The 72,089-nt window shown below is 36.1% G+C and overlaps 1 long non-coding RNA gene across 1 annotated transcript; it reads left to right on the top strand.

Moving 5' to 3' along the window:
* Positions 1-27,969: 27,969 nt before the first annotated feature.
* Positions 27,970-63,265, top strand: LOC140615579 (uncharacterized). Its single transcript, XR_012016088.1, has 4 exons — positions 27,970-28,051; positions 29,800-29,919; positions 57,455-57,628; positions 63,173-63,265. It is a non-coding gene; the product is annotated as an uncharacterized lncRNA (long non-coding RNA).
* The last annotated feature ends 8,824 nt before the right edge of the window (positions 63,266-72,089 follow it).

Raw genomic sequence — 72,089 nt, 5'->3', positions numbered from 1 at the left:
CTATTCTGAATGACAGCCTTGCAGGATAAGGTAATCTTAGCTGCATATTTTTCCAATTTAGCATATTGAATATATCATGTCAGTCCTTTCTGGCCTGTCAGGTCTCCAGGGACAAGTCTGCTGCCATCCTGATGTGTCTACCCTTGTGGGTTAAGGACCTCTTGTCTGGAGTTTCTTTCAGGTTTTTCTCTTTATCTTTGTGATTTCCAAGTTTCACTATAAATGTTGTGGAGTTGACCTATTTTTGTTGATCTTAAGGGTATTTCTCTGTGCCTCTTGGACTTGAATGCCTGTTTTCTTCCCCCAAATTAAGGAAGTTCTCAGCCATAATTTGTTCAAATAAATCTTCTGTCCCCTTTTTCAATTCTTCTTCTTCTGGGACTCCTATAATATGGATATTATTTAACTTTATGTAATCGCTGAGTTCCCTAAGTCTACCTTCATGATCTAATAGCTTGATTTCCATCTTCTTTTCAGCCTCATTATTTTCCATAATTTTATCTTCTATATCACTAATTTGCTCTTCTGATTTGTTCATCCTCATTTTTATGGCCTCTACTTGGGACTGTATTTTGGCAATAGAATTTTAACTTTAGCCTGACTAGATTCTAGTTCTTTTATCGCTACAGTAAGGGATTCTCCAGTGTCTTCTGTGCTTTTTTCAAGCCCTGCTAGTTTATCTATAATTGTTTTAAACTCTAGTTCAAATATTTAACTTGAGTCAATATTGATTAAATCCCTAGCTGTGAGTACTACCTCCTGTTGTTTCTTTCGGGGTAAATTTCTCTATATCATCATTTTGTTCAGAAAAGAAAAGAAAGAAAAGGAAAACAACAACAACAAAATAGATTCTGGGTGTGTTTTGGTTTGCTTGTTAAAATAAACTAGATCTGGGATCCCTGGGTGGCGCAGCAGTTTGGCGCCTGCCTTTGGCCCAGGGCTCGATCCTGGAGACCCGGGATCCAGTCCCACGTCGGGCTCCCGGTGCATGGAGCCTGCTTCTCCCTCTGCCTATGTCTCTGCCTCTCTCTCTCTCTCTCTCTCTGTGTGACTATCATAAATAAATTTTAAAAAAATTAAAAAAAAAATAAACTAGATCTGGGCAGCCCAGTGGCTCAGCCGTGTAGCACCGCCTACAGCCCAGGGCATGATCCTGGAGACCCAGGATCGAGTCCCGCGTCAGGCTCCCTGCATGGAGCCTGCTTCTCCTTCTGCCTGTGTCTCTGCCTCTCTCTCTCTCTCTCTCTGTGTCTCTCATGAATAAATAAATAAAATCTTTTAAAAAATAAAATAAAACTAGATCTGAAAATAAGAAAAAAATATATTTTATATATATATGTAATATATAATTATATTATTATATTATTATTTATATATAATACAATAAAAGGAAATGAAAAATAAAATACATAAAGTATTATAAAAATAAATTTTAAAAGAATTGAAAAATAAGACTAGGGAATAAAAATACAAAGAATGCTATATATTGTTTTCTTCTGGAGCTGAAGCTTCGCACTCTCTGTGATCTTGGTGCTATCAAGTTATTTTTGCTCCTCTTTGGGGGGAGTGCCTGTTGTGCTGATTCTCAGGTAGACTTGCCCCAGTGGAAACGTGCCTCCAGTGTAAAGAGGCAGGGCTTGGTATAAGCAGCTCTAGACTCCACTAGGTGGTGCTATTTTGCTCCCTGAAGGTTTTCAGCTCTGACAGGTGGGATGAATATGGCAGTGCCCAACTCTCCAGCACGGGAGCCAAAAATTCATTACCCCAACACCCCCCCCCCCCCACCTCCGCAACTCTTCAGTGAGCCTTCACAGTAGAGTAATCAATCACTCTTGTCTCCCTGGTTTCCATCAGGATACTGTTCACTCTGCCTGTGTCCAAGTATTTTTATCTCAGGCATGCAACTGAGTTTTAAAACTCCAAATTTTAGGAACTCCAGCAGCACAGACCAGCACTGTTCTTCCCAGAGAGGGTCTTGCTATGCTTTTGCCTTTTGCTGGACCCATACCAGGAAGGCAGTCATGTTACCACACAGCAGTTCACAGTTTATGGCAACATAGAGCAAAATCTAGTGTGAGAATTTTCATTTAGTACCCCTGTTTACCAAAATCAAGCCTCAATTGTTCTGAGTTTTCCCAATTTTGAGACCTTCTGAATTACATTTTTAGAAAAATCTCAGTTCTTTAGGGATGAAAATAGATAATTATCCATCTGTGGTGAATAAAAAATGGGATCTGGAGTTGAGTTTATTAAACATGTTTTCAGACAATTCTAATTTTAACCCCATTTTATCCCCATTTCTAGAGATAATAGGGTCACCAATATTTTAGTTCTCTGGGAGTCCTAAAAGGAAAATTAGGTTGATTCTAGGTTTGTTCTACTTTTCACACAGAATCTGGATTTCTCAGGGATGCTGTCAATATTGCCTGGTTTATTTGTTTTTCAGATTCCAAAGTTTTATTGCTCTTATATCCTCTCACATCTTCCTTATCTGTGTGAATTGATGCCTTCCAAAAAGGCATCTTTACCTTCATTTTAGTCAAATTTTAGGAGAGAGCAGAGGTTAACACAGATTTTAAATCTACAGTCTGTATCTGGAGATGATTCCATTCTTGAAGTACTAGAAATCTTCACTCTTCCCTGTACTTTTGCTCTTTAATTAGTTAACAAATAATTAGCCTGCCCAAGGTGACAGAAGACCTCCTTAGTGAATGATGGAAAACTTTGTCAAGTTCTACAAAAGGACAGTTTGTGCTCATCCCTATAGAGGAAATATTTCAGAATATTCCTATGCAACTAATTCAGTTAAAATGTTGCTTATCAGCTTTATGACAGGTAATATGCATGGCAGTTTTACATATTTTATTTGTTTTTCAAAAATAACCTATGCATTATTTTGTAATGGAAACACTGAAACTCTGAGAGGTTACTTTTCTCAAAATACAAAGGTTACTCTAAGAGGTTACTTTTCTCAAATACAAAGTAGCTGAGCTAAGATGCAGACTTGGTCTCCCTGATTCCTATTCTTTCCACTCAGTTTCTTTTTGGATTTTATCTGGGTATTATTGACAAAAGAGATACTTTTGCTGTTCTCAAAAGGAACATGTTTTCTGCCTCATTAAGAGTGTTTTATTTTGATTTGTTTTACTTTAACCAAGTGAAGAGCAGTGCAAGAAAATGAAATCTAGTTGTTTTCTCTTGTGTTGTTGTTTTGCAAGTATCTGCCACATGGTCACTATGAATAATAGTGGTTTTTTTTCTTGCTCTCTTTCATAACTATCCCAGTTATGATGATGTTAGACACCACTTAATTAAAGTGATGTCTATTAGATTTCTTCACTATAAAGTTTACATTATTTTCTTTGTAACTTATTAAACTATTCTACTAGTTTTAGTACTCAGCTGATTTTTTAAAACTTTGAAAAATTCATTAAAAAAGATTTATTTTTTGAGGGGGAGAAGGGATAGAGGGAGAGAGAGAATCTGGAGGTAGACTCCCCATTGAGTGAGCCTACTGGATCCTAGGATCCTGAGATCATGGCCTGAGCCAAAAATCAAGAGTTGAAACCTATGGAATGTGAAAAGATATTTGTAAATGACAGATAAAGGGATAGTATCCAATATCTATAAAAAACTTATCACACTCAACATCCAAAAACCAAAGAATCCAGTCAGGAAATGGGCAGAAGACATAAACAGACATTTCTCCATTGAAAAAAATACAAATGGCCAACAGACAAATGAAAAAAAAATGCTCCACATCACTTGGCATCAGGGAAATACAAATCAAAACCACAATGAGATACCACTTCACAACAGTCAGAATAGCTAAAATTAATAAGATGGGAAACAACAATGCTGGTGGGGATGTGGAAAAAGGGGAACCCTTTTATAGTGTTGGTGGGAATGCAAGCTGGTATAGCCACTCTGGAAAAGAGCATGGAGATTCCTCAAGTTAAAATTAGAGCTACCCTATGGTCCAGTGATTGCACTACTAGGTATTTACCCTAAAGATACAAATATACTGATTTGAAGGAGCATCTGTGCTCCAGTGTTCATAGAAGCATTGTTCACAATAGCCAAAGTGTAAAAAGAGCTGAGATATCCATCAACAGGTGAATGGATAAAGAAGATATGGGATATATATGTGTGTTTTATAATACACACACATATATAAAACACACATATATATATAATGGAATATTATATATATGTACATACATACATACATATATATATAATGAAATATTATTCAGCCATAAGAAAAGAAAAAATCTTACCAATTCATTGATATAGATGGAACTGGAGGATATGCTGAGCAAAATAAGTTAATGAGAGAAAGAAAGATAATTATATGGTTTCACTCACATGTGGAATATAAGAAACAGCACAGAGTGTCATAGGGAAAGGGAGAGAAAATGGGATGGAAAATCATCAGAGATGGAGAAGAACCATGAGAGGCTCTTAATGGTGGAAAACAAACAGAGAAGGGAGGGGGTGGGGGGATCGCATAGTGGGTGATGGGGATGAAGGAGATATGATGAGCACTGGGTGTTATATGCAACTGATAAATTATTCAGATGAACACTACATCTGAAAATAATGATGTACTATATATTGGCTACTTGAATTTAAATTAAAAAAAAAAGTCAAAATCAAGAGTTGGCCACTTAAGCCACTGAGCCACTCAGGTGCCCCTCATTCCTTCTACATACAGTATATCTTCTACTGAAGATATATACTTCACATATACTATATATATATATATATATATATATATATATATATATATTTCATATATACTGTATGTATACTGTGAAGAAAAGCAGTATCTCTCTCTCTCTCTCTCTCTCATCAATATCGACTCATGGATTTCTTCCTCATTTAACTTCTTGAAAAGTCATAATTTATTTAAATACACTTTTTTTTAAAAACAAAGATTTTTTATTTATTCATGAGAGACACAGAGAGAGAGAGGCAGAGACACAGGCAGAGGAAGAAGCCGGCTCCTTGCAGGGAGCCTGACATGGGACTCCATCCCAGGTCTTCAGGACCACACCCTGGGCTGAAGGCGGCGCTAAACCGCTGAGCTAGCCAGGCTGCCCCTTAAATACACTTTGATTACCACAGTTTTTCTCTTTTTGAAAACTTCAATGACACAAATATTAGATCTTTTGTTACTGCTTCTCACATTCTTGAAATTCTGTTCATGTTTTTAAAATCTTTTTTTTTCTTTTCCCTCACCCAATATTTATTTATTTTTTAAAAATATTTTATTTATGTATTCATGAGAGACACAGAAAGAGAGGCAGAGACAAAGGCAGAGGGAGAACCAGGCTCCATGCAGGGAGCCCGATATGGGACTGGATCCCAGGACTCGGGGATCATGCCCTGAGCTGAAGACAGATGCTCAACAGCTGAGCCACTCAGGTGTCCCACTCTCACCCAATATTTAAAACATAGTCAAGCATTATGTACAAATACAGAAGGCTTACATCAAGGAAAAAATGAAAAATTTAACTCAATAATGCATGCATGCTAAGTACATTAGTATACACGAAGCAGAATGATGCTAGAGAGTTTACAAAGTTGGTGATGTAAAACAGTAGTTTCCAAAGAACTTACTTAATCAGACCTTCAAAGAGCCCTAGAAAACTTCATTTTTAACAAGGCGCCCACAAGATTCTAAGCCTTAATTAAAAATGTGGTTTAAGGAAGCACTTTAAATTTTCACCCTGTGTCAGATTACATATACAATAAAAGTAAATTATTATCAATCATGTAAAATCTTTTTCTCAGTTGATTAAACATTTTCTATTAATCCATCTGAAGTTCATGGACTCTTTGTACTATCATTTTCATTCCACTATTAAGTCAATCTAGTGAGGACTTTTTTTATTTAGCTTCAGTTATTTCAGTTTTTCAGTTCTTGTATTACCATTTTGGCCTTCTTTACACATTTTTCTTTGATTTAACATTTATTTTAATGTTTGTTTCACAAACATTTGCAATTGTTCTTTTGATTATTTTTATAATAGATTAAAACATTTTAAAGTATGGTATGTTGACACTGGCATCCATTGACTGTCGTTTCCCATGCAAGTTCAACCTTTCAAAGTTCTTCCAATGCTTGGTAATTTTGAATTGAATTTTGAACATTTAAAATAGTATAAGACTCTGGGTCTTGTTTAAATCCTATAAAAATGTTGACATTTTGTTTTAGCAGGGCATCCAGAGGCATCCCTTATTGCTGGGAAGCAAAAAGGCTATCTAATCAAAGGAGTCATAAACCATGGAAAGTAGTACGTTTTAGATGTGGCTTTTGGTTTTTGAGGCTCCAAATATATATTTTAAAAAATGCAGTAAAACTTTACAAAATTTATATAAAATTTTATACCAACAAAGTAATGATCTTATGATAAAAATACAAGTAGGTATAATCTCACACATGTGCTAACTAACAACAACATGGGATTTTATGACTGTTCACAGTGGACCGAATGGTTCTCCTGCGTGTGTTCCCTCCTGCTGTGCATGGCTTACCTAGCACAGCTGGATGCTTTATCTTTATACTGGTGAGAAGCTAGTGAAAGATTTCAAGCAAGGAATTTATACTGTGGAACAGTATTTTAGTGGCACATGGGGGTGCATTGGAGAGAAGAAGGGTAGATGTGAAAACATCAGTTGGATCACTATAGGAGTAATTTAGGCAGTGGTAGGCACAATAATGGCCACTACATATATCCAAGTCCTAACATCCAGAAACTGTGTTACCTTACAAGACAAAAGGGACTTGAAGATGTCAATTAAGGACCAAGATTAACCAGATTACTGTGGGAGTGCTGACAACACTGACTCCATCTTTGGTCCTTCATGTTGCTCATGACTCTGCAATGACCTACCTCAGGGCTACACATTCCAGGCTCCATGGAGGTTAATGTGCAGAGGCTTGTTCTGATCTTCCCTAAAGCAGTGCCTTCCCTAAAGAACACTATTAGCTAACTAGTAGAACTTTTCTGGCACACATGCTTCCACTTTAGATAACTACCCTTTGACATCACCATAATGCCCCTCACTCTATAAAGCCTGTGGATTAAGGTCCAAATAGGGTGGGGAATAGCTTTGTAGTGCCCAGAGCATTTGTCTGCTTATCCTTCACTGTCACCATTACCCTGAATAAAATGCTGTGTAAGTGATATGGAATGGCTTGCTTCATATTTTGATTTCAAACTTTTTTCTCAGTCTGTAGGATATTTTGCTGTCCCTACTCTATATTGTAATGATTACCTAATCACATGAGTTCTTAAAAGTAGAGAAACTTTCTTGCCTTCTTATCAGGGAAAGATACTGGAGCTCAGAAGCTGGGCCATTTAATCTCTGGGTGATTTAGTTTTCACATCTATAACATGCTAGTATTAATGTTACTCATTTGATTGAGTTAACATGAGGATTAACTGAGCAATTACCATTATTTGCATAGAGGAAGCACAATAAATGTTTGCCATTGTTATTAGATATTATCATTTTAAGTACATATTTTTTTGCTTTTTGGAGGGATGGATTTCCCAATCTAGTCTTTACAGTTTTGGAGGCCATAGCAATGGCACTTCTTGATTTATACAAAATTGTGAAGATATAAAGTCAACCATATTCTCAAACATTGTGTTTGAAGCCAATCTGACTTGTGTTCACTCTTGGATAACAGATTTGGTATCTGTCTGAAGATAAGAAATATACTTCTTCAAAACTCATCTCAAAAATTGATGGAATTGGTTTATGTGATTTCTCATCTTGTTTCTAAATCTAACATTCTATTATTTTATTCCATGTAAAAATAATTAGTAAAATAGAATACAACTTTATATGAACAAATTTCTGCCTTTCTTTCCCAACACAGCTATTTCATATTTTTTTAATCTCTGATGCATATGATTATGCAAAATATTGAAGAGCTTCTTCTTTAGGCTTTGATGCATACTCTACTTTGATATGATTATATAGCTATATATTATTTATTATGCTCAGTGTGCTATTTCATGCTGAGTGAAAAGTAGAGGCAAATAAAATGTCTGCTCAATTACACTGAAATAAGAGGGCAAACAAAACAAGAAGATATGAATAGACAGCTCATAAAATTATTTCTCTGGTGAATTTTTGTGTTCTTTTTATTGTTTTACAAGTTCATCCATTTAGTAAATATTTTTAGGGAACTTTGTGTTATTGGCCCTTGATACGAATGGAGGAGCATGTTATGATTCAAATATTCCAGTTACTATTGTAGTGATTTAAATGATTCAAGTTGTTGAGAGCTGAACACTTCAGATCTCTTTTCACATTCATTATTACATTTAATATTTATCACAGTGCAATGAGATAGGGAGGGACAGCCATAGAGAGTATCTTGAGCTTAATAATCATCAATAAATTCAATAAATGTATGAACTATTTTTATTTTTATTGTTCTTTTACAACATGAGATTCAGGATATAGTGATGTTAGTCTGGGCTTTGTCATTTAACCATACAACATTAAGTCCTTTAGCCTGAGTTCTCTTCTCTAGGTTAAATGAGGGATCAATAAACTTTTAGGTCTGCTCTGTCTATAGCATTGTATGATGTAGACCATGCTTACTTAAGAACTACATCCATTTGTTCTTTTTTTGATTGAACATTTTGCGTTGTCCTGAATTTGCAAGTTGACCAGATTACATGGATAGATTCTGAAATTCACTTATCCACATTGTTCTTATTATCCAGTAGATGGTCAATAAGTATTTTGGAAGACCAAATTAGTTGATGATTAGGGCAGCCCCACTGTTTTATGGAGCAGCTGTTGCCAATCTATCTGGGATAACTTGGCTTGAAATTTGATAGATATGCCAGCACAGTACTTGGAACTTGGAATTAAAAAATGTTAGTGGAGTCCAGTCCACAGGTGACTTTAAGACTTTTCTAAGGAATTCTGAACTGCTAAACATTTTTTTTTTTTTTTTATGGTTTAGATTGAGAAAGTCTTTAGAGGAGTGGTTCTGGACTTTGAGCATAAAAATCCAATGTAGAAAGTGGGCTGAAGTGTAGAGATGATCTCAGTGTCCCTGAGGTCTAGGAAGGGGGACCCTCAGAACTTGTTGAGTGATTATCTTTTTTGTTTGTTTTGATAGGATAGCATTGGTTTTCTTGGAATTCAACATACATGGGAATTTGGATTGGTCTATAACTTTCTCTGGTCTCCAGTGATCTGTCTGGGGTAAGGCAGTTCTTATATATCAGTACAGTTCTTATATATTAGCTGTGCACATACTTATTTATCTACAACTTTTATTTTGACTGTTTACTTGTTTTTCTTCATTACTGAAATTTAAGCCCATGATGGTAGCACTACTATCTCTCTGATGTACTGTTTTTTCCTGGTACCTTCCCCCGTACCTGATGATAGGAGCCACTCATTAGATAATTATTGGGTCAGTATAAACCAAGACCACATAATAACCCCAGTTAGTTGTCAAAGAAATTTCAGCATTGAAGGGAATGTTAATTTTTTTATGGGTGAAGAGGTGGAGACTCAGAATAATGACAATACTCACCATGAAGAAAGAACTGTCAGTGTCTATGTTGGCAAATAACACATTTTCTTTATAAATGCCCAGAGCATGTAAAATTGGACTCTTGTATTTCATTTCCATGTTTTTAAAGATTCATAAAAGGAAAACCAACCAAGTATCAGGTACAGGGCTGAACCAGCAAAATAACAGACAATTTTAAATGGTAGATGACAAAGTGTGTGGGGAGCATTATAGGAGAGGGAAGGGAGGTGGTGCTGGTTGAGGATTAGCTGAGGCAGCCAAGGGCATTTACAACATGATTTTGGCTGACACAGCAGACACAGCTTGAACCAAAGTCAAGGACAGGGGAGGGAGGCAGAGGCTTAGAGAAATTGCTGTACAAACCTCCAGGCAGCTACCGACAGGGAGATCAAGACATGTTTTTACTGATAAGCAGGGCCAATGCAAAGGTCAGAACTTTGATCATGAGAAATTTTAATTACTCAGATATTGATCAGAACACCTAGGCACCAACTACAGAAGAGAGAGTTTGAGAACAGAGCTGGATTTCTTAGATTCACACTGAGGGATCTGACTGCTCCTCCTAGCTGTGGCCAGTTGCAATTCTAAACACATCCTAGGAAAAAAGCCAACTATGATAATGGGCTAGACTTTGGGGAATGGCAATGACCGAAATATTATTAGACTTTAAATGCTAAGTGGAAGAAACATTAAAGGAAGTTGATTTTGAAGGAGTGTGTGGAAAGCCCTAAGGACCTTTGATGGAAATTTTATAATGTAAAGGGGAAGAAGAGAAGAATATTTAAAGGTGAATTGAAGTGCTTCTTAAAAATCAATAAAGAAAATTAAACCTCCTTAATGATCTCAGACCAATAATAGAGTCTCAGAGCCGGGATCTCCCCTCATATATCAGGTATCTCTCCAGCCTTTAAAAAATTGCCTTCTGTGACTTTACACATGACTGGTTGAGTGAATGGGCTTTTATTTGGGCCTTAGGTTTTAGTGGTTACTATCATATCAACAAAGATACCCTAATTAATATTCTCAAAATCTTTCACCTGGACTTTGTAATGCCTCCACAACTATGCTCTCTTCTCCATGCGTTGCCTCCCTTCAAATACATTTTCTGTAAAGACACCAGAATGCTGTTTTTAAAAGACAGATTTAATAGTTTCATCCTTTGTTGAGCTCTCATTGTCTTGTATGGGAAAAACAATTACCTAAATTTGGTCTTCACTTACTGTGTCTCAGTATTTGCTGCCCTGCTCTTATTAGGAATCTTTCATTCTAGCGTTTCTAAATCCATTTTACTTTGGAATAATCTTTTAAAAAATCTTTTTACTTCAGAATATTTTTAGATTTACAGAAATTTTGCAAAGATAGAATTGAGTTTGCATATACTGTCACCCCTTTTTTCCTATTAGTATTTTGCATTACCATGGTATATCTCACAGCAAGGAGCAAATATTGGTACAATACTAGTAATTTAAATCTATTCTTCATGAAGATTTTACCAATTTCACCCCTAATATCCTTTTCTTTCCAGGATCACATCCAGGATACCACATTGCATGTAATCATCTTGTCTCCTTATTCTTGTCTGGTATATAATGGTTTCTCAGATTTTCCTTGTACTTTATGGTTTTGAGAATTTTGAGGAATAATGGTCAGGCATTTTGTAGAATGTCAGTTGTATTTGTTTGATGTTTTTATTTATGGTTATACTAGAGTTATGAGGTTTTGTGAAGAATACTCGAGGAGGTGAATTTTTTATCACATTATATCAAGAAGAACATGCTATCAGTATAGCTTATATTAACCTTGATATATTGGTTTGCCAGGTTTCTGCACTATAATACTAGTAGTTTTTCCTTTCTATATTCTTTGGAACTGAGTCACTAAGTCAGCCTGTATTTAAAGGTGAGAGGAAGATTGAGCCCTATCACCTAGAGGGAACAGTATCAATATATATTATTAGGAATTTCTGTGTGTGATTCATCTCTTTTACCACGTTTGTTTTTTTAAATTTATTTATCTATTTTTTTTGTCTATTTATCTAATTTTTTTTAATTTATTTTTTATTGGTGTTCAATTTACTATTTTTAAAAAGATTTTACCCATTTATTCATGAGAGACACAAAAAGAGAGGCAGAGACATAGGCAGTGGGAGAAACAGGCTCCCTGTGGAATGTCATCCCAGGCCTCTGGGATCATGCCCTGAGCCAAAGCATCTGCCTTTGAGCCACCTAGGCCACTGAGCTACCTAGGCGCCCCTATTTATCTATTTTTTTAATTTAGTTCTGTGTTTATATCAGTTTGGTCTTAAGAATATTCGTTTTATTTTTTTGGTTTTTGTTTATTTTATAATAATAAATTTATTTTTTATTGGTGTTCAATTTGCCAACATACAGAATAACACCCAGTGCTCATCCCGTCAAGTGCCCCCCTCAGTGCCCACCACCCAGTCACCCTCACCCCCACCCTCCTCCCCTTCCACCACCCCCTAGTTTGTTTCCCAGAGTTAGGAGTCTTCCATGTTCTGTCTCCCTTTCTGATATTTCCTACCCATTTCTTCTCCCTTCCCCTCTATTCCCTTTCACTATTATTTATATTCCCCAAATGAATGAGACCATATAATGTTTGTCCTTCTCCGATTGACTTATTTCACTCAACATAATACCCTCCAGTTCCATCCACGTCGAAGCAAATGGTGGGTATTTGTCATTTCTAATGGCTGAGTAATATTCCATTGTATACATAAACCACATCTTGAATATTCATTTTATACTTCAGGTTACAATCCAATACTACATTATTTATTTTGTTTCTCTTTTTGTCCTACTTTGGCCATTGTAAGCTTGAAATGGTTGGCTCAAATTTTTTAATACTTGTAAGGACTCTTTAGCTATCAGTAATGAAACTAGCTCAGGCTTTCTTAAGCCAGAAAGGGGAAGTTTATTTTAAGGACATAGGTCCATCTCCCAGAACCTTTGAGCTAGATTATAATTAGGTCTCAAAAGGACTAAAATACATATTTGGAAGGTGGTCAGGACCCATACTGCTCTCTTCCACTTTACTGTCTGTGTCTATTTTATTCTTTTCCCTTTCTGTAACTTCCATCCATATAGTGGGACACAGCTACAATTTAAGACCTACTGACTTCGTGTGCTAAAGTTACAGCCATATATGGAGAGTGATATGACTTCCCTAAGGTTCCACATCAAATTTATTTGGAAAATAAATTATATTCACCTAACTTAGTTTATCTGGTCCAAGAATATATGGCCAAGAGTGTGGTATGGGTCATGAAGTGCAAACTTGGCTCTGGGGTTTACACCTATGTTAATGTCATAGACAGGGAAGATATTTAGCAGAGGACAAGGGGATGTCTTAAGCTTGCCAGATACTCCTAAATCATCCACTGTGAACATATGTGGCCTTAAGAATGCTGCTTCCTCTACCTCAAACACACCTTTATCTTTGGTCTGTACAGAAAACTCCACATGGAGCATGTCCTCTAGGATATCATCTCCACCCAACTACTTCTCTTCGTTATACTCTTATGTGATCACCTACATCATTTTATTAATAATTAATATGCTCATTCATTCTACAGTATCTATTCACATATTTTTTCCTCAACATTCTAAGACTCTTGAGAAAGTTTTCTTGTGTAGTTTATCTTACCATGTCTAAGATTTAATATAGTCTGTAACACATTATAGTTTCAATAAGTGGATTTTGGGTGAATAAATAAATGTATATTAGTAGGATTTATATTAAATTATGGTAGGGCTGAGGGCACTGAAATTAAAGTGAAAACTAATGAATTTTAGTTAAAAACATTAATATTTGCTGATAAGACCATTTAAAAGATAATTTTCTCTCTGCCACTCCCCCACAAAGCAGCTCTAGAAAATAGGATGCCTTAAAAGAAAACCACAACTCTTCGATAAAAGAATTGGGGAGATTCAAAAGCAAGGAAGCTGAAAAAATTTTAAGAGATAAGTGGAAGTGAAAGAAAAAAAAACTAGAGTATTAATTTTCAGGGCCTAATTCAATCAGCAAGAAAAGATTTCTCAAATGTATTTATAGGAGACAGACGGTAAAAGGAAAATTGGTTTGCTGAAAAATGAGAATGGGGAATTAGAGACATAGGCTAAGCAAAGGGAAATGTGTTCAACAGCTGCATTTTGCTTTGGTCTTTACAAATCTAAGGGGAGATAAGGAATTGCCTAGTATAGAAATCATAGCTCTGTTTTAAAGTAGACAAGCCATAGCTGAGGATGGATATATGACTAAGAAGAGGAGGGCAGTTCAGACTCTACAACTCTGTCGAAGCTCCTTGAATTCATGATGGATGTCCTCATCTCATAGTTGGGCTTGTCTGGTTTCTGAGTTTTCAGTCACCTACTAATAATCCAGTGTACTTCTAGGAGTCTAATTTTGAGTTCTCAACGTACTATTCTCAACGTACCTGGACAAAAAAATTGCACTGGAAAGAGTACAGATTGATGAGTAAGAGAGAAGAATTGGAATGCTGACCTTGTGTTGGGGATATGAATTTGGATTAGAGTAGTATGTCATTTTAACTTACAACTTTGACATTAGAAGTAGTAAACAAAATCATATGTAGTAAAAGGAGTAATAGTCCAAGAAAGGATTAAGGAGAATATTTGCACTTAAGGAACAGGAAAAAGCAGAGGGGATCCATAAGAAGAGATTTAAAAAGAATGGTCCAGAAAGTAAGAGAAGAATAAGAAATGTCACAAAAAGAGGAGACTATTCCAAGTAGAAGAAAGTAGTCAATGAATCAAATGCTGCAGATTAAGCACAGTACTTTTAAAAAAGTACTTTGAATTAAATATTATTATATCCATTATAGAATATTATTTTAGTTTATCTTTCTAAGAGATACATGACTTTAGTTTGATTTTTATTTGTTATTTTTATTTTTATTGAAATAGCCAACATTTTCCAAGGCCCATACAATAATATTTTTTATATGGAGTTGCTCTGATAACATTACCTTTTAAGTAACATTATATTTTTAAAACTTGTAACATAGTTTTGCTACTTTTATTTTTTCAACATTATTACCAACCATTTCTTAAGAAAATAACTGGTAATATTATATGATTCTTCCTTAAATTCTTGCTCCTCAAAACAGCATTTTCAGTGGTGATTTTATTCTTTAGGATGATGACTTCTGAACAAAGCAAGAACTAGAGAAACAACTTGGATTTGTGTAGAGAATTTTTTAAATTTAAATCTCAGTTTTGTCGTTTCATATCTATAGGTTCTTGAACAAAGTCATTTTATCTATCAGGGGCTTATTTTTCTCACTTGAACATCTGGAAAATGGGTCTAATAAAATCTATGACACAGAATGGCTCTAAAGATATGTGTGAAAAAGAGTGCACAACTGAAGATACTAGTTTCATTGTTGCAATATATGCTCATATTTAAGTGTGTTTGGTTCAGATGAAATGACTTTTGAATAGATTAATTTTCCCTAGGTTAAAAGGTGAGGTTCATTCCATGGACCTAGAAGAAGTCAACGTCTTTCCATATTCTTACATTAGCCCAACACAGTCCCTGTACTGAACTATTATTCATCTTGGGTAAATAGCAACTTAAGGTTATTTTTCTCATTTTGTGCATTTTCTCTGCAGATTTCCAATTACACAAATACCTTAGGCTCCCCCCACCCCAATTAAGTGATATCTTGTTCTATAGTTAGTCTAGTGAAAACATTGAACACTAGAAATTGAAATGTCTTTGAATTGCCATTTCTGCAGGGTTCCAGAGAAACAGTAGGATTATTCAGGCAAATAAATATGATTCGACTTTCAGTGCCTCAGGCTTTGCTTTCCCTATCTGTCATTGACTGTCAGAGTAAACTTGTCGATCACCTTCTAGAGAAGGAAGGTCAAAAGACACCTGCTTCAGGCAGAGCCTTGATTATATTATGACATACCTGGACCTTTATCACTCACTTCCTGACTCCATATTCACCCAGATACCAGAATGTTGACTGCAGTAAATGATGGATTTCTTCATTTATTTTACATTCTCAAATTTGGTGACCTGCCACCTGCAGCACTGTAAGTTCTTTTATAACACTGTCTCCTATAGAAAATTCTCTCTGACCTATTAGCCCGACTCTGTTCCCCTACCCCTCAAAGCTTGCTTCAGTGCCTCTGAGTCTTCTGTGCATCCCCCTCATAGAACTTACTCACCCCATTGTACTTCGTATATTTCCATGAGTCTCTCCTTTGCTACTTGTGTCAGCCTTGGGGGAAGGTATTATCTTCATAACCTCTGTGTCTATATCCCTATGTCCAAAATACCTGCATTGTAGTAGGCATGCATTAAATATCAATTGAATAACTCAGTGAATGAACAGTCATTATTTAATTTCTGATCTTATGATATTTAATATTTCCATGATTCCACAACTTTCATTTTTTGATGCACTAATAAACAGGAACACTTCATCTTTTACTCTCTTGATTCAACAGTAGCCTTTGCTTTTTTTCTGTTTTCAACTTATTTTGGAAACACATGCTTATTTTCATGTTACTCAGAAACCCGTTTTAAGATAATTATATACTAGAATCATTAGTGTTCTTGCCCAGCTTCTAAAAGAATCTGCTTGGGAACAGAGCATTTGAAGGTTGAAGATTCAAATTAAATGTTACCTTTTTCTTCTGTAAAACTTTTCTTGATTTTCCAGGAAGTGTTAAATGTTAAATGTCATTAATGAACATTTTTCATTCTATCTTATAGAACTCAACTTGCCATGTTTTAATTCATTCGTTTGTAGGGAAGACACAGACTGAGAACTTCCAGAACAATATCTTTCTTATCTAAATTTTGTTCTTTTTGCCTAGTTGAGTGTTACCTGCTAAGACTTTACACATGTTATTCACTCTGAATAGAACACTCAGTTCAAAACACTCTATCATTACCAATTCCTGCCCTATTCCAGTACTAATACAAGCATATACTTCATTTAGTAACCCCTAAATATCCTTTTCATTTTAGCTTTTCTCTATTTTCAGAAATGTTCTATGACTTCCCCCACCCCTCATCCCACATGGTTGTATTTGTCATATTGTGTTTATATTTTCACTTTACTATTATATCCTAGCCTATGAATTCCTTAAGGTCAAGAACTGTGCCTTGGTCTCCTTTATGTCTCCTATGCCTAGTTTAAGCCTGAACATAATACATAATGAATACAAATATTTTCTTAAAAAACTTTTATTACTTCTTAAAGTTTTTATTTATTCATGGGAGGCACACACAGAGAGGCAGAGACATAGGCAGAGGGAGAAGCATGCTCCTTACAGGGAGCCCAATGTGGGATTTGATCCCCGCACCTAGGATCATACACTGAGCTGAAGGCAGACACTCAACTGCTGAACCACCCAGGAGTTCCTGAATACAAATATTTTCAAAATGAATATATCCCTGTGCCATTCTTCTGGGCATGTATCTAGTCATTATTGGCCAGGAATGAATCCTTCTGGACAATTTTGCATGCTGGTATCTATACCTAAACTTCATTAAGTGGGTTCATTGTTATGGGGGATATGCAGAGAGACTTTATAGCTATTGTGTCAGGTTAAGATTCAGTGAGTAATAATGGGAACATAATACTTACATGTTACATGACTGCTATTGGTTGGGTTTCAAGAGAAAGCTTATTAATCCTAGCATTTCCTGTGACAGAAGAGCAGCTTTGTAGATTTGTCTTTTTCTGGGGGGATGATTCAACTTACACAAATTTAGTTCCATATAGTTTAAGTAAGAAAAAGATACAAATCTCATTTACAATTGTACCAAAACTCATAAGATGCTTAGGAATAAACCTAACGAAAAAGGTAAAGAATCTGTACTCTAAAAACTATAGAACACTTATGAAAGAAATTGAGGAAGACACAAAGAAATGGAAAAACATTCCATACTCATGGATTGGAAGAATAAATATTGTTAGAATGGCTATGCCACCCAGAGCAATCTACACATTCAGTGATGTCCCTTTCAAAACATTATCAACATTTTTTACAGAGCTGGAACAAATAATCCCAACATTTGTATGGAACCAGAAAAGACCCTGAGTAGCAAAAGGAATGTTGAAAAAGAAAACCAGAGCTGATGACATCACAATGCTGAGCTTCAAGCTCTATTACAAGCTGTAATCATCAAGAAGGTATGGTACTGGCACAAAAACAGACACATAGATCAGTGGAACAGAATAGAGAACCCAGAAATGGACCCTCAATTCTATGGTCAACTAATCTTCAACAAAGCAGGAAAGAATATCCAATAGAAAAAAGTCTCTTCAATAAATGGTGCTGGGAAAATTGGACAGCTGCATGCAGAAGAATGAAACTGGACCTCTTAAAAATATTTTATTTATTCATGAGAAACACAGAGGGAGAGAGAGAGGCAGAGACAAAGGCAAAGGAAAAAGCAGGTCCCATGCAGGGAGTCCGATGTGGGACTCGATCCCAGGATCACTCCCTGGGCCAAAGGCAGGCGCCAAACTGCTGAGCCACCCAGGGATCCCCAAAACTGGACCTTTTATGTACACCATACACAAAGATAAACTCAAAATGAATAAAGGAGCCAACTGTGAAACAGGAATCTATCAAAATCTTAGAGAAGAATACAGGCAACAACCTCTTCAACCTCGACCACAGCAATTCTTGCTAGACGTGTCTCCAAAGTCAAGGGAAACAGAAGCAAAAACGAACTATTGGGACTTCATCAAGATAAAAAGCTTCTACACACAGGAAACAGTCAACAAAACTTAAAGGCAATCTACAGAACTAGAGAAAATGTTTGCAAATGACAAATCAGTTAAAGGGCTAGTATCCAAGATCTACAAAGAACTTGTCAGACTCAACACCCCAAAAAAGAAAAAAATCCAGTCAAGAAATGGGCAGAAGACATGAACAGGCATTTCTCCAAAGAAGACTTACAAATAGTCAACAGATACATAAAAAATGCTCCACATCACTTGGCATGAGGGAAATACAAATAAAACCACAATGAGATACCACCTTACACCAGTCAGAATGGTTAAAGTTAATAAGATGGGAAACAACAAATGTTGGCAAGGAGGTGGAGAAAGGGGAACCCTCTTACAATATTGGTAGGAATGCAAGCTTGTATAGCCACTATGGAAAAGAGCATGAAGTTTCCTCCAGAAGTGAAAAAATAGAACTACCCTATGACCCAGCAATTGCACTGCTAGGTATTTACCCCAAAGATACAAATATAGTGACTCAAAGGGGTACCTGCACTCCAATGTTCACAGTAACAATGTCCATAAATTCAGAAGTATAGAAAGAGCTGACATGTCCATGGACAGGTGAATAGATAAAGATGTGAGATATATATATCATATATAATTCATATATATATATATATAATTCAGCCATCAGAAAGAATGAAATCTTACCATTTACATTGACTTGGATGGAACTAGAGGGTAGTATGCTGAGCAAATAAGTCAATCAGAGAAAGTCATCATATAGTTTCACTAATATGAGCAATATAAGAAAGTGCAGGGGATCATAGGGAAAGGGAAGGAAAATGGAATGGGAAGTCATCAGAGGGGGAGACAAACCATGCCTCTTAACTATGGGAAAGAAACAGAATTGTTGGAGGGGAGGTGGGTAGAAGGATAAGGTAATTGGGTAATGAGCATTAAGGTAGGTACATGATGTGATGAACATGGAGTGTTATATTCAACTGATGAATTACTAAATTCTACATCTGAAACGAATGATGTAGTATATGCTGGCTAATTGAATTTAAATAAAAATGTACAATTGTAAAATGCCACATAGATTGTGTCTGCTTTGTCAATGAGGTTTTTGTTTTGTTTTGTTTTGTTTGTTTGTTTGTTTGTTTTTTGGTGGCAGCCTGAAAGCAGTCCTCCTGAGAAGTATTAAATGTTATCTGTGTTATGAGTTGAAGCTCTTTAATAGCAGTGTTAAATGCTTCTTATTTTCTATAGATCATGTTTTCTTATAATTGAGCTCTCCATCAACCCAAACAAGGTGCCATTACATTCAGTTCCCTGTTGATTATTATTGTTTTGATGAGATCCCAGGGAAAATATTAGTGGCTCTTAGCAGTAGTCTAAATTTTAATAATTTTGTTAAGGATAGAGGACATGTTTTGGATAAATGGTTCATAATTCAGATTGATTTGTGAGAGAGAAGTTAAGATAAATTATAGTAATCACATTAATAGCTGTCATTGATTAAATACCTACTGTGTTTCATACTGATACATTTGATACAAACATTAGTATTTTCACTTATGAAAGTGGACATTGAAGTTCAGTGAAGGTAAGTACCTTTCTCAGATCTTAGCTAATGAATGGGTGAAAGGAGAAGGCTGGGCCCAAAGAGAAGGGTATTTAAGAAGTTCGAGTTGTGTATATTAGAGTGGGGAAGAAATGAATATTCTAAGCAAGGAGGTGATATGATGGGAGCTATACCTGAAGAAAAGTATTCTTGTGTTAGTGGATTGGTGGGTGACATGTCTGTGGTCAGGGCCATAATTTCCAATAGATGTCTGAGTTTAAACCTCAGAATATTTTTTTAATAATAAATTTATTTTTTATTGGCGTTCAATTTGCCAACATACAGAATAACACCCAGTGCTCATCCCGTCAAGTGCCCCCTTTAGTGCCCGTCACCCCTCCACCCCCACCCCCCGCCCTCCTCCCCTTCCACCACCCCTAGTTCGATTCCCAGAGTTAGGAGTCTTTATGTTCTGTCTCCCTTTCTGATATTTCCTACCCATTTCTTCTCCCTTCCCTTCTATTCCCTTTCACTATTATTTATATTCCCCAAATGAATGAGAATATATAATGTTTGTCCTTCTCCAATTGACTCATTTCAGAATATTTTAAAGTTCATAGAGTTCTCTGTAAAACACAGCTTGGGAGTATCTTACTTTTTTAGGCTATATCAATAAAAAGCTAGAAGGTGGGCATGTTAGGAAAATATTATAGGTTATCACATAGGCAGGAGTGTTTTTTAGAGTACAAGTACTTAGAAAATGTAGTCATCCAAGACATTTATGGCTTGTAAAATTATTCATCTTTATGCATGTATTTATAATCAGACCCAACTCCAACACACATACCCACTCACCTCCTCATGTATATGTCCTATCATAACAACTACTGATATTAAAAGCAAAGGTTTTAACTTTTTAAAGTCGTAGAGTTTTAGTATTCTTGGTTTTATCTTTTCATTGAACAAATATTAATAAAGGCCTACTCTGCTAGGTACCAGAGATGCAATGACAATTTAGTTTATGTTCTTCTTGTAGAAGATACAGAAAAGAAATCATGGAATTGTAATACTCAATAAATGCTACAATGGCAATTTGTTCTCTTGCTGAAGCAGAAACCTGAATACTGAGCTGTGAATTACTAAGATAGTGAAAAATGTTAGTCTATCAGATCTCAGTTCAGCTGGGTTGTTCGCTCCTTCTCCTTATGTACTTATAAATTCTCCTAAGGTTGTAAAAATGTTTTATTTATGAAATATTGCAGACAAGGGAAAGATAAGACTTTAGTAAATGTTGAAAACTGTGGTTAAAATTTGAAGCTATGCCATGGAACTCATTACACTCAACATAAATATAATTTGAGGTAAAAGAGAGAGCCTGAAAAATAATCTATAGCTATCTCCCACTTTTTGAAATTTTGTGTTACACCACTTTGATTTTATGAAAGACTTACCTTAGTATCTGTTTTTGCTAAATGAAAGAAATCCAAATAGGATATTCACTTTTATGTAAAAATGCAAGAAGCAAAGTAATGTTTAATGTTTGTTTTGTAGCTTGTCATTATACAGGCAGTGCACATGTGGAGCAGTAAGAATGGCACCACCAGGCTCCTTCCCTTGGAACTACACTCAGCCTCTTAGCATCAATCTGTCACAGCTTTCAACTGTCTGTGTGCACCTGTGCTTTATCTCAATTCATTATGTGTATCCACTAGCAAGATGTGTCCTAAGGATCAGAAAAGCCTAAGAGAAGTTATTCAAGGGATTTGGGAATGCTCAAAAATTTTACCATATGAATTAATAGTAAGTGCTTCTTCACTATAAGCCATTTGGCTTACAAAATATTTGATTGGAACACTCTGAGATAGCAGGGGAAACCTGTATTTATAAATTAATAAATTTATAAGGTTCTAAGGTATAAGTAGATATGAATTTCAAGATAGTGTTAAGGATCTACTGTAAGAAAGGCAAATAAAAAGCCACTGTTTTGAATCTTCTAAAAACAAGTCACACAAGAGATCACAGTGGAAATACCATAATAATGATGATGATGGTTTTACTCTTGAGGATGTCTAGACACTACTGGCTTAAATATATGAGAATTTATTCTCTAGGTCTTGGTGGCTATTTGGACATTTACCCAAAGAAATGGGTATAGGTCTTTTCTGATATTAGTCATTGAGTTTTGAAAGATTTTGATACAAAGCAATAAGAAATTGAAATACATTTTTTAGTACAAATAATAGCTCCTGCTCTGATTCTGCTATTCACATGTGCCTGATTCTGGTTAAGCCAGTACACACTATTAGATCAACCTCTCCATAGATAATAAATATTAACTCTGGAAAAATATTTTTAAAAACAGAAAGAAAAATATGTAAGAGAATTGGAGAACAACCCAAAGCAGAGACATACTAGAGGGTGTCCACTGTTGGTGGAAGGGGCAGTATTGGGTGAATATCACATTTTTATGGCTTTCAGCCTGAAAGCATGTTTCAATTTTGTGCCATGTCAGGCAGTGAAAACCTACAGTCTTATTGGCATCAAAACCAGGCAGACTTTAGGGCAACCATAGCTAATAGAAAGTGAGGGGGATCCCAGAAAGGAGATAACTAGACGGGGTGACCACAATTTGTTGTTTAACCTATATAAATCCCTGGATGGCCCTTGAATCAGATCGTGTACAACAGACCCCAAGAATCTTAGTTTAGGCTAAAAGAACAATTGCCTGCAAAAAAGTAGACAGAGTATACAGTTTGAGGCCAGCCAAGTTAATTGGCTGCTAAAACACACACACACACACACACACACACACACACACACACCCCAACAACACTTCAGAAAATAGAACCAAAGCATATTGTTATTGTTTATAATTCATATTGTCATGATTACAGAATACAATATGAAACCACCTGACATATTAAAATGTAGCAAAATATTTATTCTGCATTGGAAAAAAACCTCCGATCAGTGTTCTGAGATGAAACCCAGATGTTGTGATTAGCAGACATGGATTTCAAACCAGCTATTAAGGATTGAATTGCATTCCCTTCAAAAAGATATATTAAAGTCCTAATACCCAGAACTTCAAAATGTGACTTGTTTGGAAATAAAGTCATCTTAGAAGTAATCAATTTAAAATTAGATTGTGAATGTGAGCCCTAATCCAATATAACCAGTATCTTACAAGGGGGAAATTTGAACAAACGGGCATGCAAATGAAGAATACCATGTGAACATGGAGACTTATATCTATAAACCAAAGAATGCCAAATGCCAGCAACCCACCACAAACCAGGAGAGAAATACGGAGCAGATTCTTCCTCACAGCTCTTACAAGGAACTAAGCTGTTGACACCTTGAACTGTGAGACAATAAATTTTCATTGTTTAAGCCACTCAGTTTGTGATTCTTATAGCAGTTCTAGAAATCAAATACATCTGCTATTATCACTGTGCTCAGAGATGTAAAGGAAATGTTTGTTGAAAGAGAAATTCAGAAATTTCAGCAGAGAAACAAAAACTATCAAAAAAGAATGAAAGAGAAGAACTGAAAAATATAGTATCAGAAACAAAATGAAATCACTAGATGAGAATAACCAAAGAATGAGGTGGGAAAAATTCAGTGAATTTGAAGCTGTAATAAAAATATTTAATATAAAAAGCATAGCCAACAGTATTGAAAAATAAATGAACAAAGCATTAGGAACACAAAAGAAATGTCTCCGCTTAAATGTAGATCGGTGTTCTAGAAAAAAAGGAGAGACTGGGACAGAAACAGTGTCTGAAGAAAGAACAGGTGATGATTTCCAATTCTTTTTTTATTTGTTTTTATTGAAGTTCGATTTGCCAACATATAGTATAACATCCATCCAATTCTTGATGGAAGGCATATAAGAAGCTCAGTGAATCTGTCATGGTTAATACAAAGAAAAATTCCTAGTCAAATCATATACGAATTGATGAAAATAAAATATAAAGAATATTTTGAAAAGAACTAGAAAAAATGACATATTGCATACAGGGGAACAATGAATAAATGATGATGGACTGCTCATCAGTATCAATGAGTGCCATAAGGTATATCTATATATATCTATATATGTACCTCTGAATGTTTGAGAGAAAGAAAATAATAAAAGTCTTCCTAGAATATATCACTGATAATATTCTTAAGAATGAAGCAAATAACTATAAGTTCACATAAAAGAAAACTAAGAGAATTTTTGCCATGAGTCTAGCACTAGAGGAAATGATAGAAGAATTCCTTCAGACTGGAGGAAAATTATGGTCAATGGAAACACATGTCTTTAGGAAGGGATCATACATATCAGAAATAGTAAATTTGTAAATAAATATCAAAGGCTTTTTAACTTCTTCTTTTTAACTTCTTGATATACAATTGCATAAAAATTTGATGCCATTATATTGTTGACATGTAAAGTATGTAAATGCAATACATATGAAAGCTAAAACATAAAAGATGAGTTATGTTATAAATTGAGTTATGAATTGAACTATATGTTTGAAATTTTCTACATTTGATGTAGAATGATACAAAATTAACACTAAGTGGACCGTAAAAAAATTGATGTATAATATAATTCCTTCAGCAACCATTATAAAATAGTGCAAAGACCTATAGCTAAAACCAATAGATATGTTAAAATTAAAAAATATTTAAATACAAAATGAAGTAGCTCTTGCGGTGAGCATAGCATAATATATAGAGAAGCTGAGTTACTATGATGTATACCTGAAAGTAATGTAACATTTATGTCAGTTATACTCAGATAAAAATTTTTTTAAATAAGTCAGCCAAGTAGGAACAGTAGAACAACAACAAAGAAAGCAAAATAAGCAAATAGAAAACAATGCATAAATCAAGTCATATCAAAATACATTGAGTAGTAGTGGACTGAACACACTAATGAAATAGAGATCGTCAGTGTATATAAAAGCAAGACCTAATTATATGCTATCCACAAGAAATACATTTTAAATGCAAAGATATAATAGGTTAAAGTAAATAGAATAGAATAGATAGACCTTGAAAATAGTAAGTTTAAGAAGGCTGAAGTGGCTATGTTATCACATACAATAAACTCAAAATAACATATCTTACTGGAAACCAAGGGAGATATAAAAGGGAAATTTTATGTCAGGAAGACATAACAATTATAACAGTATATGCACCTACAACACAACTTTGAAATGTCTAAGGCAAAAATTTACCAAACTAAAAGGAAAAATAAATAATTTCATCCTTGCTGGAGATTTTAACATCCTATCCTCAGCAATTGATAGAATAATAGTATCAAAATAATCAGTGGTCTATACACCGAAAGGAACCTTATGATAGGCCATAAAAAAGTCTCAGTACAGGGGATCCCTGGGTGGCTCAGCAGTTTGGTGCCTGCCTTCGGCCCAGGGCATGATCCTGGGGTTCTGGGATGGAGTCCCATGTTTGGCTCCCTGCATGGGGTCTGCTTCTTCCTCTGCCTGTGTCTCTGCCTCTCTCTCTCTCTCTCTCTCTGTCTCCCATGAATCAATCAATCAATCTTTAAAAAAAGTCTCAGTACATTTAAAAATATTGAAAACTATGATGTAAAATAGATTACTATTAATTAGAACAAAATGATTTAAAAAACCCTCAAATATTGGCAGATTAATGAATGCCTTTGTAAAATACGAATTAAAGAAGAAATCACAAGGGAAATAGAAAATAATTTCAACTGAATGTTAATAAAAATACAATGTATCAAGTTCTGTGGTACACAGCTAATTAGGCTTTAGAGGGCATTTTAGGTTTTGAGGGCTTATATTAGAAATTTGGAGAGAAATCTATATTTTTAGATGCTTACATGGCATAAAAAAGATATATAATAAATGACTTAAAGTTTTACCTAAGAAGTTAGAAATAAAAGGGCAAAGTAAACTCAAAATTGGTAGCAAGAAGGAAATAATGAAGAGCAGAAATACATGAAACCTAAAACAAACAATAGATAAAATTAATGAAGTTTAACCTTCTGCATTAGACTTCCATTATTAGAATTTAACAGTACAATCCTGTTGGCACTCTAATCTGGGAAGATAAATTTTCCAGGCTCCTGGAATCTGTGAACAAGGGAGAGTGTAGAGGTCAGAACTGGTGCTGAGTGCAAACAGTTAACATGTATCAAGAGAACAGCCATTTCAGTCACAAACGGTAATCTGGCACAAACTCCAGCAACACAGGGACTCTGTTTTGAAATTATAAATTTTTCACTCCTTAGTGCATTGTTAGAAACCACTGACTAGGGCAGCCTGGGTGGCTCTGCGGTTTAGTGCCGCCTTCAGTCCCAGGGCTGTGATCCTGGAGACCTGGGATGGAGTCCCACATCGGGCTCCCAGCATGGAGCCTGCTTCTCCCTCCTCCTGTGTCTCTGCCTCTCTCTCTCTCTCTCTCTCTCTCTCTCCCATAAATGAATAAATAAAATCCTTTAAAAAAAAAGAAATCACTGACTATTTAATGAATGGCTAGATAATAATAAATAGGATTGTTTCCCTTAGGTTCTCCTATTGGCTATGTCAGCTTGGGTGAAAGGAACAAGACAAACGACATGGTCTTGGGAAACCTGTGTGTGTGTGTGTGTGTGTGTGTGTGTCTGTGTAACTTTAACTGATTGTGAATTTCAAACTTTGATCTGTTCTCTCTTAATGTTCTTTGCCTTAACAGTGGTTTATATAATTTAACAAAAGATGTGACATTTCTATTATTACCAAGAAATGTTAAGTGGAAAGATATTCTGGGAAATAGACTCTCCATAGGTAATCAAAATTACATGAACCCAAAATGTCCAAGTCACTAATTATGAAAAAAGAATATAATTTGATTCAAATATATTACTTTGTAATTGGAAAATACAGACTGTGGTAAGTTTCAGACAGTCAAATCTTCCTACTTTTTTAGGTGATGTATCCATGGGACAGTCATTTGTAACAAGTTTCATTATGACTTTTTCATTTTCCAGAAAGCCACTTACTACAAAATAATAGGTTTTCATTTTCGTCAAGGAAATAATTCATTTGTGATAGGACATGTGTCATGTTGTATAAATTGAGGACATTGAGGGAAAGCAAAGTGATGTGATTTCAGACTTAAAAAATATTGACAGGAACACAAAATGAGTTCTATATTCTTAACTCTTCAAATGTATAATATAGTTAATTATAATTACAGTGTTGTACACCAGATCTCTAGAACTTAATCATCTTGCATAACTAAGACATCATGTCCTTTGGTTAGCAACTCCTCAGTCCTCCTCTATCCCCATGACATTAATCTTGGCAATAATTTAATTGGATGATTATGACACCAAAAACACAGGCAGCAAAAACAAAAATTTAGACAAGTGGGATTAATGCAAACTTAAAAGCTTCTGCAATAACAAAGGAAACAACGGAGTGAAAAGACAGTGTATGGAATGGAAGAAAATATTTGTAAACCACATCAGATAAGGGGTTAATTTCCAAAAGGTGTAAGAAACTATTAAAACTCAAAAGAAAATAAGACAAAAAAACAAAACAAAACAAAACACTAATAACCTGATTTAAAAATGGGCTAAAGACTTGAGTACACATTTATCCAAAGAAGGAATACAAATAGTGAACAGATATATTGGAAGGATGCTCAATCAGTACTCATCAGAGAAGTGCAAATCAAAATTTTATACCTGTCAAGATGGTGATCATCTATAAAACCCCAAATGTACAACAAAGTACAACTACTGTTGGTGAGGATTTGGGGAAATTGGGATTCTTAAATACTGTTAGGAAAGCAAAATGGTCCAGTCATGGTGGAAAACAATGACAGATTCCTCAAAATAGTAAAAATAGAACTACCATATTATTTGGGCTTTTTTAAACTAATATTTTTATTTTGAGATAATTACAGATTCATATGCAGTTGCACAAAATTATGCAGTTTTTATATACTCTTTACCCAATTTCTTCCAATGGTAACAGCTTGCAGAACTATATTATAACATCACAACCAATGTATTGTTAATGATGCAATAAAGAAACGGAATATTTTTACCACCATAAGGATTTCTCATTCTGTTGTTTTATGGCTACACTTATTTCTCTCCAGTCCTTCACACTTTCACATACTGGTAACAATTGTTCATCATTTCTGAAATTTTGTCTTTTCAATAATTATAGAATAATATGTAATACAATATATAACCTTTTGGGATTGGATTTTTCACTCAGCTTGATTCTTCCGGGTTGTGGGTGTCAGTAGTTTATTTTATTTTATTGCTGAATAGTATTCCATGGTGTGAATATACAACTGTTTAACACTCATTTGAATGAAGGATATCTGAATTGTTTCCAGTTTTGAGCAATTATGGATAAATATGCTAAAAACATTTATGTACAAGTTGTTGTGTGAAGGTAATTTTTTTTTTGTATTGATGTGTAGTTGATGAATAATGTTACATTAGTTTCACTTGTACAGCATAGTGATTTGACAATTCTATACCTTATACTGTGCTCACCACAAGTGTAGCTACTGGAGATAATTCTTAATTTCTATGGAATGAATATGCAAGAGTATAATTTCTGAGTTACCTGGTAGTTACATATTTAGATTTTTAAGAAAATGTTAAACTGTTTTCAAGAGTGGCTGTACCATTTCATATTCTCAAAAGCAATGTCTTATTGGTCTAGTTTCTCTGCATCCTCACCAGTGTTGGTTGTTGACATTTTTTATTCTAGCTATTCTGACATTTACATAGTAACATCTCATTGTGGCTTTAATTTGCATTTCCCTAATTGCTAATCATGTTGCATATTTTTCATATGCTTCTTTACTACATATGTCCTCTCTATTGAAATGTCTATAGATATCTTTTGCCCATTCTCTAATCTTTTTTTGATGAGTTTTGAGTGTTATTTGTATATTCTAGACCCTACTCCTTTTTAAATATGTGATTTTCAAGTATTATCTCATAGTCTAAGCTTGTTTTTTAAGCTTTTAACAATCTTTCACAGAGCAGAAGTTTTTAACTTTTATGATGTACAGTTATCATTTCCTTTTATAGATTGTGCTTTTGGTGTCAAGTATAAGAATTCTTTGCCTAGTACTTAGCACTAGATTCTGAAGATATTCTCTTATTATTTTTTTCTAAAAGTCCTTCATTTTTACATTTTCTATTTGTGTTCATGACCCATTTCGAGTTAATTTTTGGATAAAGCTTGAGATTTATACAAAGGCCTATTTTATCTTCCCAAAAGTAGAACTTACACTCAGACTTTTGAGAATGTATGGACAGAGAAAAAGCAGATGAGAGTGCTTACTTAGGAAACACGTCATCATGCAGAAAATGTAAGATCTTGATTTTGAAGGGCATTATCTGTGTCTGATGACTTTAAGTTCAATGGTTAAAGTAAAATTCATATAAAATTCCTTACTTTGCTTTCTTTTTCAGGGTAATTTTGAGAATAAAATAATGTAATTGATGAAAGATTTGTAAATTGCAAATTCAGTGTTACTTAAAATTATTTTTTGATTGAGTGCAGCAGATCATAGGAAAGAAAGCTGCAATAGGTTAAGGAGTATAGATTTTTTCGCAGTTACAGTTATGTTGCATACTTGCCCATCTGTCTATATTGCAGGAGTCTATGTTTCTCATTCCACCTAATATCTGGCTCTGTGTATATCTGAAAAAATACTGAGTAAAATTTTTTACGAAATTTTTTTATATCTTGATCTGGCAATGTCCTGATCTTTGACACCTAGAATATATTACATTACATGGCTAGGGAGTTGAAGGTTGCTAATCAGTTGACCTTAAGGTAAAGTGATTAGCTTGAAATGTTCAGGTGTGACCAATGTAATTGCAAACATCTTTTAAAGTGAAAGAAGGAACCGGAAGAAGAAGTGGATTCACAGAGACATTTATTTAAAGATGTTATATTGCTTGATGGATGAAGGAGCAATTAATGCAATGCAAGCAATGAAGATACTTCCAAAAAGGCAAGTAATAGATTCTCTCCTTGGATCTTGAGAAGAAATTCAGCCTTCCTAATGTGGGACCCAGGAAATTTAACAAAAATCCCCTACCCCTGGACAAGCAGAGCAGGACTAACTCCATTTTGTGCTGCACCCGCCACCTCCTGTATGACCCCCACATGACCTGCTTATTGCTTAAGGCGCTACCCCACCCTAGTCAAGCCGCTGGGCATACCCTTATCGGAAATCGGCTCATAATAATGTAACCCCGCCTTGTGCCCGCCAAAACTGCCCGCCAATTCTGACCAAAGTAATAGGCCAGCTCAAATGGATACTATAGGGTAAAATGTGATTCAATCGGCCACCTGCATGTGGAACGACTTGACTGCAACTTTCTGTGTATGTTACAATCCCATTGGCCACTGGCCCCTATAAAGCTGGTACGCCTCTTAGTCTCGGGGTCCAAGTCCCTGCTCCGCCGTTTGGGGTATACTTGGACCCAAGCTCGAGCTTGTAAATAAACCCTTGTGTGTTTGCATCGGTATAGGCTCCTTGGTGGTTTCTCGGATTTGCAATCTTGGGCACAACACCTAACACCTTGATTTTAGCCCAGTGAGACCCATTTTTTACTTCTTACTGCCAGAACTATAAGATAATGAATGTGTGCTGCTTTATGTAACTATGTTCGTGGTAATTTTTTATGATAACAATAGGAAACCAACTCAGTGCTGAATTGTTACTTAACTAAATCAAGTTAATAGGTTATATTTTTTTATTTCCGTGAACTCCCAGAGTACTTTATCTATCCATGTTTCTATCTTTTGTCTCTTGTTTAATGCTGGGTCTCCAACACTTGGTAGGATGCATAGAACATAGTATGTGCTCAAAAGTATGTTGATTGAGTGTATAGATAAATGAACATCTTTCTCATCTTAATTAAGTTCAACATGTTTATTGGGTATCTATTATGTGCCAACCACTGCAGTTTGGGGGTACTGGAGGATTAGAACATGGAATAAGGTACATAACATTCTAGTAAGGGGGATGGATATCAATGACTCTATAATGCAGAGTGGTGAGAAATATGACCAGAACTTTGAAAAATATGTATTGGGTAAATTAAATAGCTGATGATATTTTTTGCTGTCCAGAAGAGAGGAGTTGTATGAAGTTTTCAAGTAGAAAGGACATATGAAATGAATCCTGAAGGATAATTATGTGGCTTTCATAAAGCAGCAGAGGCTTGTTTAGGTAGAGGACACAGCATTTGCAAAGGCACAAAGATGTGAAACTTCAAGGCATATTCAGGAAAGGGTTGGTTGTTCTATGTGGGAGTGTGAGTATATATGTGGGGGAGAAAGACACTATGAAAGAGTTTTGTAAATAAGGTTGAATGCCATTCTGCATAATTTTGATTTTATTCTGAAGACCGTATAGAGAAAGTAATTGCAACATCAAGAGTGATGTAGACAGATTATCATTTTAGAAATATACCACTGACCGCTATGTGGAGGATGAATTGGAGGGGGGACAAGAGGCAGTTAGGGGGCTGTCACGGCAGTCAGGACTCCATGTGATGAGGGCTGAATTACAGCAGGTGCAAGATTGTCAGCGTTCTGCAAGTCCTTTTATTTTTTTATTTTTTTGCAAGTCCTTTTAGCAGTAAGTGTGAGAATTGAATTGAGGGCTGACTGGTTTGGGAGGAGGGTGGTGAGGGAAATGGAGATGTCAAATATGTTTTGAGTTGGGGTGGCTGGGCAGATAATAGAATTGTGATCTGTGATACACATAGTAGAAAGTATAGTTTAAAGGATCAGTAGAAATTAATGCTGGAGATATTGAGGTTAACAGCAAGACATGCAGATAAAATATGAAATAGCTATATCTTAGGAATGATATTAAATCTAGGAATATTGATATGAAAATCTCAGATGTTATTATATTATTGTCTTCTAAGTCCATGGTAGTATGTAGAAAGTAAATAGCCTCTGAAACTAGATAGACTCAAACTTAGATACCACATTTACCTCTCATTACTTGGATAAACATAGGCAAATCAACCAACATTTTTATCTATGGAATAAGTACAACAATACTTATTTCAAATAATTTTTTAAATTAAAGCATGTAACATACATCAAGTGTATTATATACTCAGATATACTTACTTACTTCTTTTATTTAAAGTGTATTATATACTCAGATATACTTATTTACTTCTTTTACTTAAAGTGTATTATATACTCAGATATACTTATTTACTTCATTTCTAACCCCTTATCTCTTTTACTTAATGTTGAAGTTCTCGTTTAATGGGGTTAATATTTTTATTAACCTTTATATAAGATGAATTGCAGGTGCTCAATAAATGACAGTTGGACTTAATTATTTAAAATATTTTAAACTGGAAAAATCCATATTCACGAAAAATATTTTAAAAATCGAATTGTAAAAATTAGAAGTTAAAGTTTCATCTTCTCTAATCCCACTTCCTATAGGTGAAAATTGTCAATATTTTAGTATAAAAGCGTGCAGATTTTTACTCTGTATATATAAATAGATAATAGATACTTGGATTAGTAAAATGATATTATATTAAAAGGTTTCATCAATTTGCTTTTGTCAGTTAACAATGTATGTATGGTAGAGTTCATGTCAGTATACGCCCCATTCTTTTCATGGCTGGATGTGTTTTACTGTTTGAACATACTATCATTTTTTTTAAAACTATTTCCCTTCTGATGGACATTTGCATTGTTTCTGATTTTTGGATATTACAATGTTGCAATGTGTGGTCTTAAATATATTTCTTTAAACATCTGTGAAAATATTTTTATAGAATATTTTGTCACTTGTACTTATATAACAGTACATGTTCATGGGGTATGCATATAATTTATTTTAATAGAGACTGCTCACATTTCAGGATGGTGATATGAATACTCATTCTTCAATCTTATAATATAGTGCCTAGCTTTCCTCTTTCTTGCCAACAGTTTTATTTAAGAATTGGCCAAAATGTGAGGGACAAACTTGTTCAAATGAAATTTTAATTTACATATTTAAGATACCAGTGAGATTGGGCCTACTTTTCTATTTATTGGCAATTTGAATTTTTTTTTAATCTCTGAGCTTTTTCTTTTAGTTCTTGGTCTGTAATTCATGATTTCATGTTTATTGCTTTCTTAATGTGGCATAAGAGAAAGATTGAGAACGTCTGAGTGTTTCTTTAAAAGAATAGCTTACAACTGTTCTATGTGAAAATGAGCAACCTACTTTGTGATGTCCCATGTCAAGACCCTGAAAATCACCATTAATAGTGGCATATGTGGCAGTCATTGGTCACTGCACAGAAAATAACCCTGTTGAGTTAAGAATATGCACTTGATTTCCGCTCTTTCTTCTTCACAAAATATTAAGACAAAAGGAAGAGTGATCTTACTGAGCAATTACTTAGTTCCATATTATTGTACACTTTATCTCATTAATATTCTCCTAACCTCATTATTCATAGCATTTTTTTCAGATGAATGGTCAGAGGTGCAGCAGGAGGTTAATTAAGTTTCTCAAATTCACGCATTTTTAATGGTATCTTTGAGCTTAAGTTCTAGGTATTGCCAAAGTCCATATTCTTTCCACCATGACATAGTGCTTCTTAATTAGACAAATTCTAATAATTCTTAGTAGCAATCTCCCTGTATATATATAGTATTGTGGAAACTGCTTAAAGGACAGTTTGATATTTAGCAAAATAAAGGCAGCATGTGGCAGTGAATGCTGCAAATAAGCAGTGCTGTTGTAGCTCAAAAGAGGAAGAGAAAGATTTTAGCAAAGTAGGGCTTTAGCTGAGCCTTGTTGTAGCTCAAAAGAGGAAGAGAAAGATTTTAGCAAAGGTAGGTCTTTAGCTGAGCCTTGGAGAAAGGGCAGGAGCTGGATATATGAAAAGGGGAGGCAAGGCCTTCTAGAGGGGAGTATTGGTTTAGGCAAATATGAGGTGGATCTTATATTATGGTTCCAGCAGTGGACAATGATGCTTTGCAGCTAGTTTTGACCAAAGAAAGCCATGGATGACAAGATCATTATTTTGTGGGTTTTCCTCAGGCATATGAGATATGTTGTGTGTTTAAGCATGCAGTGCTAGCTTTTACCTAGTTCTCAGAAATTCCCAGATGGTGATATTAAATATTACAAGTAGAAGGGGCATTACAAGTAAAACAAATAATTTTTCATGTAGTATCCAACAGAATGAAGAAAGGAAAAGATTTGCCCTACTGCTTTTTCATGTAACTGCCTGGAGGACAAACTTAAATATTTGACAGAAAAGCTGATGGGAAAAAAAAAGAAATTATTCAAAAGTAAATTGAGGACAATAAAACCAAGGTTGCTTCCTGTAGTCATTAGAAATGTGTGTAGAGAAAAGACTATTTCACAGAGATAAGAAAATGGCATTAATGTTTTCTGATACAGAGTCATCAAAATCTATTTAGTTTTTATGGCTAGATAAGTTTCTGACCTTTCAGGAGACTTCAAAGACAGATAAGTGGGTAGATAAAACACCCCAATGGAATTTAATTAAAACTATAATGAACATTGGTTTTGAGTTGTCTGGATGAATTCTCAGCCTCTTGCAGTTTGTGTAACATTGAGAGATTTTGCTTGAGGCAAGTTTGTACATTTGGCTGTGAGATATGTGCTGATTGTGTATTAAAGAAACAAAGTAAATATTCAGGTCTGTTTAGAAGTGAAGGCCCTCTATGTTCTTTGAGACCATAGTGGTAGAAAATGAACTAAAGACAAAGTTGACAGAGTTTCAAAGGTTAAAAATCATAAGATAGTAGTACTTTCATAATAGCTATAATTTTATTGTGTTTATTATGTGTCAGGGATATTATTTATATTCCTTAACTCATTTATCCTTCATAATAACATTATGAGGTAGATAGAGCTTATTATTAACTCTATTTTATAAATGGAGAAACTGAGGTCTAAAATAGTAAAAAGTTTATATAAGTAGTTCATATAAGTTCATATAAGTAGGTGGCCCTGCTGGGATTCCTTTCCAAGTTTGTGTGACTTTGTCATGTCACCCAAATCTTAACTACTTGCTATACTGGTCTTAAACTATGCTAGACATCATCTAGTTCCATTTGGTAGGAGCAGTGGTGTGGAAGATAGAGGACTGGACATAGAGTCATAAGACTTGCGTTTAAATTCTAGTTTGATACTTACTAGTTGTATAACTATCAGCCGAACTGGAATACATGTCCAAGATGATTCAAATATGTGTCTGGTGGTTGATACTGACTCTTAGCTAGGAACTCAACTAGAGCTTATTCATATAACTTTGAATTTAAACAGTTTGTTCCTGAAATGTCAATTACTTCTGTTTGCTTGACAAACTTCTTTTTTTCCCCCTTAAACCCTATATCCTAAGCCTTCATTCCAGAACTATCAGATTGACTTGATCTGATCATCCTTGTAGTCTTTGAATAAATTGTTCATCTCTCTGTTAGAATTCTCATTCTCTGATATTGTAGGTATTGAATTAGAAGTTAATCTATACCAATAGACTGCAATCCCAAGTGTTAAAGTCAAAACTTTCTATTTTTTTTTCTTCGGATAATAGACATTGTCTCCATAATAGGTGTCTGATGAGTGCTGATTTATTAGATCAATCTTCCACTACAGTATTACGAATGGTCAGAAGATTGTTTGTATAGCAGTTACCCTATTTATCCAAGTGAAATAACTGGGTGAAGTCAGAGGGTGAATCACAACATCACACAATTTCCTCATTAAAACAGGATAGAATTTTATACATCTCTATATTTTACTTTTTTCATTAAAGATACACTGACAATAACACTATTTGCTTGCATAAACTGTGAGGGCTTAAGAATTATTTCAAGTACACATTATTTGCTTTATCACACAGATGCAGCTCTATGAATAATGTAGGCAATTCAGTAGAATTTGCTATACCTAATATTGAATAGGAGGACTTCCAGGGAAAGTGGCAGGGTAAGAGGACATTAGGCTTACCTTGTCCCCCAGGTATGCCTAGATAATACCCACATCAGTGTAATATCAAATAGAAGTTGTAAGAATTATTATATCCAGCTAAGTATTTTAGAGGCTATAGTGTTCCTTTTTATGTCCCAAATATTTACTTAAATATACACCTAATGATTAATTCACCATTCATTCATCACAAAAATACCTGTTTAAGTACTCAATGTTTAGGTTAGAGATTAAAATTGAATAACACTATTTTAGAAAGCTCATTTGATAATAATTACCAAATAGGTAAACAGTATAAAAATAGGAGATAAGTGAAATAATGGAGGTAGCAGCATAAATAAAGTATATGACACACAGGTGGCATGATTCTGTTTGAATGTTTAAGGTGATGTGCCACAGAGGATGAGATAATTGAAGTGTGTTTTGAAAAATGAGAGCAAACTAGTAGAAAGAATGAGTTGGTGAGTGAAAAGAGCATTGCAAGCAGAGTAGACAGTAAGGACAGACATGGAGTCACAGACATCAGAGACAATCTACTCATGACGCCACTTCTTTAACTTGGGAAGCCATAGAAAGTTTGGGAGAAGGAGATTGCCATGATCAAAAGGTGATCTTGAAGGCAAACATAGATATATTATGGGAAAATGATGACAGGGAGGAGAAAGCAGGGGAAAGCGTTGGGAAGTTATTGCAACATTTTGGGCTGATGGAACTGGGGGAATGATGACATAAGTGTGGGTAATAGACACAGCAAAGCATAGGATTTGCTCTCAGATTGTAAAGTGAGATGAGAGGTACTGAGAGAAGAAGCACACTGTGCTAAACTATAGATCTTGGTGATTGAGCAGGTAATAGTAATATTAGCATAGATTAAATGGGAAGAACAGAGAGAAAGTTCCCTTTTAGAAAATACATTTGGAATACACATTCATACCCATGATTCTACTGCTGCCAGAGATGTTCCACAGCTTTGCTGAGAGGCCAAGGCTTCCTACCTCCAGCATGTAAGCAGGCAACATCTTTGGAAACTGATCCATGAATTTTAGGTAAGCCCAGATGTTATGCCAGTAGGAGCATATTGCAATAGGAATTCACATTTTATCTTTAATTGACACACAATGGCAGCAAATAACATAATTTGCATTCTGGTAATGAAGCCAAGCCAGTACTTGATTTGGAGACAATAGTTTGGGATCTCTATCTGGACATGCAGAGGCTCTTCGCCCATACAAATGAGCACAAATATAGCAGGCAATCTTTAGTGACTAATAATGTCTCCTTTCAGATTCTGAGCAGAGTTTGTTTGCTTGTTCATTGTTTGTTTCTTTTCTGATTTTGGCATGCTGTGTGGCATCACAACCCCCATTCTGCCTGGCTGCAAGAGAATCAAAGCACAGTTAATCAAGTAGAAAATTTACAGATTCACAAAATAAATCTAAATAGACAAACAAACAAAAACAGTGTCTTGTATATATACGGAGATTTGAAGAAAATGTTTTTCTTCTAGGCTGGAATAAAGTGGCATTGTCTTCTCTTAAGTTACTCTATTAAAAAACGATCATAGCAACACTAACAGCCAAGCAAAACAAAACAAAAAAACATAACACTACAATGATATTTCTTAGTATTGTAGTTTTATGATTCAGTCTTATTTGTTGGAACTGATAATAGCTGTTATAATTAAAATGTATAAACATCTGTCCTTATGACACATTAGGAAAAGGCTGATGCTTTTCCCAGTGGTCCCCATCTGAAATCACGGGTAACTCTCCCTGAAGATCCAGCTTATATTGCTCTTGAAGTGGTCCTGATTAGTATGAAGTACTGTTTTAGTCTCTTAGAAGCCTTAGGCCATTCTTATGGTAGGATATGCAATTATCATCCTGCCCAGATTTTTGATAACCTGAGTTTCAAGGGATAAGGACAGAGTGACAAGGAAAGTTGGTTTTCCTAAATCACCTGATGAGTCCCTCTTCTGTCTCCTGCCCCATGTGTATTATTTCTATCTTAGCTTCTCTGCCTAGCATTCCTCAGTGTCTTCCCCACATGTGCATGTCTATGGCTATGGAAACCAGGGCTAAGCCCCAGAAGCTGCCATTGATTCACCTCCAGAATCAGCCCTGGGTTTCTCCCCACATTCTACTTTCAACTTCCTCTCATGTGGATCCCTATAACTACTGTTATAGGCCTGCCCTAGTTGGGATAATGGCTCAAATTTAGCCACCCTTGGAAGTGATGCCTGTCTCTTAACTCCAATATTGCTACCAAGGACACTCTCCTGACCTAGACACCACCTGGCCCGTTTGCTAATCATCACTCCCTGGTTTTCAAAAAGGAGGAGCATCTATATATTATCCCTCCTCTCAAAATCCAGACAGGATGCCTACCTTCCCCTTGAGATCTCTGTCCTTCAGGACCTTGGACTCTGCTTTCAAATCATGACCTCTCTCCCCCAAGTCTGAGTAAGGAATGTTCCATATCCTGTTAACAAGAGCATACTACCTATTTGACTTCCATCATCAGTTCTGGTTTTCTCTTTTTTTAAGTTTAATTTTAATTCTAATTAGTTAGAGCGTTACATTAATTTTAGGTATGCAATATAGTGATTCAACCCTTTCATACATCACCCTGTGCTCATCATAGTAATGTACTACTTAATTTGTCTCATCTATTTAACCTCTCCTCCCCATCACTCTCTCCTCTGGTAACCATCATTTTGTTCTCTATAATTAAGAGTCTCTTTCTTCATTTTTCTCTTTTTTCCCTTTATTCATTTGTTTTTGTCGCTGGAAAGTTTTACTTCTTCCTTACCTATTTATATGCCTTTTATTTCTTTTTATTGCTTGATTTGTGTGGTTAGGATTTCCAGTACTATGTTGAATAAAAGTGGTGAGAATGGACATCCTTGTGTTTTCCTGACCTTAGAGGAAAAGCTCTCAATTCTTTCCCATTGAAGATGATGTTAGCTGTGGATTTTTCATAGATGGCCTTTATTATGTTGAGGTATGTTCCCTCTAACCCTGCTTTGTTCAGGGGTTTTATCATTTTTTTGTACTTTCTGCATGTATTGAAAAGATACTATGGTTCTTATCCTTTCTTATTGATGTGTCACATTGATTTGCAAATATTGAACCGCCTTTGCATCCCAAGAATAAATGCCACTTATTCTTTATTTAAATAATAAATAAATAATGGTGCATGATTTTTTAAATGTATTGTTGAATTTGGTTTCTTAGTATTTTATTTTTAAAAAGATTTTTTATTTGACAGAAAGAGAGCAAGAGAAAGAGAGAACATGAGGCAGGGGAGGGTCAGGAGGAGGAGTAATGGGCTCCTGCTCAGTAGGTACAGAACTTGAACCCAGGAGCCTGAGAACATGATGTGAGCCTAAGGCAGACGCATAACCTACTGAGAGCCACACTGGTGCCTGGTTTGCTGATATTTTATTGAGAATTTTTGCATCTATATTCATCAGGATATTGGCGTGTAGGTTTTTTTTTTTTTAGTGTTTCTTTTTTTTTGTAGATGTTTGTTTTATTGGAGTTCAATTTGCCAACATATAGCATAACACCCAGTGCTCACCCCGTCAAGTGCCCCCTCAATGCCCGTCACCCAGTCACCAAACCCCCTGCCCACTTCCCTTTCCACTACTCCTTGTTTGTTTCCCAGAGTTAGGAGTCTCTCATGTTCTGTCACCCTCACTGATATTTCCCACTCATTTTCTCTCCATTCCCCTTTATTCCCTTTCACTATTTTTTATATTCCCCAAATGAATGAGAACATATAATGTTTGTCCTTCTCCGATTTACTTATTTCACTCACCATAATACCATCTAGTTCTATCCACGTTGAAGCAAATAGTAGGTATTTGTCATTTCTAATAGCTGAGTAATATTCCTTTGTATACATAGACACAGCTTCTTTATCCATTCATCTTTTGATGGACACAGAGGCTCCTTCCACAATTTGGCTATTGTGGACATTGCTGCTATGAACATCGGGGTGCAGGTGTCCCGGCATTTCACTGCATCTGTATCTTTGGGGTAAACCTCCAGCAGTGCAATTGCTGGGTCCTAGGGCAGATCTATTTTTAATTCTTTGAGGAACCTCCACACAGTTTTCCAGAGTGGCTGCACCAGTTCACATTCCCACCAACAGTGCAAGACGGTTCCCCTTTCTCCATATCGTCTCCAACAGTTTTTGTTTCCTGTCTTGTTAATTTTCCCCATTCTCACTGGTGTGAGGTGGTATCTCATTGTGGTTTTGATTTGTATTTCCCTGATGGCAAGTGAGGCGGAGCATTTTCTCATGTGCTTGTTGGCCATGTCTATGTCTTTCTCTGTGAAATTTCTGTTCATGTCTTTTGCCCATTTCATGATTGGATTGTTTGTTTCTTTGCTGTTGAGTTTAATAAGTGCTTTATAGATCTTGGGTACTAGCCCTTTCTCTGATGTGTCATTTGCAAATATCTTCTCCCATTCTATAAGTTGTCTTTTAGTTTGTTGACTGTTTCTTTTGCTGTGCAGAAGTTTTTTTTATCTTGATGAAGTCCCAATAAGTCTTTTCTGCTTTTGTTTCTCTTGCCTTCATGGATGTAACTTGCAAGAAGTTGCTGTGGCCAAGTTCAAAAAGGATGTTGTTGCCTGTTTTCTCTTCTAGTATTTTGATGGATTCTTGTCTCACATTGAGATCTTTCATCCATTTTGAGTTTATCTTTGTGTATGGTGTAAGAGAATGGTCTAGTTTCATTCTTCTGCACGTGGCTGTCCAATTTTCCCCACACCATTTATTGAAGAGAATGTCCTTTTTTTCCAGTGGATAGTCTTTCCTGCTTTGTCAAATATTAGTTGACCATAGAGTTGAGGGGCCATTTCTGGGTTCTCTATTCTGTTCCACTGATCTATGTGTCTGTTTGTGTGCCACTACCATACCATCTTGATGATCACAGCTTTGTAGTACAACTTGAAATCCGGCTCTGATGCCTTCATCTCTGGTTTTCTTTTTCAAATTTCCCATGGTTATTTGGGGTCTTTTCTGATTCCACACAAATCTTAAGATGATTTGTTCCAACTCTCTGAAGAAAGTCCATGGTATCTTGATAGGGATTGCATTAAATGTGTAAATTGCCTAGGTAGCATTGACATTTTCACAATATTAATTCCTCCAGTCCATGAGCTTCGAATATTTTTCCAGCTCCTTGTGTTTTCCTCAATTTCTTTCAAAAGTATTCTGTAGTTTATAGAGACCAGAAGACTGTGGAACAAATCAACAAAACCAGGAGTTGGTTCTTTGAAAAAATTAATAAGATAGATAAACCATTAGCCAGCCTTATTAAAAACAAAAGAGAAAACACTCAAATTAATAAAATCATGAATGAAAAAGGAAAGATCATAACCAATACTAAGGAAATACAAAGGATTTTAAAAACTTATTATGAGCAGCTAAATGCCAATAAATTAGGCAATCTAGAAGAAATGGACACATTTCTGGAAAATCACAAACTACCAAAACTGGAACAGGAAGAAATAGAAAATCTGGACAGGCCAATAACCAGCGAGGAAATTGAAGCAGTCATCAAAAACCTCCCAAGACACAAAAGTCCAGGGCCAGATGGCTTCCCAGGGGAATTCTATCAAATGTTTAAAGAAGAAGCCATACCTATTCTACTAAAGCTGTTCGGAAAGACAGAAAGAGATGGAATACTTCCACACTTGTTCTATGAGGCCAGCATCACCTTAATTCTAAAACCAGGCAAAGACACCACCAAAAAGGGGAATTATAGACCAATGTCCCTGATGAACACAGATGCAAAAATTCTCAACAAGATACTAACCCATAGGATCCAACAGTACATTAACAAGATTATTCACCATGACCAAGTGGGATTTATCCCCGGGATGCAAGGCTGGTTCAACACTCATAAAGCAATCAATGTGATAGATCCTATCAACAAGAGAAAAGAAAAGAACCATATGATCCTCTCAGTAGATGCATACAAAGCATTTGACAAAATACAGCATCCATTCCTGATCAAAACTCTGAAGAGTGTAGGGATAGAGGGAATTTTCCTCAGCAGCTTAAAGCCATCTATGAAAAGCCCACAGCAAATATCATTCTCAATGGGGAAACTCTGGGAGCCTTTCCCCTAAAATCAGGAACACGACAGGGATGTCCACTCTCACCACTGCTATTCAACATAATACTAGAAGTCCTAACCTCAGCAATCAGGCAACAAAAAGAAATAAAAGGCATTCAAATTGACAAAGAAGAAGTCAAACTCTCCCTCTTCACAGAAGACATGATACTGTACTTAGAAAACCCAAAAGACTCCACCCCAAGATTGCTAGAACTTATATAGCAATTCGGCAGTGTGGCAGGATACAAAATCAATGCCCAGAAATCAGTGGCATTTCTATACACTAACAATGAGACTGAAGAAAGAGATTAAGGAGTCAATCCCATTTACAATTGCACCCAAAAGTATAAGATACCTAGGGATAAACCTAACGAAAGAGGTAAAGGATCTAAAACTAAATACTCGAATCTTTATTAACTGTCTTTTCTGCTGGGTGTAGTTTTTATTTGCTGTTCTTTCTCCAGTCCCTTTAGGTGCAAGGTTAGCTTGTGTATTTGAGTTCTTTCCAGTTTTTTGAGGGATGCTTGTATTGCAATGTATTTCCCTCTTAGGACCACTTTTGCTGTATCCCAAAGATTTTGAACAGTTGTATCTTCATTCTCATTAGTTTCCACAAATCTTTTTAATTCTTCTCTAATTTTCTGATTGACCTTTTCATCTTTTAGCAGGATGTTCTTTAACCTCCACGTGTTTGAGTTTCTTTGGAATTTCTTCTTGTGATTTAGTTCTAGTTTCAAAGTATTGTGGCCTAAAAATATGCAGGGAACAATCCCAATCTTTTGGTATCCTATACGTTGAGACCTGATTTGTGATCCAGTATGTGGTCCATTGTCAAGAAAGTTCTTGAGAAGAATGTGTATTCAGTTGTGTTTGGATGTAAAGTTCTGTAAATACCTGTGAAATCCATCTGGTCTAGTGTATCACTTAAAGCTCCTGTTTCTTTGGAGATGTTGTGCTTAGCAAATCTGTCACTTGCAGAAAGCGCTGTGTTGAAGTCTCCCAGTATAAGTGTATTATTATCTAAGTATGTCTTTACTTTGGTTATTAATTGTTTTATATACTTGGCAGCTCCAACATTTGGAGCATAGATATTCATGATCATTAGATCCTCTTGTTGGATAGATCCTTTAAGTATGATATAGTATCCCTCTTCATCTCTTACTTCAGTCTTTGGGATAAACTTTAATTTATCTGATATGAGGATTGCTACCCCTCCTTTCTTTTGAGGACCATTTGAATGGTAGATGGTTCTCCAACCTTTTATTTTCAGGCTGGAGTTTCCTTAGGTTTAAAATTAGTCTCTTGTAGACAGCAAATAGATGGGTCTTGCTTTTTTATCCAGTCTGAATCCCTGTGCCTTTTGATGGGATCATTAAGCCCATTCATGTTCAGAGTTACGATGGAAAGATATGAATTTAGTGTATTCATGACACCTATTCAGTCCCTGTTTTAGTGGATTATTTCTTTGGGCTTCTTCTTTCTTTTACATGATCCCCCTTAATATTTCTTGCAGAGCTGGTTTGGTGGTCACATATTCTTTCAGTTTCTGTCTATCTTGGAAGCTCTTGATCTCTCCTTCTATTCTGAATGAGAGCCTTGCTAGATAAAGTATTCTTGGCTGCATGTTCTTCTCATTTAGGACCCTGAATATATCCTTCCAGCCCTTTCTGGCCTGCCAGGTCTCTGTAGAGAGGTCTGCTGTTAATCTTATTTTTTTTCCCCATATAAGTTAGGGATATCTTGTCTCTTGCTGCTTTAAGGATCTTCTCTTTATCTTTGGAATTTGCAAGTTTCACTATTAAATGTTGGGGTATTGAGTGGTTTTTATTGATTTTAGGGGGGACCTTTCTATCTCCTGGATCTGAATGCCTCTTTCCCTTCCCAAATTAGGGAAGTTCTCAGCTATGATTTGTTCAAATATGCTTTTTGGCCCTCTGTCTCTCTTGGCACCCTCTGGAACCCCAATTAAACATAGATTTTTCCTTTTGACGCTGTCATTTATTTCCCTTATCCTTTCCTCGTGATCTTTTAATTGTTTTTCTCTTTTATCCTCACCTTCCTTCCTTGCCATCAACTTGTCTTCTATGTCACTCAGTCTTTCTTCTACCTCATTAACTCTCATCATTTGGACCTCCAGTTTGGGTTACATCTCATTTAGTTGATTTTTAATTTTGTCCTGATTAGATCTAAATTCTGTAGTCATGAAGTCTTTTGAATCCTTTATGCTTTTTCCAGAGCCACCAGTATCTTTACAATTGTGTTTCTGAATTGGCTTTCTGACATAGAATTGTAATCCAAATTCTGTAACTCTGTGGGAGAGAGTATGTTTCCGATTCTTTCTTTTGTGGTGAGTTCTTCTTTCTAGTCATTTTGCTCAGTGCAGAGTGGCTGTATGAGTGGGCTGCATCAAGAATACCAACCACGAGCTAAAAAAATTTTACCCTAGATGATTCTGCCAAGGTCAGAGACCAGGAATTGAAAACAAACATCAGAATGAAATAAGACAAAAGTACCACTAAAGTGAACAACAAATTTTAAAACAAAGTAGTAAAAAAATAAAAGGCCTGGAATCCTAAAAAAGAGGGGAGAAAAAAAAGAAAAGAAAAAGAAAAAAGAAAAAGAAGAAGAAAAAAAGGGGGGATGGAGACTGGGAGATGGTGGTGGTGAAAAAGTTGTAGTGGAGGGAGAACGTAATCTACCTGAGGGGTCATAGAGGGTGATCTTCTTGTTTTTGAGTATATTAAATTCTGTATGTTAGAAGATGCTCAGTCTCAAATTTATATAAACCAGAAATACTTGTAGAAGGCCCCAACATTGACCACCATAACATAAATGAGATAAAAGAGGGGGACAGAATGGGAATGAGGAATCTCACAGAATGAACCAGCATGGTATACCACTTGGTTCTGGGTGCATACTGGTCATATTTTAGAAGGTATTAACTTCCACCATTGTAGAACAAAATGAGGCAGAGAAAACAAAAAACACAGAACAACAACAACAAAAACATATCTTGTATAGCTCCCAAAATTAAGTTGGGTATGTTGAAGGGAATCTAGAAGTAGAAAATATATCTAGAACCTCTAATTGTAGAAATATGAAAGTCCAAAAGGAAGAATCTTAAAAATGAAGAGGTGGTAAAATATTATAGTTAAGGTGGGAAAAGAAAAAAATTGGAAATTTACAGTCTGATATAAAAATGAGTTGTACTGGAAAAAGGAAGAAAAAAAAAAAGGAGTAGTACCCTCTGGTTCTATATACTGTTAATCCCTCGACTTCCCCTGGAGTTTTCCAGCACTGCTCGGTCCAGAACTTGTCCTTCCAGCTGGCCTTCTGGGGTAAGGGCCTGCTATGCTGATTCTCAGGTGTGTGCACTTCGGGGGGGCTGCCCCACCCCCTGCCAGGTTCACAGCTCAGTGGGCGCTGTTGACCTCAGTGGGAGCTGAGGCCTCTGTCCCCTGGCGGCCCGCCTCTCCCAGGCACAAGGTGGACACCAGGAGGAACAACCACACTGGTGGCAGCCAGGTCCCCAGCCCTGGAATCAGCTCCCACAGTAACTACCGCAGCTCCTAGTCCCGCAGGGGCCTGGATGCTCTGGGGGGCAGCGGGGGTACTGATCTGCACAGCTCGGGGGTGCCCAGTGGCGGGAGAATCCTCGCTGTCCTATGTCCTCCCGGCTTCCGCCTGTCCCCAGGGGGAGTGCAGGATCCTGGGCTGTGTCCCCCAGCGCCCTGGGCTCTGGGGCCAGCGCGGTTGGAATCGGCTCCCAGGCCGCGCAGCCCCCTCCGCGTGGAGCCCCGCTGGGCGCGCTCCAGCCCTTTACTGAGCTCGGCCGGGGGTGTGGGGCCACCTCCTCTGTTAGTGACCCCGGGAACCTGGGGCTCCACTGCCCCTCCTGGGATCCTGCCCGAGGATGATTTGAAGGTTATCTAGGTAAGTTGTGGGGACAGGTGACTTGGGGACCCTACTCCTCCACCATCTTGCCCCGCCCCCCTTTTTAGTGGTTTCTTTATCTGGTTTTGGCATAAGTGTGATGCTGGCCTCATGGAACAAATTTGGAAGTTTCTTCCTTTTCTATTATTTGGAATAGTTTGAGAAGAATAGATATTAACTTCCTTTTAAATGTATAGTAGAATTTGGGTGTGAAGGCATCTGGTCCGGGACTTTTGTTTTTCTGGGACAATTTTTTGACTACAGATTCAATTTCTATGCTGGTTATCAGTGTGTTCAAATTTTCTATTTCTTCCTGTTTCAGTTTTGGGTACTTATATGTTTCTAGTAATTTGTCTATTTCTTCTAAGTTCTCCAATTTGTTGGCATATAGGTTTTCATAATATTCTCTTGTATTTCCTTGGTGTTGGTTGTTATTATCTATTATTTGTGATTTTATTTATGTGAGTCCTTTCCTTTTTTTCTTGACAAGTCTGGCTAGACTTTTATCACTTTTGCTGGTCATTTCAAAAAAACCAGCTTCTGGTTTCATTGATCTGTTCTATTGTTTTTAATTTCTGTGTCATTTATTTGTGTTCTATTCTTTGTTATATCCTTTTTTTTTTTCTGCCAGTGTTTGGTTTGTTACTCTTTTTCTAGCTCTTCTAGGTGTAAGGTTTGGTTGTTTGAGATTTTTCTTGCTCTTGAGGTAGCTCTGTATTGCTATAAACTTCCCTCTTAGAACTGCTTTTGTTACATTCCAGAAATTTTGGACTGTTGTGTTGTCATTTTTATTTGTTTCCATGTACTTTTTATTTCTTCTTTTATTTCCTGGTTGACCCATTCATTATTTAGAAGCATGTTATTTAACCTCCATGTATTTGTGGTCTTTCCAGATTTTTTCTTGTGGTTGATTTACAGTTTCATAGTGTTGTAGTGAGAAAATATGCAGGGAAAGACTTTAATCTTCTTGAATTTGCTGAGAGTTGTTTTATGAACTAATATGTGATCTATTCTGGAGAATATTGTATATATGCACTTAAAAAGACTGTCTATTTTGTTGTTTTAGGATACAATGTTCTGCATATATCTGTTAAATCCGTATGTTTCAGTGTATCATTCAAAACCATTATTTCATTGTTAATTTTCCATTTAAAGGACCTGACTGGGGATCCCTGGGTGGCGCAGCAGTTTAGCGCCTGCCTTTGACCCAGGGCGCAATCCTGGAGACCCGGGATCGAATCCCACATCGGGCTCCCGGTGCATGGAGCCTGCTTCTCCCTCTGCTTGTCTTTCTCTCTCTCTCTCTCTCTCTGTTACTATCATAAATAAATAAAAATAAAAAAAATAAAGGACCTGACTGACCATTGATGTAATCGGAGTGTTAAAATCTTCTACTATTATTGTATTATTATTGATTAGATACTTTATGTTATTAAATGTTTTTTGTATTTGAGTGCTACTAGGTTGGCTGCATCAATATTTACAATTGTGTATCTTCTTGTTGGATTGTCCCCTTTATTATTATACAGTGTCCTTCTTTGTCTCTTTTTATAGTTTTCATTTTAAAGCCTATTTTTTCTGGTGTATTACTACTCCAGCTTTCTTTTGACAATTATTTGCATCATAGATGTTTTTCCATCCCATTACTTTAAATCTGCAGGTGTATTTAGGTCTAAAATAAGTTTCTTGTAGGCATCTTATAGATGCTTTTTTATCCATTCTCTCACTCTATGTCTTTTGATTGGAGAATGTAGATCATTTACATTCAAAGTAATTATTGATAGATATGTATTTATTGTCATTTATTATTTTGTGGTCTTTCTGAAGATTTTTTTCTGATCCTTGTTTTTCTTTCATGATTTGCTGATTTTCTTTAGTATTATATTTGGATTTCCTTCTCTTTATTTTTTGCCTATTTATTAGTTGTTTGTGATATATAGTTACCATTAGGTTTGTATATAACCTCTTCTGCTTATAGCAGCCTCCATTAAGTTGATGTTTGCTTAAGTTGAACCCATTTGTTACCCCTATTCTCCCCACATTTTTTTAGGCATATACCATTATATTTTATGTTCTTTGTGTGTTTCTTTCTTGACTGATTTTCTTTTACATTCATTTGTAAAATGAATATTCATTTTCACTGCTTTCCTGTTTCCTACTTTTATGTTGTTACTTTTAGGTTTTCCTTTTCTTTTTTTTTTAATTTTTATTTATTTACGATAATCTCACACACACACACACACACACACACACACAGAGGCAGAGACATAGGCAGAGGGAGAAGCAGGCTCCATGTACCAGGAGCCTGACGTGGGATTCGATCCCGGGTCTCCAGGATCGCGCCCTAAGCCAAAGGCAGGCGCCAAACCACTGCACCACCCAGGGATTCCCCTAGGTTTTCCTTTTCACTTAAAGTGTCCCCTTTAATGTTTCTTGCAGGCCTGGTTTAGGGTCCTGGACTTCTTTAGTTTTTGTTTGGGAAGCTATCTCTCCTTTTATTCTGAATGATATTCTTGATGGATAGAGTATTCTTGGATGCAGATTTCTCCCATTTATCACTCTGAATATATTATACCATTCCTTTCTGGCTTGGAAGGTTTCTTGTGAGAAATCTCTTGCCAGTCTTATGGGTTTTCCCAGTAAGTTACTGCCTTTTTTCTTGCTGCTTTTAAAACATTTTACTTTATCACAGTATTTTGCCAATTTAATTACAATATGTTTTGTTATGGCTCTGCTTTTGTTAATTTTGTTTGGGAGTTCTCTGTGCCTCTCGGAAATAGATATTTGCTTCTTTACCCAGATTAGGGAAGTTTGCAGCTATTATGTCTTCAAAGAAATTCTCTGACTTTTTTTCTCTCTCTCTTCTTCTTCTTCTGGGACTTTTATAATACAAGTGTTATTATGGACTCAGTGATTTCTCTAAGTGTGTTCTCATTTTGCACAATTCTTTTTTTTTTCTCTTTCGTTCAGTTTGACTACTTTATATTACTCTATCTTCTAGATAATTAACTTGTTCTTCTGCTCCTTCCAGCCTATTATTCCTTCCATCAAGCATGTTTCTCATTTTGTTTATTATGCCCTTTAACACATTGCCTTGCAATGTTATTCCTTATCTCTGTCTTAAGGATCTTCCTAATGTATTCCACTCTTTTCTCAAGTTCACTGAGTATCTTTATGCTCATTAACTTAAATTCTCTATCAGGGATGTTATTTATAACTGGTTTGCTTAGATTTATGGCTGTGGCCTTGTCCTGTTTTGTTTTGTTTTGTTTCATTTGGCATAAATTTCTCCATCTTTTCATTTTGTCTAAATCTCTCTGCCTGTTTCTTTGTGCTAGGAAAGTCAGCTATGTCTGTTGTTCTTGAGTATAATATCTTTATAGAGAAGAGGTTTTGTAGTGCCCTCTAGTGTACCTTACTCCCCAGGGCCTGATGCTTTTGGAAGTGTCTCCAGTGTGTGGTGTGTATTCTCTGCTGTTTTGTCCTGGCTGCTTTATCCTTCAGACCAGTCATCTGCATAGGCTCTATAGAGCCTGTCCAGGATGGTATTTTGCCCCTGGCCTGAATATGGAGTGTTTTAACTAGATGTGCTCTGACCTTTTTGTGAAATGAGACTTTTTGTCACCACCCCTGGTACCAAAGCTCTGAAAAACTCCTGTGTCAGGAGACATGGTGTGAATAGGTTTTAGGGCTAGTCATCTGGGGGAGTGGGCCCCCTGTGATGGAACTGAGGCAAATGTGAATGGGATGGACAGTTCCAGTGGAGCATGGGGCCCTGAGGTTTGGTATAAGCAAGTTATATAGCAAGTGTTGCTGTGTTGCTTCTTGCAGATGGCCTTCTGCTTAGACTGGGGAAAGGGTGCCTGCTAGTTCTTTTGTTCCCAGAGAAACAACTCACTGCTGTCTCTCTGGGATGTCCTCTGAGATGAACAAATAATTTCTCCACTATGTGCTACAGGTACTCTTCAGAGTGCTGTTTTCATGTTGTATATTCTGGGACTATTTGCCCTGCTCTTTCTCCAAGATTAGTGAAATGCTTTCTGAACTCCCACAGAGTCAGCCATGCTGACCTTTAAAACTCCATTCTTTAAACATTGCTATTTGTAAGAACTCACAAAATTTGGCCCTCTCATTTTCCATACCAGTTGCTATGGGGATTAATTTTCCCTTTGCGCTCCTCTGTATACTAGTTTGTCTCTTGCCCTTCTTTGCAACCATAGCTCCCTCCCCACCACAGTGCCCAAGATCCATTTCTCTTCCAAACCATTTCCTGTCCTCCTCAATATGGCCTCTCCTCTACCTTTAGTTACAGAATTTGTTCTGCCACACTTCAGGTCAATTCCTGGGATATTTAGGATGGTTTGGTAGTTATCTAGTGGTATTTGTGGGACAAGGACAGCCTAGGGTTCTCCTACTCTGCCACCATCTTCCCTCTCTCTCCCCCTGATTTTATTTCTCTACTCACTTAATTAGATATTATATAAAGAGCATGGATTTTGGAATCAGAAATACTAGGATGAAAGTCCCATAATTATATTACATGTTTTATTACATAAATGCTTGGAATATTTTTTTCTTGTCTGAGTAGCAGTTTCCTTATCTGTTAGGTGGAAAAATAGTGTTTCTTGAATAGACTAGCAAGTAGATTACTTTACCTGAATGATTGTGTCCTCTCCTGAATAGAATGAGTTTATAGATTACTTGGTACCATATTGTTCTACTCTTAATTCCCAGTTGTTTATGTATTTCTTTTTCAAATTAAAACAACAATCTTGGAAAACCTCACAATTGGAAAGACTTTTAAATGTCATTGCAATTCAAAATCACTTTGGTGTATAAGTATTAACCTATCCTCTCTATTCGGTGTCCATCAGCCACCATTTAAACACTCTCATCATCAGGAAACTCATTACTTAAAATTTGGAAGATTTTTTCTTCTTCTTTTTTAAAAAAGATTTTATTTATATATTTCAGAGAGTGAGTGAATGAAAGAGCCAGGGGTCAGGGAGAGGAGTAGAGGGAGAGGAAAAGCAGGCTACCTGCTGAACATGGAACCTGACTCAATCCCAGGACTCCAGGATCATGACCTGAGCTGAAGGCAGACAGTCTACTGAACTGCCTGGATGCTCCTGGAAAGTTTTTTCATATTGAGTCAAAATCTGCCTCCTGCTTATAAATTTTCCTTATTTTTATTTATATTGTATTGATTAGTTTGTTTGTTTATTTATTTATTTATGAGAGAGGGAGGGAGGGAAAGCACAAGCAGGGGGAGTGGTAGGCAGAGGGAGAGGGAGAGGGAGAAGAGGGCTCCCTGTGGAGCAGGGAGCTACATGAGCGGCTGGATCCCAGGACTCCAAGATCATAAGCAGAACAGAAAGCTCATGCTTAAAGGACTGAGCCACTCAGGCACCCCTGATTACTTTATTTTAACAACTTCTTTCCACCTAGTTTTCTACTTCTTTTTGTTCATTACCTGTGTATTATGCAAACTTAGATTGGAAATAGAGTCCCTCCAGAAATCATTGTAGATTGGTGAATTCGCTATTTGTATTTTTTACCTTCATAAGTATATGAACCATTTTCAGGGGAATGGGGAAAAAATCACCAAAAACTATGTTTTAAACATTCAATATACAAAGCCATTTGCTATATCCAGAAGAGACAGGATTGATGGACAGGACATGGGGAATTACTGTTTCATAAATGAAAAACAAAAGAGTGGACTTTCAATGAATAAATCACCTTTCCTACAAATTCCTGATAGTATCTAAGAAGTTTGTTTTGCCACAACTATGAGAGCTGAGGGATTTGTTAGGTGGTCATTGAAGTTGTCAGTCAAAATCTAATACAAATGGATGACCTTATGGAGAAGGAAAAGAAAGAGGATATATTAATAGAATCTTAAAACTCTAGAATATTATATCAAGTGGCAATTATTTCTAAGTTTAATTAATACATACATAAGCTTTAAAAACAAATCTTATTCTCTGGTTTTGAATACTTTCTCTGGCAGAGAGCTCATTCTCATATATATAGCAGATTTGCTGATGAATAACAGTTTTACTTCTATTTAATTGTCATGTGGCTTTCTCTACTTTCTGTTTTTAGGTCTCTTTATAAGTCATTCATCCATTCATTCATTCTTATGAACATGTTATTTTCTCCGAAAAAGGTATTTGTTGAGTGCCTATTTTATGCAAAGCCCTACCCTAGCTCTAAGGATGTAATAATAAACAAAATAGTACTGGTTGATGTGGTGATAGGATTTTGAATATAGTATGAAATCAGTAGTAACTGGAAAATAACATAAAATGCATAAATTAGTTTCAAACCATAATAAGAGCTATTATGTAAAACTACAGAGGTTTTATAAGCTCATAGAAGAGGCCAAACTGACCAGTTCTGATGGTGGTAGTATTCATAGATGTGATGGTGGTGGACAAAACACCTCATGAGGAAGTGACATTTAAAATGAGATCTGAAGAATGAGTCATTGTTAACCAAGCAAGAGTTGAGAGCAGGAATAATTAAGAACCCTTCTGGACAGGGAATTATCTGTGAGAAGAGCTTGAATTGGGCAAGACAAGAGCTGGATGTGGATAATCCTGCTCCCCCTAGGTAGAACACTGCTACTCTCTCTTAATCTTCTTAGTCTGTACATATTTATATCCTTCAGCTATTTCTGACATAACATGACTTACAGAAACTCTCTTTGCTCCTCTTCAGCTATGATCTCACTTGTATTTGTCTTCTTTACATGTGTTCCTAACAACATAGCAGCATGGCAGTCATGTGAATGTGTCAAGAGAAAGAGCAGTGCCTCTGGGTTTCAAACTGTGGATGGAGGAAGTTATAACTGAAGTCCTACCAAAAACATTGTTAGCCAATATTTATTGGAGTGACCCCAGGAACTCTACTGGGATGGCAAGGCAGATACAATACTCTAAACTTCTCTACCTACCCTTTTCATATCAGTAATACTTCAAAAGGCGAAAAAGAAGTAAAGCTGGTGGATTTGGAATCAGTCTTCAAAAGACTTTGGTCAACATAACTAGCATTTTGATGTAGGGCAAAAGAGAACAAAAGAGCTCTTTTATCTATTTCTACAAGCTCCACATTATAACAATATCTTTTTTGTATTTCATCTTTTTTTCTCTCAACCTGAAGTTCCTTGGGACCTGTTTCTCTTCATAAATAGTTCTCATTCTGGACTGGAAAATGTCACCATTGGCAAAGGATTGCTCTAGGTGGACAAAGTGCCAAGTGGCTCCTGAAGAGCCCCAGAGGCTTCAGCCTAAAGGATAAAAGGCAATATATGAAAGGGAGAAGGTTGATTCTGTAAATAAATTTGACTGGCATTAAGTATTTAACGTGGTGGCTGGCTCCATGAGGGCAGTACATTAAATGCATAATGGCATAGCATCCATTTGGGCTTTACTGTAAATCTGACAAGCCCCAACCAGGCTGCATGGCATTAAATTCTAAGTGGCAAGTTCTGATAGAGCTGTCAGCTTGAGAAGGTTTACTTTAAAGCAAACAGAAGAGGCTGCAGTTTCTTTTATTAATAAAGTCATGCTCAGTTGGAGAAAAGAGGGAAGGCAGTGTGATATTGTCACAAGCATAGGGCTTTGGAATCAGCCTGGGGTTTGGATTAGTTGCCCTGTTACTTATTGCTGTGTAATCCTTGAGCAAATCACTTCACCTCTCTGAGTCTCCATTTCACTAATGAGTATAATGGCCATAATGTATATTTCAGGCTTGCCTTAGGTTTCTCCAGGAAACAAACTTGGGATAGAGATTTATGTTCAGGTAGTTTATTAGGGAGTAGTCTTGGGAAAAGTAGCTTCAGTGGAGTAAGGAAAGTACAATTTACAGAGAAGTTCTTCTCGTTGTTTAACCACTTATAGTAATAGCCATTTTACATTTATAGTTCAATACTTTTTTTAATCTGAAAAGAAGTTATTAAATGTATCTATAGCCTAGATTTCCTGAAATAGAACCTAAGATGAAGTTTTGAGTGCAAGTGGGTTATTGAGGAGTAGTTTCAGATATACTACCTGTAAAAGAGTAAGGGAAGCAGCAGTGGTCAGAGCAACAGACTGATCTTCAGTATAGTTGCAGCAGAGACTCAGCTAATCCCACCGAATGATGTGACACAAGGATGGCATTTCATGGGTGTCTCACATTGAAGCAGAGAATCTGGGTCTTTGTTCACCTTCATCAATAGATCACTGGATGTAGACAGACTTTGAGGATGGAATTTTGGGTGAGGCAGCTCTGTTGGGACAAGCAAGTTTCAGGGAGGGACTCAGTTCCCAAAAACTATAAGCAGACAACATGCCTGGCAGTTGGGAGTTAATCTCAGTTCTGAATAATCTACCACTTGGATCCACTTGTTCCCTATAATAATAATATAAATAATAATAATAATAATAATTCACACTATAATAATAATTCATCTACAGAGAGCTTTTTCTAGGTTCTGTTTGTTCATTTGCTGGGGGTGTTCATACTCCTTACTAGAAGAAGATTGATGGGATGAAATCTCTTGCAGCATTTCCTGCTGCAGATGCTCTCCAGGCTACAAGTGATATTCATAATTTTCCTCCATTACTATCATTCTAGATTTTCCTGCCACTTAATTAGCATTTTTGCTAGTATCATCTCCAAGATTTTCATGCCTGAGGAATTTTGAGTTCCTATGTATCATGTCTTATTCAGATTATGGCTGCTTCATTTGCTGATAGGCTATCAAAATTGGGCAGAAGAATATCAAGAGGAACTCCACTTGATCACTTGGGCATCAAATGTATTATTTTTCCCCACACTGTTTAATAGCAACTTTACTTCCTTCTGATATCAGTATTAATTACCCTGGCTGGAATAGTAACTTCCCTTCTTTGACCTTTGGGGTTTTTTTTTAGCACAAGGAGTCCAAAATGACTGGGTGGTAGCTACACATAAACTTTAATAGGATGTATTCCCCTCTACAAAGAAACTACAATTGGAGGGACAATTAGTATATATTCATTAGTAGCTTATTGGAAATAGTAGTAAATATAACCAATTAGATTCTACCTTTGATCCAAGACTTATGTATTCCACATACTAGAAATATAATACCTGTATAATAAGTATTGATTTAGGGAATACTCTGCATCTGAAAGGATTGAATCCCATTATTTCAAAGCTATAAACCCAGATATGCCTTCAAAAGGCTATTATTATCTTTCTTTGTCACACTGGTAGCTTAGGGTATATGGCATATGATAGAATCAATGGATCCATTGGAAGTTAATTAGAGACCACTACCATGCTTTCTTTGATGTATCCCTTACTATGATGTGATATTACACAAAATTTTATTGTTGATGAGCCCTCAAATAGAAATGCTGGTTGAGACACTATAAGCAGGAAAGGCAAACTCATACTCCTAATATGGTTTGATTCCAGTTTCAGTGAATTTCGACCTACTCTAATTTGAAGGAGCCCAATATAGTCAATTTGTGACTAATTGGCTGGTGGGTCTCCTTGAGGAAGGTAGCGATACTGGTGACTCAATAATGATGTCAGTTGATAGAAGTTTGTATATTTAGTAAGGTCAGTTGCAAGATCAGCCTTGGTGACTGAGAGCCATATTCTTGGGTCAATGAATTTTCTTTTTCCTTGATATATGCCTACTGTAATCCTCACTCCATCAGTCCATAAAGACTAGCTGATGTCAACAGGCCATACTCATTCTACCAACTTGCATAAGGCATAAAGAAAGATCAGTGAATTTGACTTGGTGATAGATCAGTAGAAAAATATTTATTCTGAAGAATAAGAAAAAAATACTGAAAGAATTATTAGATTCAATACTAAGTAGTATATCAGACATATAAATTTGTGTAAGAAGAGACAAAGAATGGGGGCAGAAAATACTTGAAGAAATAATTATTTTTAAAAATTACTAAATAAGGTAAGAAAAATAACAAATCAAGAAGCTTAGGAAAGTATAAGCAGGATGAATTCAAATGAATCCCTCCTAGGTACGTCATAGTCATACTGCTAAAGCCAACAATAAAGAGAAATTCTTGAAAGCTGCTGTACAAAAATATTGTGTTACATATGGGAAACAATGATTGAAATGATACTGAATTCACCTCAGAAATGATGGGAACCAGAAGAAAATGGATGAATGTTTAAACGCTAAAAATTATGAGAATTGTTATTACTATTATTATTATTTTAAAGATTTAATTTATTTATTAATTAGATACACAAAGAGGCAAAGACATAGCCTCCCTGTGGGGAACCTGATAAGAGACTTGATCCTGGGACTCTGAGATCCTGGGATCACGCCCTGAGCCAAAGGCAGACACTCAACCACTGAGTTATCCAGGCACCCCTAAAATTATGAGAATTATAAACAATTTTCTATTCAGTGAAAATATCTTTCACATGAGAATGACATAAAAACATTTTCAGATAAAAACAAAAGACTATTGCTAGCAGATTTTCACTGCAAGAAATGCTAAAGAAAGTTTCAGGATGAAATGTAGGTACCATATGGACTCTCCTCTTTATTAGAAGTAACAAAGAACCGTAGGTAAGAAAAAGTAAAATACATTTTTTAATTATTTAAAAGCATATCCTATTTAAAGCAAAAATTGTGAGTTTAAAAAATATAAATATTATATATATGTATATAAAAATATGTGCATATGTATATACATGTGGGTACATGTATTTTACAGCAGCACATAGGTGGAATAAATGTAACTAAAAGTCTTACATTCTATCTGAAGCAGAGCTAAATTAAGTAGACTGTGATTAGTTAGTGATGCATGTAGCTAGAAAGCTAACAGAGAAATTGAAATGAAAAACTGAAAATATTATATTAACAAAAAAGAAAGCCAGAAATGAGGACTACATGAAACAGAACAAAAAGAAAACAAATAAATCATACTAATAATTATATTAAATGTAAACAAACTTAAATTGGGATGCCCATCATCAAATCTGGTATATTTTTGTAGTGTCCATGGCTTAAGAGTGGATTTTGAAATTTTAAATAGTCAAAAATACAAAAAGAATAATATTTTTTGGCAAAAGGAAAATTTAACAAAATTTAAATGTTAATTTTTCATTGTTTATAACTAAAGTTTTATTGGAACACAGCTATACCCATTGTCTAGGACCACTTTGACGTTAAAATGGCAGAATTGAGTAATTATGAGAGAGAAATTGTATGGTATATAAAACATAAAATAGACAGGATACCTGGGTGGCTCAGTGGTTGAGCGTCTGCCTTTGGCTCAGGTCATGATCCCGGGGTCCTGGGATCAAGTCTCACATCGGGCTCCTGGCAGGGAGCTTGCTTTTCCCTCTGCCTGTGTCTCTGCCTCTCTCTCTCTGTCTCTCTCTGTCTCTCATGAACAAACAAACAAACAAATAAATAAATAACACAAAATATTTACTATTTAGCTGTTTGTAGAAAAGATTTGCTGATCCCTGGACCAAACAGTCAAATTAAAGAGGAGAGATTAACAGATTGGATTAAAAGAAAAACCCAACCATGTGCTATCTACCTTTGATAAAGAGAAATGGACTGAGATGAAAAGAATGGATGAAGAAATATCATACAAAAAGTAACCACAGGTAAGCTACAGTAGCTGTATTCAAGTCAAACACAATAGACTTCAAGATAAGGAGTACTTAGATAGTAACAGTAATAATAACAACAACAATAATAATAAATATTATTTTTAGTGGAAATGCTGGGAAGATGAGTACATTTATTCATTCATTCATTCATTCATTCATTCAACAGAGAAAGAGGGAGCACAAGCAAGGGGAGTGGCAGGCAGAGGGAGAAGGAGAGGCAGGCTCCCCTCTGACAGGAAGCCAGATGTGGGGATTGATCCCTGGACTCTGGTCATGACCTGAGCCAAAGGCAGACACTTAACTGACTGAGCCACGCAGGTGTCCAATAAGGAGTACTTTTAAAAAGTGATATTCTGTAATAATAAGTTGGGTAGTCAATCAGAAATACCTAGCATAATAAATGTATATGCACCTAATAGTTTTTAAATACTAGAAGCAAAAATTTATATAATTTAAAGGGAGAAATAGACAAAAGTACACTAACAGTTGCTCTACTAGTAATTGAACATATATACTTGATAGAGCAACTATCAGATATACACTGATGATACAGAAAATCTAAGTAATCCTATCAAAAACTTAACCTAATTGACATTTATAGATGACTACATTTAAGGAAAGCAAACATATGTTCTTTTCAACTTTGCACAAAACCTTCACAAAAATAGACCATATAAAAGATTGTAAAATAAGTTTTAATGAATGCAAAGTTATTGAAAGCATATAAATGTTTCCTGAATACAAATGAATTAAGGTAGAAATCAGTAACAATTTGATACATTAAAACAGTGATACATTGGGGATCCCTGGGTGGCTCAGCGGTTTGGTTCCTGCCTTAGGCCCAGGGTATGATCCTGGAGTCCTGGGATTGGGTCCCGCATCGGGCTCCTTGCATGGAGCCTGCTTCTTCCTCTGCCTGTGTCTCTGCCTCTCTCTCTCTCTCTGTGCCTCTCATGAATGAGTAAATAAAATCTTTAGAAAAACAGTGATACATAAAACATCTAAATGTTTAAGATTAACAACATACTCATAAATAACATGGACTAAATTTAAAAATCACAAAGGAAATTAAAAGGTATTTTGATTCAAATGATTAGAGAAATGTAAAAATTATGGAGCATAGCCTAATTTGTGCTAAAAGGAAAATTTATAGCTTTAAATGTTTATATTAGAAATAAGAGGGACACTTGGGTGGCTCAGTGGTTGAGCATCTGCCTTGGGCTCAGGTCGTGATCATAGGATCAAGTCCCACAGGATCTAGGATCCTCTCAGGGAGCCTGCTTCTCCCTCTGCCTATGTCTCTGCTTTTCTCTCTCTCATAAATAAATAAAATCTTTAAAAAAAATAGAAATAAGTCCTTAAACAAGCAATGATATAATTTTCCTCCTAAGAAAATAGGAAAATATTAGCTCAAAGTAAATAAAGAGAAATAAATAGAATAAAAATGAGAACAGAAATCAATTAAATAGAGAGACAAAGAAAAGTTATAAATTTAGTTCTTTGAAAAAATTAAAAATCAATAAAAAATCCTCACAAAGTGACCAGAAATGAAAGAGAAACATCATAAATTGGCAATATCAGTTACGAGGGAAAGAGTTACATGAGGGATTCTACCAATTTTAAAAGATAAAAACTTAGACAACTTTAATGAAATATTTACATTTCTTGAAAAATACAGTTCGTTAGAATTTATATAGGTAAAATACAAAATATGAATTAAAGAAATTACTTATCAAAAACCCATAACATAAAGAGGATTCCAGCTGCATAGGTCTTCTCCGGATGAATCTATACAACAAATAAAGAAAAAAATACCAAAATTACATGTATTCTTTCAGAAATAAAGTAGAAAGGAAAACTTCTCAACTTATTTTATAATGCCAAGATGATGCTGATACTAAAACTGGAAAATACATTAAAATAAAAGATATTGGGGATCCCTGGGTGGCTCAGCAGTTTAGTGCCTGCCTTTGGCCTGGGGTGTGATGCTGGAGTCTCTGGATCAAATCCCACACCAGGCTCCCTACGTGGAGCCTGCTTCTCCCTCCGCCTGTGTCTCTGCCTCTCTCTCTTTCTCTCTCTCTCCCTCTGTGTGTGTGTGTGTCTCATGAATGAATAAATAAATCTTAAAAAAAAAAAGATATTGTATATGGATGAATGTGAGAAAAGAATCCCTCAAAATCCTAGAGAGGAACACAGGGTAGCAAGCTCTTCAACCTCAGCCACAGCAACTTCTTGCTAGATACATCTCCAAAGGCAAGGAAACAAAAGAAAAATAAACCATTGGGACTTCATCAATTAAAAAATTTTCTGCACAGCAAAGGAAACAGTCAATAAAACTGAAAGGCAACCTATGGATAGGCAGAAGATATTTGCACATGATCCTCCAGATAAAGAGCTAGTATCCAAGATCTATAAAGAACTAATCAAACTCAACACCCAGAAAAGAAAATCCAGTCAAGAAATGGGCAGAAGACATGAACAGACATTTCTCCAAAGAAGACATACAAATGGTCAATAGACATGTGAAAAAATGCTCTGCAACACTTGGCATCATGGAACTACAAATCAAAACCACAATGAGATATCACCTCACACCAGTCAGATGGGAAGCAACAAATGTTGGCAAGGAGGTGGAGAAAGGGGAACCCTCTTACAATATTGGTGGGAATGCAACTGGTACAGTCACTCTGAAAAAGAGCATGGAGTTTCCTCCAGAAGTGAAAAATAGAACTACCCTATGACCCAGCAATTGCACTACTAAGTATTTACCCCAAAGATACAAATATAATGACTCAAAGGGGCACCTGTGCCCCAATGTTTGTAGCAGCAATGTTCACAATAGCCAAACTGTGTAAAGACCCAAGATATTCATCAGAAGGTGAATGGATAAATATGTGGTGTGTATCATACACGCCCCCCCCCCCCACACACACACAGAGTAGAATATTGCTCAGCCATCAGAAAGGATGAAATCTTACCATTTACATTGATGTGGATGGAACTGGAGGGTATTAACTGAACAAAAACAAATCAATCAAAGAAAGAAAGACAATTATCCTATGGTTTCACTCATATGTGGAATATAAGAAACAGCATAGAAGATCATAGAGAAAGGGAGGGAAAACTGAATGGTAAGTCATCAGAGAGGGAGAAAAACCATCAGAAACTCTTAACTATAGGAAATAAACTGAGGGTTGCTGAAGGGGTGGTGGGTGGGTGGGTGGATGGAGTCCTTGAGTGATGGGCATGTGATTTAAGCACTGGGTGTTATATGCAACTGATAAATTATTAAACACTACATATGAAACTAATGATGTGCTATATATTGGCTAATTGAATGTAAATAAAAAGATTGAAATGCATCAAAAAATAAAAAATAATACCTCTTGTGAATATAGATGCAAAAAGTAGAATATTAATAATTTTCATCAAATGACCTCTAATGACCAAGGGAAATTTATCTTGGGGACACAAATGTGATTTTTTCATTTGGAAATAAATCAGCATAACATACTGCATTAACCAAAAAAGGGAGAAAAATATGATTTTCTCAATAGTTGCAGTAAGGTTATTTAACACAATTCAGTGCCCATTAGATGAAAACTCTACATAATCAAGGAACGCCAGAAAACTTTCTCAATCTAGTAAGAAGTATCTACAAGCAAAACAAAACAAAGGCTATTTATTATACTCAGTGAAATATTGAACACTTTCTCCCAGAGATCTTTTCAAGACAAGAATGCCTGCTTTTACCATTCCTCTTCAACATTGTATTATGCTAGAAGGCCTAACCATTACAACAAAGCAAGATAAAAAGTCATAAATGTTGAAAAGGAAAACTCTCTATTTAAAAGTGACATAATGTTTTATGTAGAAAATCCCAAAGGAATACAAAAACAACCTACAAGTACTAAAATTTAAATTAAACAAGTTTTCAAAATACAAGGTTGATATTAAAAAATATTTCTTAAAAATATTTCTTTCTGTATACTTATAACAACAAATTGGCAAATATACATTTAAAAACCCATTTAACATAGCACTGACAATTTAAAAAATTGACATTTACGTTGTTAATTGATTTTAAATAAAAGATTCAAACTATTGGGAAAAAATATCCACAGGTCGTGTAGAAACAACTGAAAAGCCATATGGGAAAAGAAAATCCTAGCTTACATGAATTTAAAAAATTATTCAAGACTAAAACATAGAAGCTAAAACAATGAAATTTCCAGAAGAAAATACATGTACATATCTTTGGGACCTAAGATTAAAGAAATAATAACCATTAAAATGATGAATTATATTTTATCAAACATAAAAGCTTCTGCTTATTTAATTTAGTATTAGGGAAATGAATAGAAAAGCCACAGATAGGATAACTGCAAAACATATATCTCACAGAATACTTTGCAATTATGTGACAAACTCCTATAACTCAATATTAAAAACAATTCAATTATTTTTTTCTCCTTTTCCCTTCTTTTTTAGAGGGAGGGATACAGAGAGAGTTTTGTAGGGAGAGGCAGAGGCAGTGGGAGAAGGAGAGAATCTCCAGCAGGATCCCCAAGCAGGGAGCCTGACATGGTGCTTGATCTCACAATCCTGAGATCATGACCTAAGCCAAAATCAAGATTTGGATGCCCACTTAACTGAGCCACTCAGGCACCCCAATCAATTCAATTATTAAAAATGGACTAAAGACTTCACATTTCACATAAGATGATCTACAAAAACACCAATAATCTAATTTAATAAAAGCTACTATCTTTAGTCATACAGGAAATACAAATTAAAACCACAAAGAAATACCTCAATATACTCACTAAAATGGCTAAAGTTAAAAAGACTTGTGATATAAATGTTAGTGAAGAGCAATGAAAACTTTCCTTTCTGTTATAGGCATATAAAATTATAAAATCACTTGAGATAAATGGCAGTCTAAAAAAAATAAATTTAAACACATGCTTATTCTTTGACCTAGCAATTCTGTTTCTAGGTGTTAACCAAGAGAAAGAAAAAAAGGAAAACTTAGCTCCAAAAGATTTTTACAAGAATATTCATAGCAACTTTATTAATAATACCCCAACCTGGAAACATGACTATCAAAAGGAAAACTGAAAAAAAAAAAAAAGTAGTATATTCACATCATGGAATAGTACATAGAAATTAAAAAGGAAGAAAAACACAAATAAAATCTCATAGGTGTTATGCTGAAGAAATCATATCACACATGAATGAGGATATACTCTATGCTTTCATTTACAAAGAACAAGAAGGAATAAGATAAAATGGAAAATAAATGTACAGAGTTGTGTCAGCAGTAGTAATGAACTCTTTTCCTTGCTTTATCACTTGTATTTGTATGAAATAGATGAAAAGAAGGCTGTACAAGGCAAAGTACTGGTAGTGTCCTGAAGCAATAGTGAGTTAGAACTTGTCTTACTTGATGTCTGTATGTTATTTCCTTTTATAGTAGTGTTTTTGGTTAATATTACAGAAATATTAATAAATTCTCACTTGTTTCAATTACAGGTGATTGGAATGACTTTGATAACATAGAGCCATGTGGATTCTAGGAGTAGTCAGATACTAAGAATTAGACTGAATAAAGAAATCTGAATGTGCAAATGTACTCATTAAATTTGATTACTTTCACTAAGTCACATTGCCTTCTAGGTAGGATAGACGTCTTTGATTATATCTTCCTCATTGTTGATATCATACTATGATAAATTAATTGAATTAAATTATGTGTTTTAAGCGGATGAAGAACTCTTTTACTTGGCAGAATATTAGTGTATATTAGGACTAGGTGAGGGAGAAAACAACTATGTGCCTTGTTCTCCAGTGTCTTCTCAAATTACTGTGTCCCATATAATTCCCACAACCACCTTGTGAAATGGAAAATTTCCCATATACTTTAACTTACACAGAAGAGCCTTTGAACTTTTTATAATAGCCTCAAGAATGTTTTATTTAAACTCACTTCCATCCATATCAAAAATCTTATTCCTCCTTCTCACCACTGCACTTACTCCATATTTTATTTTGTTCAGGCACTGTATGATATTTTTCTTTTCCTTACCATGGCATAGGTGCAGTGCTTAGCTGACCATATTTGTAAAAAGGCCTAATCTCATAAATTGGTTGAGTACTCATGAAGTACAAGATACAGATAGATGATGTTATTTTCCTTGGTTATTCTTCTTGGGTTTAAGAACATATTTTTACTTTGATGAACATGATCTCTCCTCTCTCTCTCTCTCTCTCTCTCTCTCTCGGCTCCAGTCTATTAATTGAACAACTCTTTTTTGAGTACCTATTCTGTGAGAGGCATTTTTTAAGTTCCCATTCTGTGGGATTTTAGTGATGAAGAAAAGACAAGACTCATGCTCTCACGTAGCTTGCATTCTATTGAGAGGATGCAGAAAATAAGTAAATAAACAAATGAACAAGATTTTAACTTCTGGAAAGTTTTAGGGAAAAAAATTGTAGGTGGCAAAAAAATAAAGTTGGAAATGGGGGAAGCTTCCTTAAAGCGGATGAATAAGCCTTTTTGAGGAGGTGAAACTTGAATTGAGGACTGAATAGTAAGTGTGACTGTTGGTGCAGAGATCTGGAGGAAAAAATTTCAGACTCTGGGAACAGCACACCCAAAAATCTCATATTATAAGTGAACGTTTGAAGAATCCTTTGAAGGGCAGTGTGGTTGGAATTCATTGAAATGGGAAAAATTGGTAAAAGACGAGTCTGGGAATATAAGAAATATACAGATCATTGATTGGAATTATTGGAGTGTTTTAAGTGTGTGGGTAACATTATCTGATTCACTATTGAAAAGCATGAGTATAGATAACAGGAGATTATTGACATAGCTCAAGTAGAAATTAATGATGGCTCTAGCTAATATAGCAATCCAAAATAGGGAGAGTCTAACACACTTTAGGAGGCCAGTGCCTTATCCATTAGGTGGAGCTGACAAGTCTAACACATTGAAAGACAATGCTGACAAACAGTTGATGATGATTGGAACAAAGGCGAGTATATTTTCTAAATCATGGACCAGAATCATTTTATATGGTTTCTTTTAGTGATTCAAGGACCAGTCTGTATTTGACGTTTCCAGTTTGTGTTTGTATTCTAGGAGTGAAAGTGACACAGCCCCTAACCTAAAGTTGCTGGACTTCACCTTAGGCTTACTTAATCTCATGCAGGAGCCTGGGAATCTGAATTTTAGCTCACATGAGCCACTAGTGTGCTAAATACACACCTCTTCTCTCAATGTAGAAGTGGTGGGGAGGAAAAATAGAAATGGAACTTGTGCAGTTCCAAGAAAATCAGAGAAATTGGACTGGATCCTGCTTACACTGTATTGCAGTGAGAGTTCTGAAGGGGTAAAATAATTGAGAGAGAACAAGTAATTTATTTGTTGAATTATTCATTGGATTGCTGTAGGTGACTGTTAGAGGTAGGACAGTGACAGAGCCCTAATAAAAACAAACAACGCAACACAACAAAATGAGAGGGAGAGTTTTTGTTTTGGGTAATAATAGTGTATCTTGTATCAGACTAACTTGCCTTCACCCAATAATTAGAATCTCTGGAATAATATCTATTCTAAAAAGCTATTATAGGGGGCATTGGAGAGCAATGCAAAGCAGGCTCTGATGGCTGTTATGATTATGATATTTGTGTGGAAATGCAAAAGAAAAGAAAAAGAAGCAACTTGCTCCAAACAAAAACTAAAATCACTAAAATGAAAGACAACAAGCTAATGAAGTTACATTATCTAACTTTAAGACATGATGTGAAGCTACAGTAGCCAAGACAGCATCATAATGATATAAAAATATTTATATTAATGAAATAGATTTGAGTTTACAGAACATAGTCATCATAAGTTGTACAACTGATTTTTGTCAAATAGACCAAATCAATTGGACAAGGGAAAGAAAACTTTTTTCAACAGATGGTGAACAATTATATATATATATATATATTTGGCAATATATAATTATATATATGGCAATATGTAATTATATATATTATATATATGAGGCAAAAATGAACTTCATTCTCTCCCTACTGCCATATACAAATTAAAGTCTAAAAGAAAGACATAAAACTTATATGCAATTTACACCTCAATAAAGCTAGGGAGGGAGGGGGAAAAAACAGAAGAAATGTCAGCAAAATGGTGAAATAGTAGTTTTCAGCCCTCATCCACCCCCAGGTGGTTTTTGAAAATCACTCACAGATGGGAGTACCTTTGTGGGAGCTCAGGAGTTCAGAAGAGAGATTGTAGCACTCCATTGGAGCAAAAAATCTGAGAATAAACACATTGAAGGAGGTAGCAAGAACAATTTCACTTCATTTGCACCACTCTCCCTCCATAAGACTGAATAGCACAATGCTGAAAGAGAATTCTCAGTTTGAAATTTCTTCCACAGGAAAGTGAGAGCTTGGTGAGCTCCCTGCTTCCTAAGCTAGGTGGAAGTTAGCCCAGGAGGTCCACTTCCATCTCATCCCATCCCAATCATTGAGGAAATTGGTATATCTGAATAGTCTGGAGCAGCTAGGATCAAGGAAAATATACAGGGTTCAGAGCAACCAAGTCATAGAACTCAGATAAGGGCTGCATTTTCTACTAAACACCTTGTGACTCAATCAGTCTCTCACCTATTCCCCTGCAGATTCCTCAGCTAGCTTACACATGTCACTAGCACACCACTTACTCCTCTTCCTGGGAATCACTGCCCTTTATGAACCTCCATAGATGGCCAAACACCTGCAAATCATGCGCACACGCACACACACACACACACACACACAGCTTGACTTTGATGGACTATGAAAAGGCACATGACCCTCAACACTTCATTGTACTGATGTAGGGAAAATAAATAGTAGCTGACTTTGTTAGATTAAGAGAAGTTGTACAAACTTAAAACTTCCCCAATAAAAAGGCATACTAACTAACTTAAAACTCCCCCAACAAGTGGAATGGAGCATGTGCCTCCATAGAAAAGGTCTGTGAGGGATCCTTGGGTGGCTCAGTGGTTTGGAGCCTGCCTTCAGCCCAGGGCCTGATCCTGGAGTCCCAGGATCAAGTCCCACATCGGACTCCCTGCACAGAGCCTGCTTCTCCCTCTGCCTGTGTTTCTGTCTCTCTCTCTTTCTCTCTCTCTCTGTGTCTCTTGTGAATAAATAAATAAAATCTTAAAAAAAAAAGAAAAAAAAAAAAAGAAAAGGTCTGTGCAACCCCCAGAATTCCTAGATGGCCCGAGTAATGAGGGTCTTTCTCTTTTGGAGCTAGTCTTTTGGAAGAGGTAACCTTCCAAAAGACTTCCAAAACCTTCCTTCAAATGCAAAGAGAGCAGCAAGGCTTCAGGGAATGAAAAATCAGGGAAGTATGCCATCAGACAGTAATTTCCCAGTAATTGAACAGAAAGAATTTGGGATCTATGAATTGCTTGATAAAAATCCAAGATAGTTTTTTTTTTTTAGTTGCTCAGTGAGCTACCAGAGAATGCAGATAGAATCTATGAAACCAGGAGACAATACAGAAACAAGACAAGAAGTATAACAAAGATATAGAAATCATAAAAGAGAACCAAACATAAAAATCGTAAGATCATAAAATAAAATGGTAAAAGTGAATTGGAGATGATGAATACAATAAATGAAATGAAAAAAATGCAACAGAGGGCTTCAACAACAGACTTTATCAGAAGAAAAAGAATCTATGAACTCAAAGATAGGTCATTTGGAAGTATCCAGTCAGAGGAGAGAAAAGAAAAAAAATATTAAAAAGAGTGAAGAAGGGGATCCCTGGGTGGTGCAGCGGTTTAGCGCCTGCCTTTGTCCCAGGGCGCGATCCTGGAGACCCGGGATCGAATCCCACGTCGGGCTCCCGGTGCATGGAGCCTGTTTCTCCCTCTGCCTGTGTCTCTGCCTCTCTCTCTCTCACTGTGTGCCTATCATAAATAAATAAAATTAAAAAAAAAAGAGTGAAGAAAGCCTATGTAATTTATAGGAAACCAATGAGAAAAATAACCAATACATTATAGAAGTTCCCAGAAGAGACCGAAAGAGGCATGCAGTTTATTAAAAGAAATACATACAAGAAATATTAAAGAGGAATCTGTGAGTGGAAAGAAAAGATCATAAAGAGGGGTAAGAAAATTAGGAAACACAAAAGCAGTAAAAATTAAGTATAGCTTTACAGATCAATCAAGGGATTTACAAAATATAAGGATGTAAATTATGATACCATGTTGTGGAGGTAGGTGGGGAGAGAAGTTAAGAATGGGTCCAACTTCATTGACCATATAGTTAATATAGATTATTCTACATGTAAAGGATTATATACAAACCTAATGATAACAACACATCAAAACTCAGTAATAGATAAGCAAAAAATAAGGAGAAAGAAATCTAAATTTGTCACTAAAGAAAGCCAGCAATCATGAGAGACAAGACCAAGAGAAGAAAGGAACAGAGAACAACTACAAAAACAACCATAAGACAAATAACAAAGTGGCAATAAAGATGTACCTATCAATAATTTCCTTGAATATAAGTGGACTAAATGCTCCAATCAAAAGACATAGAGCAATAGACTAGATAAAAAAGCGAGGCTCGGGATCCCTGGGTGGCGCAGCGGTTTAGTGCCTGCCTTTGGCCCAGGCCGCGATCCTGGAGACCCCGGATCGAGTCCCACATCGGGCTCCCGGTGCATGGAGCCTGCTTCTCCCTCTGCCTGTGTCTCTGCCTCTCTCTCTCTCTCTGTGACTATCATAAATAAATAAATAAATAAAAAAGAGAGAAAAAAAGCAAGGCTCATCTAAATGCTTCCTAGAAGAGACTCATTTCAGACCTAAAGGCATAAGCAGATTTAAAGTGAAAGGATGGATAAGAACTTATCATCCAAATAAAATGGAAAATAAAGCCAGGTTAGCAATACTTAAATCAGACAAAATGGACTTTAAAACAAGATTATAACAAAAGAAAAGACAGTAAATAATCCGAAAAGAAACAATCCAACAATAAGATATAACAATTGTAAATATTTATGCAACCAACCAACATAGGAGCACCTGATTATACAATGTAGTCAATAACAAACATAAAGGAAATAATCAATAGTAATACAATAATAGTAGGGAACTTTAACACCCCATTTATTTCATTGGATAAATCATCCAAAGAGAAAGCGAGGAAACAGTGGCTTTGAATAACACATTGGACCAGAAGTATCTTTTTATTTTTTTTTTATGATAGTCACACAAAGAGAGGCAGAGACACAGGCAGAGGGAGAAGCAGGCTCCATGTACCGGGAGCCTGACGTGGGATTCGATCCCGGGTATCCAGGATCACGCCCTGGGCCAAAGGCAGGTGCTAAACCGCTGCGCTACCCAGGGATCCCAAGGACCAGAAGTATCTAATACAAATATATTCAGAACATTCCATCCTAAAGCAGCAAAATGTGCATTCTGTTTGAGTGCAAATGGAACATTCTCCAGAATAGATTACATATTATGCCACAAAGCAAGACTCAACAAATTAAAAAACACTGAAGTCATACCATGCATCCCTTCTGACCACAACACTCTGAAAGTAGAAATTAATCATGAAAAGATCTGGAAAGAACACAAATACTTGGAGATTATTAAATAATATGCTATTAAACAATGAATGAGACAACCAGAAATCAAAAAGGAAATAAAAAATATGGAAAGAATTTTGAAAATGAAAACACAATGGTCCAAAATTTTTGAGATGCAGCAAAAGCTGTTCTAAGACAAGTTTATTGGCATACCTCAAGAAGGAAGAAAAATCTCAAATAAACAACCTAACCTTACTCCTGAAGGAGATAGAAAAGAAGAACAAACATCAAAAACAGTAGAAGGAAGGAAATAATAAAGATTAGAATAGAAGTAAATAGAAACTAAAAAGCCAAATCAAAACAATAGAGCAGGAGATCAATGAAACAAAGAGCTGTTTCTTTGAAATCATCAATAAAGGGATGCCTGGGTGGCTCAGGGGTTGAGCATCTTCCTTTGGCTCAGGGCATGATGCCAGGGTCCTGGAATCGAGTCTCTCATTGGGCTCCCTGCAGGGAGTCTGCTTGTCCCTCTGCCTATGTCTCTGCCTCTCTCTGTATGTCTCTCATGAATAATAAATAAAGAGGCGGAGCAAGACCAGGAACACTAGGGTCCCCAAGTCACTGGCCCCCACCAACTTACCTAGATAACTTTCAAATCATCCTGAAAACCTACGAATTCGGCCTGAGATTTAAAGAGAGAACAGCTGGAATGCTACAGTGAGAAGAGTTCACGCTTCTATCAAGGTAGGAAGACAAAAAAAAAAAAAAAAAATCAAGAAATAAAAAAGCATCCAAGGGGAAGGGGCCCCACGAGGAGCCAGGCTAAGGCCGGGGCAAGTGCCCCAGGACAGGAAAGCCCAGTCCTGGAGAAGGAGGAGCTTCACCAATCTTCCCAGAGGGAAAGGCACTCACCTTGTGCCTGGGACTGAGCAGGGCCTAAAAGAGTAGGGGCCTCACAGGATAAGCAGCTCCTACTGAACCCTGCACCTGGCAGGGGGCGGGGCAGCTCCCCCAGGTACACACACCTGAGAATCAGCACAGCAGGCCCCTCCCCTAGAAGATGAACTGGAAGGACAGGGGAAGAGCAAGTTCTTTTTTTATTATTTTTATTTTTAGAAATTTATTTTTTATTGGTGTTCAATTTGCCAACATATAGAATAACACCCAGTGCTCATCCCGTCAATTGCCCACCTCAGTGCCCGTCACCCAGTCACCCCCAACCCCCGCCCACCTCCCTTTCCACTACCCCTAGTTCGTTTCCCAGAATTAGGAGTCTCTCATATTCTGTCTCCCTTTCTGATTTTTTCTCATTTTTCTCCTTTCCCCTTTATTCCCTTTCACTATTTTTTATATTCCTCAAATGAATGAGACCGTATAATGTTTGTCCTTCTCCAGTTGACTTACTTCACTCAGCATAATACCCTCCAGGTCCATCCACGTGGAAGCAAATGGTGGGTATTTATCATTTCTAATGGCTGAGTAATATTCCATTGTACACATAGACCACATCTTCTTTATCCATTCATCTTTCGATGGACACCGAGGCTCCTTCCACAGTTTGGCTATTGTGGACATTGCTGCTAGAAACCTCGGGGTGCAGGTGTCCCAGCGTTTCATTGCATCTGTATCTTTGGGGTAAATCCCCAGCAGTGCAATTGCTGGGTCGTAGGGCAGATCTATTTTTAATTCTTTGAGGAACCTCTACTATGTAAAGATATGAATTTAGTGTCACCGTGATACCTATTCTATCCCTGTTTGGTGGATTATTTCCTTGGACCTCCTCTTCATTTGACAGAGTCCCCCTTAATATTTCTTGCAGAGCTAGTTTGGTGGTCACATATTCTTTCAGTTTCTGCCTATCTTGGAAGTTCTTGATCTCTCCTACTATTCTGAATGAGAGCCTTGCTGGATAAAGTATTCTTGGCTGCAGGTTCTTCTCCTTTAGGACTCTGACTGTATCCTGCCAGCCCTTTCTGGCCTGCCAGGTCTCTGTGGAGAGGTCTGCTGTTAACCTAATACTTCTCTCCATAAAGTTTAAGGATCTCTTTTCTCTTGCCACTTTAAGGATCTTCTCTTTATCTTTGGAATTTGCAAGTTTCACTATTAAATGTCGGGGTGTTCAATGGTTTTTATTGATTTGGGGGGGGGAATCTCTCTATCTCCTGGATCTGAATGCCTGTTTCCCTTCCCAAGTTAGGGAAGTTCTCAGCTATGATTTGTTCAAATACACTTTCTGGTGTCTGTCCCTTTTGGCGCCCTCTGGAACCCCAATTAAATGTAGATTTTTTCCTTCTGAGGCTGTCATTTGTTTCCCTAAACCTTTCCTCATGGTCTTTTAATTGTTTTTCTCTTTTTTCCTCAGCTTCCTTCCTTGCCATCAACTTGTCTTCTATGTCATTCAGTCTTTCTTCTATCTCATTAAGCCTTGTCATTAGGACTTCCAGTTTGGATTGCATGTCATTTAGTTGATTTTTAATTTCTGCCTGATTAGATCTAAATTCTGCAGTCATGAAGTCTCTTGAGTCCTTTATGCTTTTTTCTAAAGCCACCAGTAGCTTTATAAATGTGCTTCTGAATTGGCTTTCTGACACTGAATTGTAATCCAAATTTTGTAACTCTGTGGGAGAGATACTGTTTCTGATTCTTTCTTTTGTGGTGAGTTTTTCCTTCTAGTCATTTTGCTCAGTGCAGAGTGACTAAAAACAAGTTGTTTTGGAAAAAGGAGAAAAAGAGAGGAAAAATTAAAGGGGGGAAACAAACAGAAAACAAAAACAAGGAGGGGTGTCCTCTGATTGTATATACTGTAAGTCCCTAGACTTCCCCTGGAACTTTTCCTGACTG

This window comes from Canis lupus, chromosome 23 (assembly GCF_048164855.1).
Source record: "Canis lupus baileyi chromosome 23, mCanLup2.hap1, whole genome shotgun sequence".
NCBI classification, from domain to species: domain Eukaryota; kingdom Metazoa; phylum Chordata; class Mammalia; order Carnivora; family Canidae; genus Canis; species Canis lupus.
Note: the sequence above shows the minus strand (reverse complement) of the source record. Positions and strands in the feature narration are given on the sequence as shown.